The 70914-nt window shown below is 39.9% G+C and overlaps 3 protein-coding genes across 17 annotated transcripts; 1 reads left to right on the plus strand and 2 right to left on the minus strand.

The window, feature by feature from the left end:
• Window positions 1–6684: 6684 nt before the first annotated feature.
• On the minus strand, window positions 6685–15050 carry Cbx3 (chromobox 3). 9 transcript variants are annotated; one of them, XM_040291778.2, is made up of 6 exons: window positions 14904–15050; window positions 13636–13689; window positions 10780–10922; window positions 9909–10071; window positions 8370–8464; window positions 6685–7942 (listed from the first exon to the last, which is right to left on the minus strand). In XM_040291778.2, the coding sequence occupies exons 2-6, from the start codon at window positions 13657–13659 to the stop codon at window positions 7816–7818; spliced, it is 552 nt and encodes a 183-aa protein (XP_040147712.1). In that variant the 5' UTR covers window positions 13660–13689; window positions 14904–15050; the 3' UTR covers window positions 6685–7815. The 9 variants fall into 9 exon arrangements, with proteins under 9 accessions (XP_040147712.1, XP_005319187.1, XP_013211449.1 ...); XM_005319130.5 differs by lacking the exon at window positions 14904–15050 and adding an exon at window positions 14637–14777; XM_013355995.4 differs by lacking the exon at window positions 14904–15050 and adding an exon at window positions 14645–14766.
• Window positions 15051–15658: 608 nt separating this feature from the next.
• Hnrnpa2b1 (heterogeneous nuclear ribonucleoprotein A2/B1) lies at window positions 15659–30027 on the plus strand. Of its 6 annotated transcripts, none has more exons than XR_001229579.4 (13): window positions 15707–15892; window positions 18513–18548; window positions 18646–18756; window positions 18915–19061; window positions 19423–19633; window positions 19762–19863; window positions 19942–20022; window positions 20682–20744; window positions 21825–21944; window positions 22283–22405; window positions 23032–23114; window positions 24483–24618; window positions 25145–25276. XR_001229579.4 is itself a non-coding variant. In XM_078039945.1 (12 exons), the coding sequence occupies exons 1-11, from the start codon at window positions 15887–15889 to the stop codon at window positions 23091–23093; spliced, it is 1062 nt and encodes a 353-aa protein (XP_077896071.1). In that variant the 5' UTR covers window positions 15659–15886; the 3' UTR covers window positions 23094–23114; window positions 28671–30027. The 6 variants fall into 6 exon arrangements, 4 of the variants coding, with proteins under 4 accessions (XP_077896071.1, XP_005319183.1, XP_005319184.1 ...); XR_001229580.4 differs by having other exon boundaries at window positions 24483–24555; XM_078039945.1 differs by lacking the exons at window positions 24483–24618; window positions 25145–25276 and adding an exon at window positions 28671–30027 and having other exon boundaries at window positions 15659–15892.
• Window positions 23425–53665, minus strand: Nfe2l3 (NFE2 like bZIP transcription factor 3). Of its 2 annotated transcripts, none has more exons than XM_078039943.1 (4): window positions 53108–53665; window positions 36379–36555; window positions 29593–29676; window positions 23425–29349 (listed from the first exon to the last, which is right to left on the minus strand). In XM_078039943.1, the coding sequence occupies exons 1-4, from the start codon at window positions 53387–53389 to the stop codon at window positions 28135–28137; spliced, it is 1758 nt and encodes a 585-aa protein (XP_077896069.1). In that variant the 5' UTR covers window positions 53390–53665; the 3' UTR covers window positions 23425–28134. The 2 variants fall into 2 exon arrangements, with proteins under 2 accessions (XP_077896069.1, XP_005319182.2); XM_005319125.5 differs by having other exon boundaries at window positions 52832–53664.
• Window positions 53666–70914: the final 17249 nt, after the last annotated feature.

Below are 70914 nucleotides of genomic sequence, written 5' to 3' on the forward strand. Positions count from 1 at the left end.
TACAAATAAAAATGTTGTGTCCGCCGAGAACTAAAAAAAAATAAATAAATAAATATTAAAAAAATTCTCTCTCTCATCTCTTTCTCTTTAAAAAAAAAGAAAAGTCCTTATGCTTTTAAATAAATGAGAAGTAACAGAAGGAGAAGTTATTAACAGCATAGAACACAATGATAAGTACAAGGGAGGCTATTGCAGATTATGCAGGGTAAGCAGGCTTCGTAACTTGGAGAAAAAAGAAAGTGTGTGCCTTCAGGCACTAATCTCAACCAACACTCTCCATTTTTCAATTTTAAGTGAAATATAACTTTGCCCTATCTAGTCTCATATAGAATTCATATATTGAGGGCTGGGGATGTGGCTCAAGTGGTAGCACGCTCGCCTGGCATGCATACAGCCCGGGTTCAATCCTCAGCACCACATACAAACAAAGATGTTGTGTCCCCCGAAAACTAAAAAAATAATAAATATTAAAAAAAAAAAAGAATCCAGTGACTGAAAGATACAATTAAAAAAAAAAGAATTCATATATTGAACTTGATCTTAGGGGTTACTCTCCTTTTGGTAGACCTTTTTTCATTTGAGCTTTTGAATGGTATATTTCAAGCTCAAATTTAAATCTAGGGTTTTCCCTTCAATCTTCCTTTCTGAAAATAGATGCAAGGCCTTCCTTCTTCCAGGTGCTAGGAAGACAGCAGTAAAAAAGACAAGTACTTGCTCCCATGAAGTTTAAATTCTAGAAGAGGAAAAAGCAAATATCAGAGGTCTTTGCCCTCATTTGCATAACAACTACCAGTAGGAAGATCAGAATCTTATTTATATGTCATAACAGAAGAGGGCAGTGTAATTTGCTCCAAGAATTCTCTATTAGTTGTAATGTTTTGGTTCTAGAAAGTTGAGAGGGACTTCTGTGGAGAACAACTGCGTCTTTCATTGTATTGCCACTTCACATAACATACTGCAAAAAAGCTACAGCATTCCCTCAGCAAAGTATCCAAACTTTTCTCCTTTTTATTAGCTCATCAGAATTGTTTCTATTATTTAGAAAGTTTTCCTGGGGCAGAGGAATCAGATATCTTTGATAGCCAAACAAAGAGCCTAGAGAAGTGAAAAGGTAAAACAGGAACCTCATCATAACACTACATCCTGGAATCTATCCAGAGGTGTTCAGTTACTGCAATACCAATTAAAAAAAAAAAAAAAAAAAAAAAAAAAAGGTCTCCTTAAGGCCTTGGTGGCATGGATCCTGAATGCAACATGTATCTTTTATTTACTATTTTATATTCCAATTTTCTAATGCTTATTCTCACCTGAACTTTCCCCGCTGGATATCTGCCTCTCATTTCCCACTTGATTTTCTTACTGCTCCTCATCAAAATGACTAAAGAGCACTAAGACACTAAACATGGCTTCAGAGCACTGAAAATATTGGTTTAATATTTTCAAGAATTTCCTATTTAGGGTATTAAGTTAGGGTTTATCAGCATTCAATAAATGCACCAAAGAATAGGTAGAAGCTGGTAGATAAGTTTGAACTTGATCCTTATAGGAGGAATTGAAATATTCTATAAAAGGGCTGGGGATGTGGCTTAAGCCTATCGCGCTCGCCTGGCATGTGTGTGGCCCGGGTTCAATCTTCAGCACTACATACAAACAAAGATGTTGTGTCCACCAAAAACTGAAAAATAAGGATTTCAAGTTTGAGGTCAGCCTCAGCAATGTGGTACATTCCTGTCTCAAAATAAAAAATAAAAGGGGTAAAGATGTGGCTCAGTGCAGAGCATCCCTGGGGGTTCAATCTCCAGTACCAAAATAAATAAGTAAATAAAGCTAAAATGCAGAACTTTTGAAGAAGGTTCAAAGGCTGAGCTTATGATCTTATTTTTTAAAAATGAAAACTCTCTACGCATTCATGGAGCCATAAGAATATTTCAAATATCAATGTTCTTGTCCTTATCTCCCAAGTCAAATTTCCTCTAAAGGAAAAGGGCAGGTTCCAATTTTCATTTGAAAAGTAAAATTTGGTAGGTAGATCTAGGAAGTTCCAGGACACTAAATATATTTGAGAAGTTTTCTAAAAAACGAACAAAAGGCTGAAATTCTGTGCATTAGTAATATTAAGACAAATATACCAATCTTTTTCTGGAAAGCACTCTGATTCAATCATAGTACTAGTTGATAGCTCTTGGAAGGATATCGGACCCAGGCCAGAAAATCAGAGATCTTTTAAAGGATTTTGGAACTGAACATTGGAGACAGTGGAACTTGGTGTTTCTTACAAGCAGACTTGGGAATCTGGGATTTGCCAACCTACCCAATAGTCCTGTGTTTTAGTTCATGAAAATCATTCTCAGAGAGCTTACATAAAAAGAGCAGCAGAAATGAAATGGCATGTATTGGGGTTGTGCCGTCGAGCATTCTAGTCGTTGTAAACTTAAAAGAGTTGAGTTTGGTATTGAGGTTTGCAGTGGAGATTAGCAGTATCTAGTCCATGTTATATATGTATATACATGTATATTCAGCTCTATGTGATTTTTAAATGATTCATATTTATTTAACACTGAACACCTCATGAATATCATCATCCTCATGGGAGAGTAAGTAATTTGTCTAAGTTCATACAATAAAGAGTTGAGTTGGGATTCAAAATGGGGCTCTGGAAGCTGAGGTTGTAGCTCAGTGGTAGACACTTTCTTACCATGTGTGAGGCACTGGGTCAGTTTCTCAGCACCACATAAAAATAAACAAATAAAGGTATTGTGCCCATCTACAACTAAAAAAATAATACCCCCTCAACTTGTTCCTTATTATTTAAAAAAAAGGGGGGGGGCTCTGAACCACCTCGTTATTGTATGTAGGCTAGTAATTACCATTATTTAAGCAAATTTGAGGTTAATATCTTCTACTTTTGGCCAAATTATATATATTGCAGACATATTATTACATTAATAGAAGGAATCAAAGAAAGTCTTCAATCTATGTTCAAAGGTATTTTAAACAATTATTTTTTTTAAAGAGAGAGAGAGAGAGAGAGAGAGAGAGAGAGAGAGAGAGAGAGAGAATTTTATTTATTTTTTAGTTTTTTTGGCGGACACATCTTTGTTTGTATGTGGTGCTGAGGATCGAACCCTTGAGCTACCGCTTGAGCCACATCTCCAGCCCCAAAGCTATTTTAGTTAAAAAAAAACTTATAAAATGAAATATTGGTTACTTTGCACCCCTTCATATCATTTTATATCCCAAACCAGTTTAAACACATATTGGGCAGGCAGTTACTAATGGACAAAATATTACTTCAATACAATCTTTTCCTCTTTTCTTTCTACAGTCAATGCCTTAGTTTATACAAATGTACTTGATCTTTAATGTTTTTACCTTCTTTACCTATAAAACAGGGCCAAATGTGCCTTCCCCAGAAAATTAAATGAAACTTTAGAAAACAGCATAATGCCTGGCAGATAGTGTACAATGTTAGGTATTTTTCTAGTAATTAAATACTTCTCACTGGGAGAAATGCCATGTATTCATTTTCATTATTTTTGCTTTTATGATCCCCCCCCCCAAAAAAGCTCTAATGGGAAAGTCTCCAAATTAATATTTCATATTTTGTACTCCTGGTGGCTGACTGTCTGCATAAATCTGTTTTCAACCTAATATTATTTTTGAAACACACACATGTGCACAATACGAAACATCCAGAAATTCAACAACTCACACTATCCCCTTCCATTATTATTCCACTAGTAGTTATATTGGTGACTGTCACATACCTGAGAAGTAGAGGATGGGTCAAACAACAAAGTATCAAGATTAGCACCTACAACTTCCTTTATTGTAGCAAATTGACTACTGGAGCTTTTGTTAAAATTGCTTCTGTTATTCACTTAATATAAAAGTACAAGTTCACTTATTCAACAAAGGACAAAGGAGTTTATACATTATAAGGTTACACATAAATAATATACTATTTATATTCTACTTCATATTGGATGATATTTTGCTTGATATCCAACTTTCCTGTTGATATAATAAAAATGCCTACTATAAGAATTACATAACATGTAGGACAGCCTTTCAGTTTTATCTATTAAGACACAGAAATTTAAAAATAAAACTAAACATTTGTCTTCATTAGCTTGTGGGAGCACATAGCCATGTGTGGGGACAGCTGGAAGCCTTGAGAGTATTGTGGTCAAGGTGAATTAAACCTGGATGTTCTTTGTGACAGATAGGAAGACCTAATAATGATCAGGTTTAAACTCATGATTTCCTCACATTTTCCTTTACCAACATGTATCTGCCTTAGTTAATGTTTAAGACATACTTTCACCAGCTGTATTGATGTCCTTCCTGAGAATCAATAATAACAGCAAGAATCTCTCATATCCAATATAATCTCAGACCCCTGACTATAAATACAAGTCAATGAAGAGAAGAAAATTTTAAGTATTTGTATAACTCATCTTTAGGATGGGACAGATGTTAGAGTCTGTAAACAAGTCAGGATGGTACCTGGCATTTTGCCAGGGGAATATTAGAGTCTGTAAACAAATCTGGATGGCACCTGGCAAAATGCCAGAGGGAGTGGTTTGTGAAGTAAGGCCAGCAAGCCATTAAGTGTGGAGATTTCTTATTGGTTGACTGCTGTATCTAGTTTATGTTAATTAGATAAGCTGTGTGGAATGTATAAATACCCCTCCTGTCCTACAATAAACGGCTCCCTCTCCTGCTGTATCAACATACACAAGTTGTTTGTCACCCCCCCCCCCCTTTAGTCTGCCACAGTCCGGGCAAAATGCCAGGCGCCATCCTGACTTGTTTACAGACTCTGACAGACATTTTCTTTGTTTGGGCATCCCATGCCCTATTTTGTATTTTATTTAGAGACAGGGTCTTACTGAGTTTCTTGGCCTTGCTTTTGCTGAGGCTGGCTTTGAAAACTCTTCTCCTGCCTCAGCCTCCTGATCTCCTGGGATTATAGTCATTTTCAAACAAGAAATCCAGAAGACAGAACAATTACCCATAAGTGATATTAAAACACAAAACTAGGAGAAAATATTTCAACACAAGACTTCATTAAAAAAAGTCTTATGGGGCTGGAGCTATAGCTCAGTGGTAGAGCACTTGCCTAGCATGTGTGAGGCACTGGGTTCCATCCTCAGCACCACATAAAAATAAAAAAGATAAAGGTATTGTGTCCGTCTACAACTAAAAGACAAACAAAACCACCCAAACAGAAATTTAAGTAAATGATTAACAAAAATATGACATGCAAATTAAAACAAGATGCCATCAGATTGGCTAAAAATTAGTAAGATGTTAAATATTTGTAATACCAGTGAGAATATGGAATGGTAGCTATTGGTAGACAAGTAAATCAGTGCCTTGACTTCATTAATGACTTGTGAATCCATCTATATCTATTTGTTACTATACTGAAGAATGTTCACATTCATCTTTTTTTTTTTTTAATATTTATTTTTTAGTTCTCGGCGGACACAACATCTTTGTTGGTATGTGGTGCTGAGGATCGAACCCGGGCCGCACGCATGCCAGGCGAGCGCGCTACCGCTTGAGCCACATCCCCAGCCCCACATTCATCTTAATAGTAAAAAACTACAAACTAAGTACCTAACAACTAGTTAAGTTGGGGAATCAAGTTAGAGAATCTTCATATAAAGCCTACTTCTATACTTTTAGGAAAAAAAAACAGGTAAAATATATCTTGATTACTAAGTACAAAGCACTGTTCTAAATGTCTCACATACATATATTCATCCTTATACCAGCTCAAGAATGTTTCATACAAGAGAAACCTAAAGTATGGAGTGGTGAAATAAAAGATGGAAGACAGCAGATTCTAATCTAAATTCTTGACTGTAGGAGCCAGCAGCTATGATAGAATAGCGTAGAGAGGCTTGAATGTAAGCTGCTTAAAAAAAAAAATTAGATGCATAAATGCATAAAATAGTACAAACAGCAAATAAATGTACAACTGAGCTATTTGGGGGTTGGGGAGATCAATGAAGCAGCTTTATTTCTGTAACATTTGACTTGTTACAATAAAGTGCTAAAGTTTTTTTCCCCTTGCTTTCAGCTAAAAATCTTAGGACTCAGGAATTCAAGAACTTGAATGGTTTGGCTCAATCTTTTCACAAAACAGCTAGCTACAGTAAACCAGATGAAAAGAGAGGGAGACAATTGAAAGGTGCTATATTGCTTGCTTACATTGAAGATCCAAGGACCCACTGATAACTTGTCTTTAGACCACTGGGACTGACTGTAGACTTCCTATCCCCAGAAATGTTGAGATGATAGTGAACAGCATGGACATAATTTCCCTTTCATGGATACTAGAATTTTGTAGATATTCTGTTGGAAAACATATCTACAAAATTCTATTTTTTAAATAAAATACTTAAAGTTTGTAAAGGCAATTATGAAAGAATAATATTCTAAGTATTATTTACTGAAGCAAATTCCTCTTAGGGATCACTCGAAACTAATTTTTATCTCCCTACTAGAAACATTTTTGTAGAAAGCTTACAAATTATAAACTCGAAAGGATCTAAAATATATACTCTAAAGCCTCAGAGGTATCACTCAATTTATAAAGGTAAGTTAGTAACTGCATGGGAGTTTCTACTCCAATTATAAAGGAAATCAGGTAAAGAAAGTCTCATCACATAAAGGAATATAAAACTATTTATTGACCATTGTTCACCAGTATTTACAATAAAGTAAACAATATACAGTTGGGTAACATTCTGATTACTACAAAGTTATTTTCCTGGCTTGTGTTGAACCAGTAATCCAAATACTGAAAAGACTGAGCCTACATGTTAAGGATGAACTGGGGTGAAGAAAACACATGCAGGTCAATAGTTTAGACTGTAAAAATTCCCTCACCAAATTTATGTGAGCAGGCTATAAATTGCCAACATCTTTAGCCATCTGATCAGGTTTCCATGAGCCAAATCTTAAAAGACATTCCATGAATTATTACCTTTTAGTATGCAGATTTCAACTTTTAAAAAAAGGAATGGCTAACTAGAACTCTCAATATACCCACTTCTTTCTTCAATAATTTTAAGACAAACTAGGATTTGTCTAGTTTATTTGCCTGGGTGCAGAAGTGGCATAGTGATAGTATTTTTCCTTTCAGGAATTTTGCAAATAAAACTGTTGCATTTATGTGACGACAGATGTAAATTTAATGTGCTTTTAATTATCTAATTTAAAGTGTCCAATTAACTACAGAATCACTTATTTAATCTGAAAGGTTAAGTTCAGGGAAAATTTCAATTTAACTTGAAGTGACATTTCTTAGGTTGCAGAGGATGATGGCATCTCAGGAACTTGGGTTTACTACCCATTGTTTTTGTGTTGGTGAATGTTTAAAAAACCAAAACCATTATGTAAGTATTTTATGTACACATGCACACACACACACACACACACAAATAAACAAAACCCCCAGAATGGTCCTTAGGCATATGAGTTAAAAACAAGTTCTGAGTAATGACTACAGAAATTTCCCCAACTTTCAGAAAAGCAGAGGAAATATACCATCATAGCAAATGCTCTTTTCTGATAAAGGAAGCAACTACAGAAAGCTTTTATTTGTTCAAAGTAACCAGTGCTACTGATGCAAAACAAAAAAATAAAACCCAACAACTCCCCAATACTACTTTCAAAACCAACATATCAAACTTGATTTTCATTAGAATGTAGTTATTTTTTCACACTAGTAAATCAAAAACCAAGACCCAGATTTTATATATATATATAAATATATATAAAAAACAATGCAAATAGTTATTGAGCTTCATCTTCTGGACAAGAATGCCAAGTTAGTCTCTCTTCATAAAAAGCAATTACAATTTGAGGACACTTCATATTTGCTTCTTTTGCCAGCACCAAGTCTGCCTCATCTGAATCTTTCCTGTTATAAGGAAAAAAAATTCAAGTTGAATTGCTTATGTCAACTGAAAACTACTCAGGAAATAATTCAATTAAACAGTATTTAAGTGTTTCAGGAGGATTATATAGTAGCTGTGGTTATGTTTCAATAAACTTCATTTTCCAAAAGAGATCACAGATTTGCTGACCTTCTCTTAAAAAACACAGTTGCCATAAGTAACTAGAATAATTCTCCAGCAGATAATTCTTCTGTGTTTTATAAATGAAACTATAAATCTTTCGAAGATATGGCTTGAAAAAAAAAAAATTTTTTTTTTTTGAAAAATCTGCCAATGAGGCTGAGGATGTAGCTCAGTGGTAGAGCATTTGGCCAGCACACAAGAAGCCCTAGGTTCAATTCCCAGGCCACCAAAAATACAAAATCAACCAAGTATCAATCAAACACTTACCATTTCATAAGAAACATCAATTCTCCACTGCTGTCTGTGGCACCAATTATTCGTTCAGGATCAAGACCTCTGGCAAAGCCTCTTGGTTTGTCAGCCTATTTAAATAAGTCAGGTGATTACTTTTTTCATAGCAAATAACTTCTAGTTTTTCTTCATGAAATATATCCTTTACAACAAAATCTTCTAATAGTGAAATAGAAACAACTGAAGTAAGAGCCATGGTACTAAGACATGTTGTGCATGTCTTATTTCTTAGGTAGAAGGCTTAAACAAATAAACAAAAAAACTGAACCAAAAGCAGACAACTGGCTGGGTATGTGGTGGCACATGCTTATAATACCAGCAACCCCAGAGACTGATGTAGAAAGGTCACATATTCAAGCCAGCACCAGCAATTTAGAGACCCTAATAAGAAACCTTGCAAGAGTCTTGTCTCAAAAAAAGGGCCAAGGATGTACCTTAGTGCTAAAGCACTCCTGGGGTTCAATCCCCAGTACCAAAAAACCAAAACAAAACCAAACCCAGACAACTTTGTTCATTCACAGATATCAAGGGCAGAATTGTGCAGATTACAGTAAAACTAATCCTTTTAGTTCTAGAAATGACAATAATTATTTTTAAATACTTTATAAACTTAATATTGTAATCAGTGTGAATTAGGCAAATAGGAAAAACCTTAGAAGTGGTTCTCTAATGGGTGGTCTGAGGATCATTGGGAATCCCTAAAGCTTCTGGAGAAGAGGTTCTGCTAAGTTTTCTTTTCATGTACCAGAGTGTGGACTATTTTCACATACCTCCACCTAAACAACATATCCCAGCAATAAAATGCAACAGTAGAGCTGTCTGCATTCCTTAAGCCAGATGCTGAAGAGATAGGATTTAATGTTCAAATCATCAAATTTCAAATCTATAATCCTTTACCAATTTATATTGTATTGCATACTTAGTGCCTAAGCCTAGAAACTAACTCATCACCAAAACACTTCTCCAAATTGCCATGCTAGGCCAGTTGGTAAGACAAGTATAATCTGTTCTTAAGTTAAGGGTAGAAGTTATCAGATTTGCCCATTTCGAGGCACTAATGAAGCAAAGACTGGATCAAAGTATTTATGTAGTGAATGAACCAAATATCTCAATTTATGCCAGAAGTTATAAAGCTATTATTGTTATCAAAGACCATATACTCTGAAACCAAAGTATTGTTTGTACCACAGATCATATGAAAAGTACTTTCTTGTGCTCAATACCACTAATGGACTATAATGAGGATATGCTATCTGAATTGCCTTCACTGTAATGCAAAGGCATCCAGTCTTAACATTGTTTATAAAAGACTTTTTTTTGTGTGTGTGTGCTGTTGGGGATTGAACCCAGGGCCTTGTGCATGTGAGGCAAGCACTCTACCAACTGAGCTGTATCCCCAGCCTTATAAAAGGCTTCTTAATGATATTTTGAAATTACTTGATTAGGAGAAAAACAAAACAAAATAACCTTGTCTTTTATGAAGAGCCAGCATAGTGGGTAATGTTTTATACTTACAGCATCTCTTTTCTTCTTTGATTTGCTATCATCAGATTCGCTGTCAGATAAAGATTTTCTTTTGGTACCATCTTTTTCTTTACCAGCTTTTTGAGAATTAAGAAATGCTTCAATTAACTCTGGACAATCTAAATTTTCTTCAGGTTCCCAAGTATTGTCAGCACTGTGTTCAGTAAAGCAAAACAAAAATGTAGATTCAATTAAACATGGTTCATCATCTGCATCTATTTATAGATTACTGGAAAATAGCTCTCTGTACTACAGTTACTAATCATTCCCTCCCTTATTCTCTGCATGCTTTTGAGAGATTGTGTCTAGATTCTTTTGTGACTGTCTCTACTGTCCTAAGTAGGCAATCTGCCATCTTACTCCAAAATTAATTGAACCTGACTTCAATAGAATTGAAGCAAACATTATTCCAAGTTTCACAATTAAGAACTTGACCGGGTCTTTTTAAAAACACAAACTCCCAATTCCCACCAAGGTATATAGTAAGGTTGTTTTAAAACGTTAAAACAATGACTCTGAGGAATTCGAAACTGTGAGACAATGTTTTCAATTTCTGGTAGGTGCTCAGACTATTTGGAAATGATATATAGCAGGAATAGGCAAACCAAAAGCTAAATCTAGTCTTTATTGTAACTAGGAAACTATTTTTTAAAAATATCTTCCCAACTACATTAAAATGTATTACATAATAAATACATTCTTTCAGTTGAGTGCTAAAATCTTGGCTTTTTAAAAACATACCTTGAATAACAGCCTAGAATTAAAGATTTCTATAGTAAAGCTGGTGAGGTAAGGCCAAAAACAAATTTTTAGGACTGTAATTAAAGGTTATTAAAAAAAAAAATGCAGAGAAGTTTCTTACTCTGTAAATCCTTTCCACTTCAGAAAGTATTCCACCTTTCCATTTACTACACGTCGGTCTAGGACTTTTTCTACCACAAATTCTTCAGGCTCTGCCTCTTCAACTTTTTTACTCTTTCCATTCTGTTTCTTTCCCATTTTTTGCTAAAAGAGAAATAAAGAAACATTAAAAAATTTGAATACATTTTAAAGGCTATACTGCTTATATTGCTACATTCAACACATACATCTTACACACAGAACAGAACCTCTGGTAGCCTTAAGTCACAATGCCTTTCCCAATTCAAACCAATGTTAAAATCTCAAAATATAAAAAAAAAAAGAACTGATTTTCTTGACCCTTTGGGACAAACACATCAATGTCACTTTTACAGACCAAAATGCTTTTCACTTTAATTCTCTAATGTGAACTCCTTCCTGGTTTCTGAAAAGGAAGAATTTTACATTGGGAGCCAACCAAATTCACTTTAAACAGAGATGTGCATGTTTCTTCTTTTTTTTGCATTATGTTATTTAAGAGAAATAGGAGTTAAAATTTAATCAGTTAATTGCCTCACACAATGTATTTAATAATTTTTTCTTAAAAGAAATGCTACAAAAAAACCCCAAAATCAGAACTACTCAATTACCTGGTCATTAAAGCCATCCCACAAGTAAAGCATGCAAGCAGAAAAAAGTAAATAGCAATGCTCAAGACTGTAAAACAACATGCTATAAGCATAAGGGTATAAACAAAAATTCTCTGGAATCAAACATCTGATTTTACAGGTTTCTATTTCCAAGTCAGACCTTAAATGACTTAAAAAAAATTTTTTTAAAGCTATAAATGGACACAATATCTTGATTTTATTTGTTTTTTTAATGTGGTGCCATGGATCGAACCCAGTGCCTCACGCATGCAAGGCAAGCTTTCAACCACTGAGCTACAAGTCCAGCCCTCCTAATGATTTTTAATAATCAAAGAAACTGCAGCAAAAAGTTTCTTTGATATTGATCCTAACTGAAGAACAAAAGAAAAAAAACAGCTACTCCACGAAGGAAGAAGGCTAATAAAGAACATATATATATATACATAAAAAAAAAATAGAAAACAAAAAACAAAAAGGAAACACAAGGATCAAACAAAGAAAAAGCTCCAGCAGGCAAAATGCTTTATTTATTACTAGCACGACAATCTACTTTACAGTGTTCCATTTTTTTTTTCTTTTAAAATATATGTTGGCTTAAGCCAGCAGTCTCTTCCAAGCATGGGGTAGGTTTTGGAGCCAAAATACATTCCTGCTATTAAAACACACACACATACAGAATCCCCACAACACTAATGAAATTTTTTTAAAATGAAAAAAATTAGATCAATACTGGTGCATTAAAATTTGTTAATATTCATTGCTCTAGTTTTATTTATTTATTTATTTTGGAGGGGGGGGGGGACTGAGGATCGAACCCATGTGTGCTTAGCTTTTTGTATTTTATTTAAAGACACTGAATTGCTTAATGCCTTGCTAAGATGCTGAGGCAAGTTTTGAACCTCTTTCTCTTAGAATACACTGATTTCTGTGATCTTCCTGCCTCAGCCTCCCAAGCCATTGGGATTAGAGGCAAGCACTACCATGCCCCAGCATTCAATTTGTATTTTTAGTTTTTCATCTGGGATAATGGGACAAAATTGATTAAAAACTTAAGTGGTTCCTCTGGTCCTAAAAAAAAAAAAAAAAACAAAACAAACAAAAAAAAACAAAAAACACCCAGAAAATACCAATAAACACAAACACCGAAGGCTAATAAACTGTCTGTGCAAAAAAAAAAACCTTCACCTTAATGAATATCAGTGAATTGATTTTTTTGGACCAGGGATTGAACCCAGAAGTACTTAACCACCAAGCCACGCTCCAGCCCTTTAATAATAAAACAGGGTCTCACTGGGTTGCTAAGTGCCTTGCTAATCTGCTGAGGCTGGCTTTGAACTTGCAATTCTCCTGCCTCAGCTTCCCTAGTTGCTGGTATTATAGGTGTGCACCACTGTGCCCTGCTCAGTATATTGATTTTCTGTTCTCCATACACATCCTCAAAGCCTCACTGACAGTTCATGCCTTTCCCATTGGATAACGGAAGGGTATAGGTGAATAAAAAGCCTATTTGATCACCTACATTTGGTTTACAGACTATGGAATTAAGAGGCAAAGATTGTGCTTTTTATGAGAGTCTATCACAGGCTTCATATAACATCTTTCAATCTATTTTCCAGAGTATCTGACATCATGTACATCTGGTTGAGGCACAAATTAAAAATCACAAACTTGCCTTTTCAGCGTGAAACCCAAGAGGAGAATATACAGATTAAAACCAGATGTTTTGCTTTACTTAAAATGTTAACTCACCTTTGTATGCTTATGATTATTATTAATGCAATGTGTTATAATTAACACATCTAAATAGACATGTTCTTACACTTTTGCACAGCCTGTTATGAAACACAAGAAAGCATGTAACATTCTTTAATTAGTTTTATTTAAAAATAATAACACTCAGCAAAACTCCTGTTTTCGATCAGTTTTTTTTAAACTCATTAACTCCCAAAATTTCAATTCTGTGAATATAATTCAAACATTATTTCTAAACTACCAGAAGTATATTCGTTGCTCAATTTACATCTTATAGGTGTTCTACATGACACTTACATTCAAAGGAGACAATGTTAACAAATTCGTTTTTGTTCTCAGTTCTCCCCTATTGGACTACTGGGGAGAACTGGGAAAAACGTGTGTACATAAACTTCTCAACCAGAGATGCAAGTTATAATTTTTAGAGAAAAAATTAGAACTAGATCCTTACATATCTTAGGTTTTAATTAACTTACCAATGTAGTCTTATTGGAGGCCATTTTTTAAAATTGCAGACTTGAAGAGCTACACTAGAAAAATGCACAACAGTTAAAACTGGTATCTTATGTAGCTTTACCTAGAGAAAAATGGAGAAATACTTTCCCAACTAGGTCCCATTTACAGTAAATTCAATTTTCATTTTTTTCCCCTAAAAAAGAACAAACGTTTTGGTTCAAAACCAGGCATGATTACTAAATTCACAAGGGTCAACTACCATGAATCTTCTCAAATCTCTTTAATAGTCTCCTACATATATAACTCCAGGTGATTTCTATTCTGAAAACCTCCCTCTTTTCAACTGGGAGTTAGGAATAACCAAAGGAAAGGAAAAACACATGCCCCAACCTATTTCGTGACACTAGACACTCACCCCTATATATCCTCTTCCCTAAGCCCCGGGTCTTTCGCAGCTTAATCCCTCGCCTAAAGACCATGCACCCACCCCCACCCGGGAGCGCGGGCCTCGTGGTCAGCGGATCCGCGGGGAGAAACAAAGGCCGCGACGCGGGGGCTCAAGGGCACTGCGCCACAGGGCCCGCGCCACCCCCTCGGGCGGCGGCCACGTAACGGAGTGGACGCCGCGGCCTCGGGACAGGGAACGCGCGCGCCAGGCCTCGACGCTGCAGGAAAATGCACCGCCTTCCCAGGAGGCCCAACTCCGCTAGCAGCGCAGCGAGGAGGGAGGCCCCTCTTCCTAATCGGAGACGGGGGAGGGGAGGACATGCGCTTTGTCTAGAAATAAGGCGGCTGGCACCACAGGTTTCTACCCTCTCGAGAGCACAGTCGTCCTCCCCACCTAACGGCCTGTGCAGCGCCAGACTAGCTGCAGGGCCTCCGCTCGCCCCTCCGCTCCTTCCCGTAGCTCCGTACACGGAGTACAGCGGGGAGGGTCGGGAAGCGGGAAAAGGTCCCCGGCGCGCATGGGTTATCTTAGGCACTACCACCGAATTGGGGGAAGAGAAAGCAAGCCACCGACATCACCACCTCCGATGCTCCAGGTCGCGGATCTGCAGCGTCTCCAGCCCTGCGCGCCTCAAGCTCGAGTCACATCAGACGGGGGAGGGGCAGGGGCACCAAGCGCGCGAGGGGGGGGGTGTGACGCCGCCCACGCTGAGCGGCCGCGAGGGGCGGGGCCGAGCGCTCAGAGGGAGGGGCGCCGCGCCCGCCTGGAATCCCGGGTCAATGCAAGGAGGGGGTTAGGGAGATAGAAAAAGTCCGTGGCGCCGGCAACCGGGGCACTTACCGTTCGCGGCTGCGGCCTGGGGGGGGGTCCCCAAGAGGGTGGAGAGGGAGGGGCGAGGACTGAGACCAGAGTTTTTTCTTTGGCTTTTCTGTGTCGCAGTAGCGGCGGGTGCCGCCAAAACCGGACTCCGCCTACTTCCTCACCCCTCGGAGAGGGTGCCTCCAATGCAGAGGGGGGAATAGGGAGCAAAGGACGAGTGTCGCTCTCGCATCCCCCCTCTGGAAAAGACTCTCCTGAATCCGAGTGGTCAGCCCCAAAGGCATTGTCCAGGGTTTGGTTTGTGCACCATGAACAGTGTAAATTGTTGACTAGACGTCTCCTCGGGTGTTTCCGGAAGGGGCCGAGTCAGTTACCATATGTTAGGGGAGGGAAAACGAAGGTTTGCTACAGGGTTTTTGGGGCGGGAGAAGCGAGGGGGATAAGATTATCAAAGGTGTAGCAGCTAGGGGAACGTGTGGGATCAGGGGGCCGGACCTGAGCGGCCGATTAAGCTCCTCCCGACAGCGTTAATTTCAAACTGCGCGACCGTTTCTCACCTGCCCTGCGCTAAGGCGGGGGCTGGACTTAATTCCGAGAGGATTAACACGGAGGACTCGAGCCTTCCGCAATTCACTGAATCAATTTACGCAAGTGACGTAAAGCATTATTGCTATCCGCAGAGTTGGGGGGAGGAGCACGTACTCGGCGTAAGGAGGGCGTAGCGCATTCCCGCCATTGGCGGCGGTTAGGGCGTTTACGTAACGGCCTGACGTAGGGGAGGACGCGTTAGTCGGGGGGAAGGTTCTAGAAAAGCGGCGGCAGCGGCTCTAGCGGCAGTAGCAGCAGCGCCGGGTCCCGAGTGGAGGTGCTCTTGGCGGTGTTGTTTCTCGAGCAGCGGCAGTTCTCACTACAGCGCCAGGACGAGTCCGGTTCGTGTTCGTCCGCGGAGATCTCTCTCATCTCGCTCGGCTGCGGGAAATCGGGCTGAAGCGACTGAGTCCGCGATGGAGGTAACGGGTTTGAAATCAATGAGTTATTGGAAAGGGCATGGCGAGGCCGTTGGCGCCGCAGTAGAAGTCGGCCCGCCGCCTCCATGGGAGAGTGGCAGGAAACCGGGCCGCTTCAGTAGCGCTTGGCCTTTCGGTGTTTGCGAGAGGGGTCGATAGCGGAGGCCTGATCCGTACAAACACCTTCCCCACCCTCAGCCTCCCGCCGCCATTTCCCTGTACTGGGGTGGGGGATGGGGAACTTCCACATGGCGGCCGCGGCCCTTTTTTAGTGGAAGCGGGGAGCGCAAGTGGGAAATAGCACTCCTTTTTTAAGGCCCCCTGATTTGGGGACCCGGGCTACTACGCGTTTGAGCGTTTCGGCGGGCATCGGGCCCTCGTGAGCGAGTCTGCGGAGCTTCCCCTCCCCCCCTCTCCCGGGAACCGGATTTGGCGGCCGCCATTTTCCTGTCTTTCCTTCTTCGCAGCGATTTTCTTATAACTCTCTGAATTCTACTAGTTTAATTCTTTTATCAAAGCATAGAAGTAGTTAACTATTTATTTTTCTTCTCGGGCTGTTTTCATATCGTTTCGAGGTGGATTTGGAGTGCTTTGTGAGCTTGGATCTATAGCGTCCTGCGCACCTCGTTTAAGGCGCTCTGCCTTCCCCTCGATGAAATGGCGCCATTGCGTTCAGAAGCCACACAGAAGGGGGGGGGTTCCGCAGGGCTTGTTGGCGCGGGCTCAGAGAAGGTATCTCCACCTAGGGCGTTGGGCGCTGTTTCCGCGAGCTTTTGACAAAGGAACCACTTTTCCCGGCCTTGATGTTTTAAGACGAATGGTTTTATCTGGGTATGCGTTGATTAAGAGCAGTCGAATTGTAGCAAATTCGACGTGAAAAAAAAATTGGAGCCCTCGGTACCGAGAGTGAGTGTGGCAACGAGGAGGGTCATTGGGGGGAGGAGTATTCATTTAGAGTCCTTTTACTGCCCTGAAGTGTTCTGCTTGAGTGATGGAATTTATTTGTATTTCAAATATTTTTACTGGGAAGCTTGAACCTTACTGGATAAAACTACCGGTCCTTACTTTACAACATATGCCAGAAGTTATGAAGAAAGTGAAGCAAAAACGTGTTTTATTCTAGTTGTACTTAGATTACAACATTGCTCGGTCCTTCATAATGCGTGTATTGCAATGTAAATTACTGTTTTAGGCATGGACCACTGTGTTTGAACTTTGTCACTTGCTTTTCTCATTTGTTTGCAATCATGGTTGATCATTACATTGATAAGCATAAGTTTCAAGCGAAGGGGGTCTTCCTGATTATTTTCTTTGACCCTAAGTACATTTATAAAGTAACTTTGTTTATAATCGATAGTCGACTTTCGGGTAAGTTTGGAAAAAACTGAGGTAAGTAATGAGTTTTTGCTTTTTGTAGTGATACGTAAGAATTGTAGATATACTTTATGGATTTAATGATCTAATTAGAACACCTAACAGTAAATGCAGTTAGGTGGAAACTGTCTTGCTGAATAGCCATTGTTTAGAAACTGAAAATTTTAAGAGAACTAGTTTGATAACTTGTTATTTTTAAAATTTCAGAATCCTCAAAACTAAGCAGAGGAAAAAAAAAGTCTAAATGAACCTTTAATCATTTTATGTGCAGATGGGATACTGCATGGAGCCAGAACCTCCATAAAATGGTGTGGAGAGCAGTAGAGCTGCTTTAGTAGGAAGATTATTTTTGTACTCATATTTGACCTTTTAATGTATCTTGCATAAGCCCAGTTGTAGTAGTCATCCTTAGTAATTGCCCCAAATTAAGGATTGTTTAATCCAGTATATTTTTTGCTGGTTTGAGGGTACTAAAAGATTTCAGCTCATTATTTTGTACTGTTTAAGATTTGTGGTTAGTCGGATGGGTGCCAAGTTTGGTGAGCCTGAACTGCTTTAATTGAGCAAGTAAGTGATTGTGTTATAATATGAAACTTTATAATTTTTGAAATGAGATCTATTAATGTATTTTTTTTGTTTATTTGCTGACATTGTACTGTCACTCAAGTAACCAAATTGATGGAGTGCCCGCCAAAAAAACCAGCATTTTAAACTTTTAAAAATGTTATTGGTCAAAACAATTTGCCTGATTATGAGAGGTTAAAGTTAAGGTTTATATGCACATTTTGAATGTTAATTTTTTTGTAATCTTAAAGTTACATGGAGAAACTTGCTTCAGTGGTTTCATTAGGTTTAGATACTTGTAGTCACCACTAGAGGGAGCAGTTACGGGAATGTTGCTTCTTGGGTACTGAATCCTGAAATAAGTTGGTAAGCTTTGGCTTTATATGAAGAATTCTAGGTTGAGTAAAGTGAACCGTAGTTTTAGGATATAGAATTGAATGAAAATTTTAAGAATTTGTTAATAACCCTCCAGTGACCGTGGAATAGATTGTTTCTCCTCAGAAAGTTGTAAAAATTTACGTGATATTTAATTGGGTTAAAATAATTTAATGTGAAGTAAATTTAAATCAAGCTTTAGTGACATTGAAACTTGTATTGTTCAGCTGAAACTTTTTTGGTGTAACACACTAATATGCAGTTTAACATATGGTTTAAATTTGATGTAAGTTTTTTTTTTCCCCCCCAGAAAACTTTAGAAACTGTTCCTTTGGAGAGGAAAAAGGTACTCTGCCAGCAGGTCACCTCATATTTAAGAATTTAATTTCCTGCATACAAAGAGAAAATGTAAATAAAAATTGAAATGGTGTTTTCCTTCGCAGAGAGAAAAGGAACAGTTCCGTAAACTCTTTATTGGTGGCTTAAGTTTTGAAACCACAGAAGAAAGTTTAAGAAACTACTACGAGCAATGGGGAAAACTTACAGATTGTGTGGTAGGTTAACTGGAAAGTTGGCTGCAGACACTAGCCCTTTATCTCTTGGAATTGTGATTAAAATGTGACTCATACAGAAAGTATTCAACTCAGTATTCACAGTAAAAGTTCTAATTTGTTGCTAGTTTAAATGCTAAAATTTCCTTTTGGTCTTAAAGGTTATGAGGGATCCTGCAAGCAAAAGATCAAGAGGATTTGGTTTTGTAACTTTCTCATCCATGGCTGAGGTTGATGCTGCCATGGCTGCAAGACCTCATTCAATTGATGGGAGAGTGGTTGAGCCAAAACGAGCTGTAGCAAGAGAGGTAAGCTAAATATAACTTCTGCAATATCATGGAAAAAAATTCCTAATGATCAGAATGTAATTTTTTAAAAAATTATTAATTGAATGACTTACTAAAACTTAGTTAAATGTATAGACATCCCTCCCTGCTTATTTTTCAAAAGTTGAGTAGTTGTAAGATACAAAGATGGTGTACTTGAAAAAAAATTTTGTTTATTGATGGACCTTTATTTTTATTTATATGTGGTGCTGAGGATCAAACCCAGTGCCTCACATGCTAGGCAAGTGCTCTACCACTGAGCTGAACTAACAGCCCCCAAATGGTGTACTTTTGATCATGTCTGGTTTCTTCTGTCAAGATAACTTCTCCCCCACTGTTGTAGGAATCTGGAAAACCAGGAGCTCATGTGACTGTGAAGAAGCTGTTTGTTGGCGGAATTAAAGAAGATACCGAGGAACACCACCTTAGAGATTACTTTGAAGAATATGGGAAAATTGACACCATTGAGATAATTACCGATAGGCAGTCTGGAAAGAAAAGAGGCTTTGGTTTTGTTACTTTTGATGACCATGATCCTGTGGACAAAATTGTGTGTAAGTGTCTGTCAGCACTAGGTGTGTGGGTTAGATTTTTGGGGTATGTGAACACATATTAGGTAACTTTAAAAGTTATTCACTATTAAAGTGTGATTATGTAATGGAGTCTGAATCATTTATTCCAGTGCAAAAATACCACACCATCAATGGTCATAATGCAGAAGTAAGAAAGGCTTTGTCTAGACAAGAAATGCAAGAAGTCCAAAGTTCCAGGAGTGGAAGAGGAGGTAACATTTTTATCCACCCCCCCCCTTTCCCTTTTTATTTATTTGAGTGCTTGCTATTAATCAGAGGTTCTATTATAGGCAACTTTGGTTTTGGGGACTCCCGTGGTGGCGGTGGAAATTTTGGACCAGGACCAGGAAGTAACTTTAGAGGAGGATCTGGTAAGTTCCAAGTTACCAAAGTTTGAAGGATAAATATGCTTGATTTCAGAAAAAAGTATAATTAGGTTTGGTAAGAATTACAACCTAAGTTAAAAATTTGTCCCAAAGATTTTTTTAGATCAGTGTGTCCTGGCAGGATCCTAATTTGCTTAGGAAAGAGGTAATAGGTATTTTTTTTTTTTGGTTTTGGTAACTGCATTCAGAATGTCACAGGTTTTCTGGCCACCTTCAGTTTTTAAACAGTTGAAGTGATGTTGTAAGAGCCCTAAAGAAAAGTGCCCCTAAATAGTAAGTTTACCCACAGGAATTTAGTGAGTTTAACGATGTTTAAGTATTGATAATGTCATGCAAGCTATATGCTTCAAGTGTAATTATTATCAGAATTTCTGTACTAAGGTTTCAAAAAAGCACTGGCTCCTTCCATTGTATAGATGAATAGAATCTTAATTTATAGTGCTTAAGTCCAAGTCTTACTAAAGGTTAGTTACTGTGCATGATAAATTGTTAATTATGCACTTCTATGTATGAATTTTTACAGATCAACCAGTTACACTACTGTGTTTCATTATTGTTCCAGGTTATTTCAAGAAAGTGGGGAAAGAATATTTAAGATGAATAGGATTAACCAGCTTAAATCTTTTTTTTTCAATTCCTGACAGATGGATATGGAAGCGGACGTGGATTTGGGGATGGCTATAATGGATATGGAGGAGGACCTGGAGGTCAGTTTCTTATACATGTTGATTAACGTGGTAACAATCACATTGTATGTTTGTTTTATACTTCAAAGGACTTAGGCTTTTGTAAAATAAGCTGTGTCTTAGTCATTTTAACTTAGTACATTCTTGGAGTTATTGATATAGAGTGCAAAATCATATATGGAAGATGTCATGTAATTTCATTTCTTGAAAAAAGAATTGGAGCTAGATGTGGTATTTTGTATTTTTGCTTTTCTGCAAACATGTAGGATACTAGATTTATCTGAGATCAGCATATAAGGGGGACCCACATCTAAGAGCAGTTGGATTGTCTTAGTGCTCAATTAGATGATGGATGTCCGAAGATAATTTTAGTATTCCTTTGGTTAAAATACAGAAAAGGTTGACTGTTCAGACAGACTTAACTAATACAAGAGACCTTTAAAACCATAAGTTACTAGTAGACATGATTTTGCTCCTTATTGGGCATGACTAAATAACTCTGTATTTTCACTGTAAAAACCTTGCTTCAGAACTCAAATTTTAATTGGACAAAGCAGAGTTCTTGTTCTTTCTGCAAGCAATTTGAGGCTTAGTGTACCAGTCTTTGAGAAGTTTTAAACTATAAGAAAGCTTATCAGTTTTTTCCTAGTCATGAGAAGATAATTAACAGTTGTATAAGAAAGATTTTGCAGTTCACAGAAACATGAATTGGGAAGTTTATATCTTTGGGGCAAATTGAATGGGTGTGGCTCTTTATAGTAACTGTGCCAGTGGCTGCTCCCATAATCTTGACCCAAAATACATGTAGTATTTCAAGAAGCCATCAAAAAGGGACCCTTAGTACAATACCTTTAGTTCTGGAGTGGTGTCATCACAGTCATTAAGTATAAATGGTTTTATGCTGTTATGTAGGCATCCTAGACCCCAAAATGTTTCCCAGGACAAGATAGGAATTTCTGTCTTTAAGATTATTCTAGAAGAGATTACTATATGCAAACATTCTGTTTCATAAAAAGTATGTGCTTTGAGAAATTGTAAATGGGTTCAATATGATAAAGTGGCATAGAAAACATGAGTAATTAAAGGTTTATTTTATACTAGGTGGCAATTTTGGAGGTAGCCCTGGTTATGGAGGAGGAAGAGGAGGCTATGGTGGTGGAGGACCTGGATATGGAAACCAGGGTGGGGGCTATGGAGGTGGTTATGACAACTATGGAGGAGGTAATTTCATCTTAACTTTCTTGAGTTTTTATTGTTGGGGGGTGTGGGGAGGCAGGTACTGGAGATGAAACGTGGGGCTTTGGGCATGATGGGCAAAACACTGCTGCCAAGCTACATCCCTAGCACCTCCCACCCCTGAAATATTTATCTGTTAATTTGGGTTTGAATTAATTATTATTTGATGATTTTTGCTTGTTTGACCATCACTAAGTGCCTTTAAAATTTTAGATTAGAAGGTTGTATTTTTGTGGGAGTGTCCTCAATACTTGGCTCTACAATTGGTTTGATGTTTGGGTATATTCTGAGGTCTGTTATACTGATAACTTTTTCTCTTATAGGAAATTATGGAAGTGGAAGTTATAATGATTTTGGAAATTATAACCAGCAACCTTCTAACTATGGTCCAATGAAGAGTGGAAACTTTGGTGGTAGCAGGAACATGGGGGGACCATATGGTGGAGGTAATATACAAAGACAAATTGAGATTCTTAAGAATTTAGTGATTATAGGGTTAGTCCTTCATAATTTATAAGGGGAAATAAGTATGAGGTAATGCTCCCATATGTGGTGTCACCGAAATAAAATCTGCAGAGATTCTGAATGATTTTAATGTCAGATTAGAGATTGGTGTGGCAAGGTGGAATGCTCTTACTGTATAAGATATTTGGAGATTAGCAAAGTAGATATTAGGTGGGGCCCTATATTTCTCTAAGGAGATAGCTAAGTCAAATTGTTGTACCTAGAAAATTATATGAATCTGTATAAATGAGTGCCTTTATTCAAGCTGATACTTGGCTTGAAAAAGCTTTTAGTAGGAAAGGATTCTTCAGCATCTTGGTTGATACATTCTTCTAAAATCTCTAATAGCAAATGGTGATGGGGAGCCTCTTAAAACTATAGCATCAATAGTGTTTCTAAGTTTTAAGAACAAAGTTAAAATATTCATGAATCCAGATGTTTCATTTCCCAAGTAGTCAAGTTAACTGAACATAAAAGGTTATGTTGTTTATAAAGTAAAAACTTAATTTGGGGATGACTACGGGAAATGACAGTATGCTTTCTTTTTGGCTCTTTTAATAATTTCTAGGAAATTATGGTCCTGGAGGAAGTGGAGGAAGTGGGGGTTATGGTGGGAGGAGCCGATACTGAGCTTCATCCTATTTGCCTTGGGTAAGTAGTTTTTGAGTTTTACAATTATTATTGTCTTGGGAGATTTAGCTGCAGGAGTAAAAAGCTTTTTAGGATCATGTTAATCTTTCCTTAAAATCTGGTTAGATGGATAATTTCATAACCTATTTTTTTTTTACTCTTTACTTCTGTTGAAACAGGCTTCACTGTATAAATAGGAGAGGATGAGAGCCCAGAGGTAACAGAACAGCTTCAGGTTATCGAAATAACAATGTTAAGGAAACTCTTATCTCAGTCATGCATAAATATGCAGTGATATGGCAGAAGACACCAGAGCAGATGCAGAGAGCCATTTTGGGAATGGATTGGATTATTTAATAACATTACCTTACTGTGGAGGAAGGATTGTAAAAAAAAAAAATGCCTTTGAGACAGTTTCTTAGCTTTTTAATTGTTGTTTCTTTCTAGTGGTCTTTGTAAGAGTGTAGAAGCATTCCTTCTTTGATAATGTTAAATTTGTAAGTTTCAGGTGACATGTGAAACCTTTTTTAAGATTTTTCTCAAAGTTTTGAAAAGCTATTAGCCAGGATCATGGTGTAATAAGACATAACGTTTTTCCTTTAAAAAATTTAAGTGCGTGTGTAGAGTTAAGAAGCTGTTGTACATTTATGATTTAATAAAATAATTCTAAAGGAAATTGTGTAATTATAGACTTTTTATTTTAAATAAGTTAAGGAGTGGGTAGTATAATTAAGGTCCATTGCAAAGCTGTTGTTATATTGTATAAGATAAATTGTGGTCAGATGTAAGTGTGTTGTCTGCAATTCATCAGGATTAAATTATCTAGATAACTTAAGGGATATCTCTGCAAAGAGAAACACCTTTTTAGATCTTTTAGATGCTGCTTCTTCAATGCAAGGAAAGGAAATAACCCCAGCGAGGTACTCTTCAGGGACACAGGTCTAGTACAAGAGAACTCTTGACGGCTACTAAGTTCAGCCAGTCTTAAAAAACTGTGCTGTTTTCTACAAAGTTTTAACTACAGTAGTTTATAAGGATGCCAACGAAAGCTGAGGGTGTAGAGCAAAATAGTTCTAAGCTTCAGTTAAACTTCTTTAGGTAAGATCTTATTTACTTTTCCTTTCTTAATTTTCCTCCCTAAAAGATAAACTAATAACTCTTCAATGGTCTTACAGTATAGTGGTTCTTATGTAGTTTAACATAGCTACAAATTGAGTTTAACAATATATAAACTCAAAAAAGAATAATTTTTATAAACCCTGTTTTCCAATCTGTCATTTACTTAAATTATTTTGGTTGTTTTTCCCTTTTTTCCTTCTTTCCCACCCCCTCCCTCTCCATGAAGATTCAGGTGCTTAACATATCATTTTTTTCCCTGCTGGAATTTAGCATTGATATGAACCATGGACAAGTATATTCTGCTGCCACAAAGACTGTAAAGTGCTTCATTTCAACAGCTGAGGCAAGCCAAGTGATCATTAATAAAGCTTTTCTTGGTTCCTTCAGTGGTGTTGGTAGTAAAATGGTAGGTAAAGTTAGGCTGCAAGTTCAATAAATCATGAGATTTCCCATCATTGCACCCTTGTGTATTCACATTTCTTGGAGCAGGCATTTTGAGTGAACCTAGGATTTTTTTTTTAAATAAAATAGACATTTATGGTTCTAACTTTACATACTTTTGATGATGAGGCTGACAGAATGTAGGACAAAATAGTTGGATTTTTTCCAGATAATACCTCATACTTAAAAGTAAAATGTCTGTCCACATTATGAATCTTGTATGTACCCATTACTGATAGTTGGGATAAAATGTAATTTTTACCCCATGTCCTATCCTAAACAGCTGTAGGTTGACTGCTGAAATTCGTTTCCTAAAACTATTACTCATTTGATTTCCTGGCTTTACTGCCTTTTCAGGAATGTGATATTCAGGGCTTATTCTGTATGCATCAGTGAGTCTTTCTTTGATCCTAAGGCTACCACTGAAGTTATTTAGGTTCTTTGGACAAACATGATAAACTTCTTCAGATACTTTTTTTTTCCTTTGGCAGGAAGGTGTCTTGCTGCAGGTAACTAATGAAGAAGTGGTCAACCACAGAGTCTTCAAGAAATAAGAAATACTGTACCATCTGAAAGTAGTTCTTGTTGGTGCCTTCATTTAAGAAGCACTCTTTAACATAAAAGGGAAATGTTTTCTGATAAAAACAAATATTTAGTACAGGTTCTTGATAAAATAATTACAAAATGAGTGTTGTTTGTAAAATAACAATAAGCTAGAGAGATAAATGTATCATGTTTTAAATTAGGTTTTGTGAGTAGACAGATATAAAGTTCTATTTTAAATACAAAATTTATAAAAATAAATACTTTTGTATCCAAATACTTGGTGTAATGTTTACACATAAAATGTGTGAATCTTGTTCTTCAACATTCGGTTGTCTACAAGATTTCCATCCCCTACTTTTTTAAAAGCAGTTTTCAGATTTATGCATATTGCCATTTTTCTTTGAATATTATAGACAAATGAGAAAAGCATTGTGGACATTATTGGCTGTCCCTAATAAAATGCTATTCATCATGCACTATACATTCAGCGTTTGAATACTGCTACAGTTTTCCTCTGTCAAACATTGTTGGTGTTTTAAAACCATGCTTTTTAACCAGCTCAAGTGGTATATTGGCTTGTGAAAGGCACTGAGATGAAAACCTGGCATGCTGTAGTGTTTTGTCAACTAAGGGTTATATTGAAATCTATGCTTGTAAATGAATAGTGATGGTCTCTGAAAAATGTAGCTTTGTGGGTCAATTTCATAATGGGAACTTAATATGGACATCTTTACCTGAATGTATTGAAGAAACCAGAAAACGGCATACAAAGTTGACTTGGTCTGATTAATTTCTTTTGCTTTTCATAATAGGTGTCTAACAGGTAAGTCAGATTAATGACTAACTCATATTACCAGCTCTCATGTCTCATTTGAAATACTTTGCATTTATCCTGTCATCAACTACGAGCTTATCTAAATACTAGGCTTCAATTTTTAAGGAAAAATTTCAAAGGTTTAAAAAGTGACTACAAACAAGTTAAACTTGAAACTGAAGTAAATTGGCGCAACACACAACCTCAGTACCAATTCTAACCAAAGTCAAGGGAAGTATAATGGGGAAAATGAACTGGCACATGAAAATAACGGTTTACCCAGATAACAGCAATTTTTCTACACGCTTGTATATTTCAGAAATTAACGAGATTCCACCTCTTGGGTCCCCTTCAAGTCTTTTCTGCTGTCCTTTAATAAACGTCTATTTTCCACTCAAGAAATTAACCGGGTAGCTTCTCTTAACCCTAGATGTGTCTTAAAATGGGGGGTGGTGGCATGTTTGTCTTAGGTATAAACTTTATCATTATCATTGCAATCACTTTTGTACTTTGACAACTTGTGCATTATCTGTGGGTCAGTGGTGGGGGAGCATCTTAAATATGGTTATGGCTTAAACTCAAGGAAACAATCAGAAAATTTGGCTATAACTGGACATTTCACATTCATAAGAGCCTCTTAAGGACTGAAAGGTCATGCAACATTTGCTTTTCCTGAGATTGAGGAGCAAGGAAAACCCACAAGACACAACCAAGTACCTTGATTCTCACAATTTGATGGGGTGCCACTGACAATTTAATTATCAATAACATCACTGGGAACTACCTTTTTAGGCTTGACAGTGCCTTTTGCCACATTGGGAAATCTTTTACAAGTCTTAGGATTTAGGGGGTAATTAAGATTTCAATCCTGCATGTACAAGATTTAGAACTTAAAGTACCTTGATGCTTGATTGTCTTAATGCCAACACTTATGCTATTGAGCATTTCTTCCTGCCATAAGGGTGGGTGAGGCCAGCAAAAGAAAAAACATTTTTTTGTGAAAATCTCAAGGTCTCATAAGCTTGCTTTGAAGGTCAGTACAGAATGAGCAGATGTAGGTAGAGCATAGTCATTTGTGTCAATCCTGGTGAGTCACTGCTGGAAGTATCATGGAGATTTTTGGGAAAAATCACTGGTCACTTAATACAATAAAGTGTAACAGATATGGGCCTGGAATGAAGATACATTAGAGAATGCTTGACATGGATATCACAGGGGCTATCTGCACATAGAAACTAAAGAGGTAATGGGAAGAGTCTCAGAACAGAAAGTTGCTGCTAGCCTATGAGAGCTCTGCATCAATAGTAATGTATCCATTCACATGCTCCAAATCTAGGATGCTTAGGTGTAACCTGACCTATCAAAACTCATCCTTGACAAGTACCACCCACTGTTGAACTAATGCCTAGCAGTTGAGTATCAAACTTAAAAGGATCTTTCAGGCAGTTTTAAAAATATAGCTGAAACTTAGCCCAAACCAGGCTGTGCAAAGATTGACATTTTCCCAAATACAGCAAAATATTCATCTCAAGCACAATGTAAGATTTTTATAACATGATTTTTTGGTGAAATCTGTTAACTAGTAAAATCAGTTCTTGCTCATTGTTGGAAGTTTTTTAGCTCACTCAACTAGGAAATTTCCCATATTTGTTATCCTACTATGCCTTTATAGTTTGCTCACCAGCATTTGAAAATGCTGGTTCAGTGGTAGTGTACTTGCCTAGCATGCGTGAGACACTAGGTTCAATACCACAAATAAAATAAAGGTCCATCAACAAATTCTTAAGAGGTAGGTTGTTTTTATATGAATTCAAATATAAAGTTTATTTTCACAAAAAAGTATTAAGTTAGATATACAAATTAAAAGCTTAACTACAATGTTAAGGCTGGTTTGTACTTATGATCCATGATCCCCAGTGTCCGTCTTATTGTTGATATTCTTTCTCAAGTCTGTGGCTCCCCTGAAGTGTGATCTTAAACATGTATTGATACAAACATCAATATAAATATATATATATTGCCTTAATTCAAGTTGCAGTAAAAGATTAAACCGCTGTTTCGATGGTCTGTGACCCAACTAATCTTTCTGAATATTAAAAGGAATCCATCTTAAATTTCTTCTCACTTTTTCCTTTTTCCCTTTTGGCCTTCCTTTTTGTGGCCTGAGGTCACCAGTTCTTTGGGCACAATCAAAACAGTTCCATCGTGACTGCACTGAAGTGCATACAGGTTTGGATCCATAGGCCTGCCCTCACCATCTCTTAACCTACTAAAAACATCATGGCAGAGGTCATGCAGTTTTTGTTTCATTATGTTAATTGCTTTGTTAAATTGAGCTTGTTCTCTTTTAAGGGTCTCTTTCTTGGCTTGCAAATTGCACACTTCATCTTCTAGATTCAAAATTATGTCTAATTTGCGTTTACGACAGTTCTGGGCAGCAACTTTGTTTTTCCCTCTTCGTCTGATATCACGAATGAGCGAGACTTGTAAGTCTGTCAGATAATACCTGCTTAACATGCTGTTAAAAGAATCAACAGGCATACGGACAATTTCATCTACTGAAAAAGGGATATGCAGAGCTTTAGCCCGTTGTTCATCACGGCTTAGATTTCTGTGTGTATCATTGAGGTACCTACTCACTTTCTGTGATTTCCCAGGCCATGAAAAAGATTCAGAAGTGGGTTCCAGTTCATCTGGCTTCATGTGGTAAGTGTGGTCATGAACTATGTGAAATGTGAGATCCCCATGAAAACCAGATTCATTCCTCTGATGCGTGCGACATAGTTTACTGGATTCTGGATAGTAGCCTCCTACAGCCCCTTCTAAGTCATAATGAGGAGAAACAGGGTCACTACTATAACCTATAGCACCTTCTTCATCACACACCGAGAGAGAAAAATTGCAATGGTGACTTGAATTCAATGAGTCTGGTTCTTCAAAAAGCTGAGAGATTTCCATGGGATCAAAATTTTCTTCTGTGACTAATGACAATAAGTCTATCTCATCAAGTATATTTGCATCAAGGTCATACAGAAGGTCTTGGCTTGTTAGATTCCACATCTGATTGTCAACAGGTGTAACAAATCCTGTTATATTAGTTCCTGGAAGGGTTTGCTCTGGATTGGAATGAAAATTCAGCTGCAAAAACTGTTCCTGTGCCTGTGAAGTCCTTGTTACGGGATCTCTTCTAAATGTGGTGTTGGGATACAGCAACATGGCTTCATGGAGATTGACATCATGACTTATAGCCTGGGTAAAATTTACATTGTAATGTGCTAAAGAATTTATGCCATTACTGGTACTCCCTAGAAGAGGTGGAAAATCTTCTGAGATGTTCTGAAAAATAATGGAAAGATGGCACTTTAAAAAAAGAGTTCTATTACCTAATAACTTGACAATACTAACAAAAGAATTCATAAGTATGTCTAAAGCATAAGTATAAACTACCATGTAGCTTTTAATATGAATATGCTAATTGATTTCTGTAAGGTATAAAGTTCTGTGTGCTTAATTCACAAGTTTGACAAACTATATCATCCAAGTAAAAGGATGGAACTTAAAAGTCAAGATTACAATTACCTCTAGAGAATATTCAGGTTGTGAAGAAAGCAGCTGAAATAAGTCTTCTAGAGAGAAAGATGTATCTGTCCCATTTAGATGTATCTAGAAAAACAAAACAGGCACACCAGTCTTCAGACAAAAGATAAGTAGTTGTATAGGGTTTTAGGATCAATTTGGATCTTTTATCCCTATTTTATTCCTTGGTTGGGAGCTTTACATTCTATTTCCCTTAGTACTTAACCCCACCATTCTTGTCCTAACCATTTTTAGCCACTATTTTAAGTTCCAAGCCTTATTTTATTTTGCTCCTCCATAAAGCTACATATTTATATTTGCCCTAATGTCTTTCCCAACTTTGCTTCACTTCACTTCTGCCTTCAACATAAAGCTTCTTGTTGAAGTAACTCCTTTGACAGAAAACCTGAATATAATAAAAGTTTTTGTAACCTGGAACTATTTTGCCTTCATGCTTCAAACTCTCTAACGTCTGGGGTTAGATTTTTTTTTTCTGTCTCAATTTTTTAATATTTTGCATCTCCGTAGTATATTCTGGGTATTTATCTCTGTGTCCACATTTTTCATGCTGAGGATTTCTTTTTCTTTTGATACCAGGGATTGGACCCAGAACCACATCTCTAGCACTTTTTACTTTTTATTTTGAGACAAGTTGTTTATGGCCTCCTAAATTTGCTAAAGCTGGCTTTGAATTTTTGATCCTCCTGCCTTAGCCTCTCCAGCTGCTGTGATGATAGGCATGTGCCACAGCGCCTGGCATACCTCAAGACTCAGCATTTTTCTCAAGACTCAGCATTTATTTCTGCATGTCATTCATGATTTTTAAAACATAAGCTCATCTTTTTTTGTTGTTGTTCCAGCACTCGACAACTGAGCCACATCCCCAGCCCTATTTTGTATTTGATTAGAGGCAGGGTCTTACTGAGTGCTTAGTGCCTCGCTTTTTGCGGAGATTGGCTTCGATCCCATGATCCTCCTGTCTGGGCCTTCTAAGCTACTGAGATTACAGGCAGGCACCACCATGCCCTTCTGTAAACTCATCTTTGCTGGGAAATTTCTGTAAGAACCTCACACAATGAAGAGCCACTAACTAAAGCAATTGTGTTTTTCTCTCCAAAACTTGTTCATAATTTCTAAACTTTTTTTGTTTCTTGGTTTAGGATTCCTTGTGTTGGTAGTATAGATCAAGAACTTTTAGTTCACATTCCAAGCCACTCAATCTTAGTGAAATTTGGTTCCAACTCTAGTATTCTATCTATAGAATTCCTTTGTTACTGAGTTTTCTTGAAATTGTCCATTTTATTATTCAGGATCGCTGTTTTTAGTGCGTGCATAAGGGTTTTATGGTTTTTTTTTTTTTTTTTAGGTGCTGGGAATTGATCCAGGGGCCCTCTACCATTGAGCTATATAGCTCTATCCCTTTAGTCTTCCTAAGTAACGCAGGCTAGTTTTAAAGTTGCAATTCTCTTGCCAGATTCCCAGATCACTAGATTACAGGTGTGTGCCTTCACACCTGGCTAGATTATGTTAGTGAATTCATGGTCCTGAATGAGGTATTCATGTTCTGTGTTTCACTCCTACCCTCATATATATATTTTTTCTTCTTGTTTATGTTTTTTGGAAGATTCAGACCAATTGGAGGCCTGGAAATCAAGCTCCCTGGTAGGGCACTAGCTTACCATGCAAGAGGCCGCGAGTTGAATTGAAGTTTCATGAGCTGGGCCTGGTGGCACACACCTGTAATCCCAGCAGCTTGGGAATCTGAGAGGATCAAGAGTTCAAAGTCAGCCTCAGCAACAGTGAGGCACTAAGCAACTCTGCAAGATCCTGTCTCTAAATAAAATACAAAATAAGGCTGGGGATGTGGTTCTATAGTGCCCCTGAGGCCCATCCTCACTACCAAAAAAAAAAAGTTTCAGGGCTGGGGTTGTGGCTCAGTGGTAGAGCACTTACCTGGCATGTGTGAGGCACTTTGTTCAAATCCTCAGCACCACACAAAATTAAAAAATGTATTGTGTCCATCTACAACTAAAAAAAAAATTTAAATAAAAAAAATCAGTCAAGATACATAGTTTCCTTTTCTGCCAAATTTCTCAAGTTCTATGAAGTTCTGTTTTTTTAGGACCCATGATAAATTAGATTTTTCTATGTCTGTAGATGCTATAGGACTATTTAAGCTAAATTAGTGGAAAAGATTTTTTTCTTGCTCCTTTTTGGGAAATTACGACTGTGGACTTATTTGCCAACCAAACTATTGTTATTAAAATGAGACCTCTTTTTAAAAAACTATTTTTATTGTTGATGAAATTTTTATTTTATGCCTCAACATATGCCAGACAAGAGCTCTACCACTGAGCCACAATCCCAACTCCTAGACCTCCTTTTTTAATACTCCAAAGCATTCTATTAATGACCCCAACTTTGGATTTTTCTTTGATAATCACAAGTGAGAATGGGTAACATCAGCACAAATCTACTTGGATTACTGCAAAAACAATTTTAAAAAAATATATTTTTAATTGTTGATGGACCTTTATTTTATTTATATGTGGGCCTGAGAATCGAATCCAGTGCCTCACACATGCCAGGCAAGTGTGCAACCACTGAGCCACAACCCCACCCAGCCTCTGCAAAAATAATTCAAGGATTATTTAAAAGTGAAATATGGACTGGTCTTTTAGAGTAGCCAATGTTGTGTTTTATGAGTTTTTGTTTTGTTTTATTATTCCTGTTAGCACTCAGGAGATTGAGAGCTGAAGGGCTAACCCCCACCAGGTGGGGTGACATGTCCATCAGGAGACAGATGTATGAGTGATTCCCTTAAAGACTAGGGTTTCTGATTATCAATTCCTGTTCTTACTGAGCTGTTTCTCCTCAGATTCCTTTAGGTCCTAAAGGTGGTAAGAGCTTCATGTTGTTGCTAATTCCTCAGTCTTTTCTTTGATATAGAGGTTATAACCTCTATATCAAAAATTCATTTTTTTCCCAGAGTTTCATCATCACATACCTTCTAATTGAGCATTTTAACTATGGAAAGCGTTCTGTTGTAGACAATAAGCAATACTTTTTTCGGTCTACTATATCTCAGAGGACAATTTTGAGGCATTTGATTTCAAAGAACTCCACCACTTAAAAATCTAATCCTCATATAAAATAAAAACATACAGTTCCATTTTAGGTTAAGACCTCACTGCATTTTGAACAAAGACCACTAGGAATATTCAAAGAACATGGTGGATACACATAAGTTCAGTTCAGTTTCTCCTTAGTGAGAAGAAAATGTCTGAACCATTTAATCTGCGTATACAATGAATTCATTAACTGCCTGCAGTAGAGCTAGAGAGAAAGCATGTGGTAAATTTTATCACGGTCCTAGGTATTCTTCTAGGGTTGTCATCCAAATGAATGGAAATGGGGCTGGAGATGTGGCTCAAGCGGTAGCGCGCTCGCCTGGAATGCGTGCGGCCCGGGTTCGATCCTTAGCACCACATACCAACAAAGATGTTGTGTCCGCCGAGAACTAAAAAATAAATATTAAAAAAAAAAAAAAACTACAAATGAATGGAAATGCCAGTGATTCACTCACCTGACAAAATATCTTTAAAAATGCAAATTACTAGTTAGAGCTACCTTAAACGCCTGTAATCCTGATGACTCAGGAGGCTGAGGCAGGAGGATCACAAATTCAAAGCCAACCTTAGCAACTTTTCGAAGCCCTAAGCAACTTAGACTTTCAATAGAAAGGGTTGGGGGGCTGGGGATATAGCTTAGTTGATCGAGTGCTTCCTGAGATAAACTATAAAGCTCTAATAAAAAAAGAAACTTAAAAAATGTTGTACAACTTATAGTATACAAAGACCTCTGATGTAAATGATGAGGAGCTGAGCCTGATAGGACCTGGGGCACAAATGCCTTGCTCTTTGGGTGATTTATTTATGTAGCTTTAGTTTTAGGTGGATGCATTACTTTGTTTTTTTGTGGTACTGAGGATGGATTCCAGTGCTTCATGCATGCTAGGCCAGCACTCTACCACTGAGCCACCACCCCAGCCCCTGATTAATGTATTTCAAACTGATGTTTTCCTACGTCATATTACATTTTACCTTCTGAGCTGGACATGGAGGTGCATACCTGTAATCTCAGTAACTCGGGAGGCTGAGGCAGGAGGATCACAAATTCAAAGTCAGCCCCAGCAATTTAGCAAAGCCCTAAGCAACTTTGGGAGACACTGTTTCTAATAAAAAATTGAATGAGTGTCCACTGTTTATCTAGCAGGGAATTAATTGCTAACATTTAATTCAAAGACTTGAACAGTTCCTGCTTTTCTGTGATACCCAGTGAGGGAGTAAAGGCAAAGACATACCACATATCCAGGAGAAAAAGTACACAACAGCACGAGGAAATATACCAGGAAGCATTAAATAAGTGGTGGGAGAATACTCTCCCAGGCTAAGGAAGTGGTTCAGGGGAAGTTTGCCTAACATGTACAAGGCCCTGGGTTCGACCCCCAGTGTTGGGACACATACACACACACATTCATTTAGGAATATAGGCTAAAAAATGATGTCTCCTGCAAAATAAATATGGATTTTTCAGTATATGTCCATAGGCACTGACATCACCATATGTTGCTTTTGTGTGTGGGCAATGGTAGTAAAGTCACACAAAAGATACCCAAGGAAAGATAAAAGTCTAATAAGTAAATGAGGGGTCAGGGAGAATACCAGTATATGGAGAAAGGCACAGGCAGATGCCAAATGCTTAGAAATTTGAAATGAAATGCCAGACTGAGACGGAGGGCATACATGAGTTGAAGCTGAAGAAGTTAGGGAATGAAAATGAGGTGAATCTCTCTACTCTCCTTCTTACCTAAAGAACAGAAAAACCTCAGAGAGAACTACTTACAAACTTGGTGTGTGCTCCCTGCAGTCTACTTCTCAGGTCTTGCCTGAGAAATACAAAGGGTGTAAAGAGCATGTGGCCAGGAACCCATGCTAGACAGCCAGATAGTGGTTGATAGGGCCTGATGGAGAGACTGCGGCTGAATATTTAAGAATCCATTGGGGGCTGGGGATGTGGCTCAAGCGGTAGCGCGCTCGCCTAGCATGCGTGCGGCCCGGGTTCGATCCTCAGCAGCACCACATACCAACAAAGATGTTGTGTCCACCGAGAACTAAGAAAAAATAAATAAATGTTAAAATTCTCTCTCTCTCTCTCTCTCTGTCCCCCTCTCTCTCACTCTCTCTTTAAAAAAAAAAAAAAAAAAAAAAAAAAAAAAAAAAAGAATCCATTGGACCAGCTGGAGGTGGAGATGCATTTGCCCTTTTCAAGAGAATGGCAGATGAAAGACGCCTAGCTAAAAGAGCAAGGATTCCCCAAAGAATCTACAAAATGAAAGTAACTAATCTGAAATGAAACTGTATCCCAAGGTCAAGGGAAACAATGCTCAGTTGGTGCTAAATAACCTCTCCTGAATTCTTACCACTCTATATCCTATGCCCCAGGGAAAACAGTCTAACAGGCAGAAGACAAACTGAGGAATTAGAGGGCATGGCCATACATACCTTTTCCACACTAGGAAACAGCCTTGTGGGTTCAACAGATGAGATGGGAAGAGGGAAGAAGCTAAATTTTGGTTGTAAATTTTTGAGAACTACACTGGATTATTTTTTGTCAACTGGTGCATTAGAATGACCAGAAGAACTTTTAAAATCTGATTATCTAGAAGTCAGGTGACCTGCCCTAGATTTTACCCACAGTGGAAGGAAGAACTGGTTCCCCTAGAACAGGTTAGAACAGGCTGGAAGGGGCAGGAAGAGTAGTGGGTAGGCAAAGAGAACAAAGCTATTTCTGATTGCACTACATAAAAATCAAGTAATGTTTGTAATGTTACATGGTCAAAACCTCGGTGAGGTTGGACTGTCTGGGATGGGCCAGGCATGGTATTTTCCATCCTCCAAGTGGGTTCACAGATCAAGGTCAACCCCTACCTCCCAAGGAGGGGACATGCTGAAGCAGGTCATGGTGAAAAGGTCCATCAGGACAAGATCTGCAAGGGTGTTCCTTCTGGGTAGAAGTGCCATGTGACTAAAGGCCTGTGGAATCCCCAGGCCTGTCTCTGGAGCACCTGTGTGCCAGGCTTGTGGGCAGGACCTCAGCAGGACAGAATAGAAACCAGATTTGGTCCAAGTAAAAGAAGAGGGTAAGACCAGGCTGCAGGAAGAACCCATCCCTTCAGCCAAGCTTCTAGAGTTCATCTTTCTATACCTCTTCTCTCAGAGTACGTTTAGTCAATGAGTAGCCAATAAGGTGGACCACCAGGCCTGGCCCCTTAGAAGAGAGACCAGAAGTATGAAATGTGCTCCTGGATGTCAATGGGTCTGCTTGGCCCACTAGCAGACTGCAGATCTGGACTCAAGCCTTAGCAGGAATTGAGGGTGATTTGGCTACAGGGTTAGTCCTCTTTCTTGTTCTCCAGGACCCAGCCAGCTTGGATCCAGAATGTCAGTCATGTACTTATCCCTTATCTTGGCAAACACAATGAGCAAAACCTGCTAGCAGGTTGCTGGAGGGTATGTGTGCATGTACTGCAAAATCTTGAGTTTAACCAGAGAAAACATTCTGTGAGCTGATTCTTTTTTAAGTCTAATTATACTTTTTCATATGTCAGATTTGAAACAGCGGAGCATACTTACATGCAAAATTCATTCTCAATGTAAATTGTCAATGCCACAAAGCTACATACACAAAAGCCAAAACGGCAAGACTAGAAGATTCTGATATGCTCACCTCATTTCTAGATTCAGCAGTCTTTTCTGCCTCCCACTCAGGTTTATCTGCTACTTTGTTTTCATCTTCATTATTCTGTTGTAATTTCTCCTTCTGGCCTGACACCCTTTCATCATTTTCTTCCTCCTCAGATCTGTGATCCATACCTTCATAATTCTCTCTTGGTACTTGATTCTCCTAAAAAGTACCCAACAATGTGCTTAGAAACCCAAATAAAATAAGCAAATGGCATTTCACTTAATTGTTTAGTGATCTTATAAACCCTTATGTCAAATGGTACGACAGGCATTTCATTATTTCAGTATCAAAGAAACATTTAATTCTGAAATGAGGACAAGCACTAATTTTGAGATGGGCTGTTCCAACACAGACAATTTAAATTATATGCATGTACACAGACCTTGAATTTAAAATATTTGCATATTAAATCTGGAAATCAGTGTTGCAGTTAGGTAGTTTTTCTTTAGTTCTCTACTGAAAACACATCAAGCAGCTAAATGGAAAGAAACACTGATTAAATACCTGAGTATGTAGAAAAATCTGGGAGGCCAGGTACAGTGACGCATACCTAAAAGCCCAGCAACTCAGGAGGCTGAGGCTGGAAGGTTTCAAATTCTACGCCAGCCTAGGCAACTTGGTTAAGATCCAGTCTCAAAATTAATAAAAGGAACTGAGGATGTAGATTAGTCGCAGAGTGCTTACCTAGCAGATGCCAAGCTGTGGGTACGATCCCTAGGACCAAGAAGGAGGGAGAGAGGAAGAGGGAAGGAAACAAACAAACAAAAAATCTGGGAAATGTTATTTTACAAACTATTAACTGTGATTCTTTCTAGAAGGCAGGATGGGTTGAGACAAATTGGGAAAGGACTGACTTTGCTATACATACTTCTGAAACTGAATACAACAAACACGTATTCCTTTTATAATCAGAACTATATCAATATGACTATGTACTCAGATGAGTCCTTCCACTTTTTAATTTGCTAAGGAGACTTAAAGATTCTTCTAGACAAACAGTTACAATTTAACACATACTGTTTATATCAGTTATATTAAAAGTTTCGATAATCTTTTTCCTGTAACAATAAGGCTTCTCAAACTCTTTCAAAGGATCTCTTTAATTTTTGACTTCTAGGAACATGGAACTAACTAGACCAACTCAAGGATAGCACCCTCTACCACCACCAATCCAAAGAAATGTTCATTCTTTAAGTTGGGGGGTGGGGGAGAGGTAGGAAGGTGAAGATCAAAGAAATGAAAATCCACAGATGCCAGAAGCAAGGAAAAAAGCAGAAAAGGGATGCAGATATCCTGGTGGCCAACTTGGTTTCTCTGGCTTCTCTATCTGTACAAACTCCAGGACACATTCTGCTTCCCTCCCAACACTGCAGGTGACTCTGGTTCCCAGCATAGTCAGTCTTATGTGTATACACCTCATAATCCCGCTAGTAAGTTGAGTTGTACCTGCTACTCTCCTTTCTCCTGTCAACAGAAGTGAACCATCAGTCGGGCAATTTCTTTCTTTCTTTTTTTTTTTTTAAATATTTATTTATTTTTAGTTATTGGCGGACACAACATCTTTGTTGGTATGTGGTGCTGAGGATCGAACCTGGGCCGCACGCATGCCAGGTGAGCACGCTACCGCTTGAGCCACATCCCCAGCCCCAGTCAGGCAATTTCTATCAGCCTACTAATGTATGCTGCCATGTGTAAAAAGCCCCTCCATCGGTCCCACACTACCCTTGGTCCCATTCCACTTTTCTGCTCCCCTTTAGAGAAAAATCCTCCAAAGAGTTATCTGGACTCAGTGTATTCTCTCTCAAATCTATTTCAATGAGAATTTTTTGCCCACCACTCCACTACAACAGCCTACGAGGTCTCCCAAATCCAACAGTTCTCCATCTTCATTTAACCTACCAGCAAAATCTGACTTTAGTTCCTGCCTCCTCCTGGAAACAGTTTGTTCATCTTGCATCCAAGTACCTCTTCCCCTATTCTCCTACATCCCCTAAGGCTTCTGTTTGCATCCAAGTACCTCTTCCCCTATTCTCCTACATCCCCTAAGGCTTCTGCTTTGCTGACTCATCCCCTGATTTCTAAATAGCAATGTCCCCAAACTGTCTTCAGGCCCAACAAGGACCCCTTCACTTTGCAGCCTTGGATTGGCTGCCTTATAAGGTGCTCTCTCTGACTTCAACTCTACCCCCTTTTCTTGTGGCCTCATTCAGTTCTCTAAATTCAGTGTGTATGTGTTGCTGGGGATTGAACCCAGGGCCTTGTGCATGCAATGCAAGCACTCTACCAACTGAGCTATATTCCCAACCCCTAAGTTCACTTTTCTTTCTTAACCATGCCATTAAAAAGTACCTCTTGCCAGGCACAGTGGTGCACGCCTATAATCCCACAAGTTCAAAGCCAGCCTACCCTCAGCAACTTAGTGAGGCTCTAAGCAACTCAGCAAGACCCTCTTGTGTGTATGTATGTATAAAAATGTATGTATGTGGTGCTCCTAGGTTTAATCCCCAGTACCAAAAAACAAAAACCTCTCAGTCCAAAATCTACCTCCCTTGCTTTGTGTCTCCTACCCCCACAGAATTCAGCAACCAACTGATAAATTACTGTATGTATTTGTTAGCAGTCTTGTCTGTCCTGCTAGGATGCTAGTTTCTTGAGGGAGGGTCTCTTGTTTGCTTGGGGGCTGCTATATGCCATCTGTCTACCCTAGTGTCCATCACATAGTAGACCCAAAACAGACATTTGTTGAATGTTCAATTCTTAGATACAACATCCTAAGACTTTGGTAGGGATCCTATGTCTGATGGATTGGTCTTTGATGCAATTACAATGCTAATACTCTCTAAATCTGGAAAAGGAATAACTGGCCACTACTTATTTTTTTTTTTTTAACCTTTCATCTTTTGCTCAAGCAAAGTTTGTTAAATTTGAAGATGACCAAATTGAAAAATTCTGATTCCCAACACAGCTAACTTTGCTGCTGGTGGACAGAGGAGCTTCTAATTTCTAAATCACACAATCAATTTTAGAACACAATGCAAGATTCCCTTATTCTGTATCATGTTGAATTAATACAACACACATGAACACCTACGTCAACATGCCAACTTGAGAATGTTACCCATAAAATTGTATAAATAATAGCAAAAGGAAACAAATCAAGCCCATAAGGAAATGGATCAAGTAAACATTAGTCTGGAAAACCAGGGAGAGGAGGACCAAGGACAGAGAAATTCTACAGGACCAGAACACACAATGCAGGAAGCTAAAACTAGGTTAAAAATCTAATAGAATAATGGATCATAACTCACTGAATAAAGTTATTTAGTAATCTGCTCAACTATAAACAGCTAAATAAATGAGGGAAAAAATGTTTTCTTACAGTAGAATACAAACAATAAATATGGAAAGAGAATGACAGAGCTAGAAAACCATCAATAGATGCTACAACTATGGAGTGAAAATTTGTTAAGAAACAAGATAATTTGAACTTAAATAATAGTCTCAAATTATCACTCAGATTATTTTTAATAACAAAGAGAAAAACACTACAAGAAAAACCTGGCAGATGCCATCTTACCCAAATGGGTAAACTGACATCATGGTCCTCCTAATATGAAGAATACTACCATTTCTATATTCCTATCAAAAATTCATTACTCTCTGAATTACAGTAGATGGGGTAGAGAGAGAAGAAGGGAGGGGAAGGGAGGGGGGATAGTAGGGGATAGGAAAGGTAGCAGAATACAACAATTACTAATTGGGCATTATGTAAAATTGTGGATGTATAACCGACGTGATTCTGCAATCTGCATTTGGGGTAAAATTGGGAGTTCATAACCCACTTCAATCTAATGTATGAAATATGATATGTAATGTTGTGAACAACCAATAAAAAATTAAAAAATTAAAAAAAAGAACATATTAAAACCTCTGTTGAAATGGAAAAATAAAAAATAAAAAATAAAAAGACCTGAAAAAAAAAATTCATTACTCTCAATCTAATTATGAGGAAACATCAAATAAATTGAAACTTTTCCACTAAAGATGACTAATGGGACACAGTAACTCAATTGCAATGTATGATCCTGGATTAGATGGTAATCCAGAAGAGAAAGTAATTATAAAGCACCTTCATAGGCAACCGATTCTGAGTATAGACAGTAAGGTAGATAATAATCTTAGATGCATGTTAAGCTTCCTGGCTTTGATAACTGGATACAGAAAAGAAAATCATTGTTCTCAAGAAACACACTAAAGTATCTGGGAATTGAAGGATACAATAGCTTTAATTCACTCTTTAATGTAAACAACAGATAAATCGGGGCAAAGGATATATGTACTCTTCCTACTTTTTTTTTTTAAGTTTGAAATGATGTTCAGTCTCACAAGTTTAAATGTATATGTATTTCTTTTGCTCATTTTTACAATGAAACATTAGTCTTTTTCTCATTCATCAGTAGTCGTGTCATTTTTACTTGTCTCACCTCCAGTCTTCATAAGAGTGGAAGTGGGAAAAGAGGTGAGGAGGCTACTCTGGTGATCTCAGTGGATGACAGTCTGAAAAGGGATGGTGACAGACACAGATGGAAGTAGGGAAAATCATGATATATTTTGGGAAAAGATTAGTTGGGTTTTGTCGCTGAAACAGAAACAGGAGGTAAAGGGAAGAACTAACTGACTCTTAGATCTGACTCTTGAATAACTTGGGATAGCTGAGGGGAAAACAACTGAAATGGGAAACAGTTCTTCCATTTCGGACACGGTTCAGTTTAAGATGTGAAAAGACAAGTAGAAATGTCAATCATGCTAAGAATCTGGAAATCAGAGCAAATGTCTGACCTGAAGGTGGCATATCAAGACAGGTTGGGGTGGGGAGCAGACTCACAGGAACTGATGAGTTTCCCAGCAAGAGAGTACAGAGCAAGGAGGCGCTTGGCGCCAAGAGTCTTCAGGAACTGTAATGTTGGAATCTTAATATGAAGGGTCAGGCGGAGCCCAGGGCATGCTGTAATCCCTGCAACTCAGGTGTCTGCGGTAGAATGATCAAGTTCAAGACCAGCTGGAGCAACTTACAAGACTGTCTCAAAATAAAAAGTACTGAGGATGTGGATCAGTAATGAAGCGCCCCTAGGTTCAAGGGTTAAAAAAAAAAAAAAAAGAGAAGCCACCAAAACAGAGCAGACTGAGGAAGATAGGAAGTGGAGAGGGGCAATGAGGAGGCTACAAGTTTGGCATCTATATTCTTTGTTTATCTTGCTATTAGTTTAATATTTTTCATGACTATTCCTAAGAGTAACTTGTGGTTTTCTTTAATGTGTTATTTTTAGGTCTTGGTATCCTCATCATGCCAATTTTGAAAAAGGAACTGAGAAGCTTTATATAACATAAAAATTCCCTATGCTTATAAAGCTTAAAAGAGTTTTTCCCCGTAAGTTCTGTACTAGGAATTTTTGCTTCCCAAAGAAATTATTCTGACAATTTTTCCAACTTTTTTTCATGGGATATGACAATTTGCCACCCCCCTCCCCCAAAGGCTGTTCCATTTTAACATTATCTTTTTGTTTTTAAGAGAGAGACAGAATTTTAATATTTATTTTTTAGTTATTGGCAGACACAACATCTTTGTATGTGGTGCTGAGGATCGAACCTGGGCCGCACACATACCAGGCGAGCCCGCTACCGCCTGAGCCACATTCCCAGCCCCTTAACATTATCTTCAATAGTATTTGAGCATACTCATTTCCTCACACCCCTTTACCCTGGGTTTGTTTCTTTCTTAATATTCAACAATTAAAAGACTAAAAATGCAGCTCATCAGCAGCTACAACCCCACAGATAACAATGTATGTCTGAATATGAAGACAGCAGGGGCAGCTCTAAAGTGGGGGACAGATTTAAATAGTAAAAGAAAGCCTGAGTGCTCTTACAATGAGTTGTTCAAGGAACCAAGTTCAAGTCGTGGTTGGGGTAGGTATTGATGTTTTGCTGCCTCTGGGTATTTCCTCTTCTCTCTCCAGTTCTAGAAGACTGAGAGGCAGGCAGACCTGGGGCAGATTCATTTCAACCTTGATAATCTGGTTTCCTCAAAGGCTCCCTTATCTCTGACATTCCAGGGGTCTATGAATAAGTGGCCATCACAACTGTTAAGTTCACCAGTTCACTTTGGAGAGGATAAGAGGGTGCTGTTAATAATTAACTGGGTAAACCAGAACTGTCTGATATGGTCACCTTGCCTATGAGGCCACAAGGAGAAAGAGGAGCCCACATAACTATTGAGAATCCTGATTGCAAACTGTTGGCTGAATCCCACAGACCTAGGGAAGATCAATGCTAAAACTTGCACAGCCCTAAGGAATAAATATCTTAGATGGTCTTTCCTGTATTCATTTACCTCTCATTTACTGAGAACATATTAGGAAGCTAATAGGAATATGTCACAAGAAGTATAGACAAAAGAAAAAATTATCCCCATAGTTAGTTAGCATGATGCATGTGGGGATGTACCCCAGATCCCCTACAAGGAAGGACTTGTGATTTCCATGAGCAGCTGGCCTCCAGTTGCTGAGAGCTCCCTCACCCAAGATCATGCCTTTCCACATCCCAGTATTGATCACACCATAGCTGGACCCTTGCTTTCCCTCCTGCACACTAAACTCAGCCTGGAAGTCTGCATTCCAGAGAATCCAACTATGCCGGTTATCTCAAGGCAGGGAAGAATAAGATTCACTCTTATATTATTTATATTTATAAAGTGAAAAAGGTCTGTGGCATTTGTAATATCATTTGTGGCCTGTAAAGCCTTAAATGGACTATTGGTACAAGGGCCCAGGTCTGACAGACAGTAAAAAGGCCTGTCGCACCCCAATGGCTGTGTAACCTCTCTGACCCTGTTTCCCCAACTCTGAAATGAGAGGTCAGTATTATCCAATAATTCCCATTTTAAGGAATTAGTTGAAGAAAGTGCCTTCATACATATCAAGACACTTTATAAACATTAGTTACTACCCCTTTTTGATTCTGAGAAGTTAAAAATCAGTGAATGACTGCCAATAACTCAACTGGAGTTTTCAAGAGAAAGCAATACCGGCCCCTGGTAGGAAGCAGTTATTATCTCTGTTCTCTTCTTTCCAGTTTTCTCAACTCAATGGCACAGAACTGAGATACATGGATATTTTACAAGTAGTGTTGTATATGATGGAGGTTTATGGTCCAGGCTCTTAAAAGAATAGGCAAGCTAAACCCATCATTAAGTTCCTTTTTATTTGTGTGTAGGTGATTTTTACCCTTGTGGTACTGGGACCCAATTAAGAAGGAAAAAAAAAAAAAAAAGAAAAAAGGTTAGTTTCCACGCTTACCATAGGAAGCCATCATAAATTTGTGAGTTGGGGCCCTTAATCACAACTAAAACCCTGGTAACTCACGGAGAACTGGAACCTCCAGGAAAGGTCCTCTCTACCACATTCTTGGCTGGGAACTGATCCATCTCATCCTCTGCAAGGAGCCAGAACCCTCTCAGCTTGGGCCCTTAGTTAGAACCTGAACAATGGGGTGGAGACTTTGCTCCTGAAAACAACACCCTTTGTGAAGAGTCCCAGCTGGACTGACAGGCCCTCTCATTTACTCATCCTGGGGAGGAGAGATTGAGACCTGCTTCGACCTCTGGGGTAGGATGAACCTTCAGAGACAAAGAACAGTGTGGTGCCTATGAGTAGGGTGACATCAGAGGGAAACACTAGGGCCAAAGAATTCGGAGGCTGGTCTCTAGGCTGGAGGCAAGCTGGATCATCAGGGCTACAGAGACAAGAAGCCAGATGAAGCGAGACATTGCCCTGTTTGGCCTGGGTGGTTCTTAATAACAGCTTATAATAATTATAGCTCAGGTTTATGGAGTGCTCACTGTGGACTAGGCACCATGGGCATTATCTCATCTAATTTGCTCAGCATCCCCTCAAGGTAGGTACTGTTACCATCCTTCGTACAGGGGGAAAGTGAGGACAGAGGTTGAACAATTTTCCCAAAGTCACACTGCTAGTGAGTGACAAAACCAGGATCAGGCTGCAAGCATTTTTTATTCCATGGCCACCTCTTAGCCCTAGTACTGGGGTATTGTCTGTCCCTCCAGATCCATGTACATCCCCTGGAAGCTGAGCCCTGCTATCTGAGGTTCTGAAGCTGGCTGGAAATCAGCTGAGTCCACCAGGAGGAGGCTGGAACAGAACTGCAGGGTGGAAATGGAAGGGTCAGGGCACTTCTTCCTCCAGGGTTCTCCAACATTCCTCAACACCAACACCCCCATCTGTCCTCATCCACATGGTTATAAGAAGTCATTCACTTCAGTCTCTTCATGAGCCACCTGGGGGAGTTCTGCTCCCTGTCACCACTATGACCCACACTTGCTCCCTCATACTGAGGCACAGATTCCAACCGTGGTGGTGGAACAGCTGATCCCATCCGGATCAAAAGTGTTCCTGTTTGTTACTTTACTATGCAGACACAGCTGGCAAAAATGCAAGGTGGGATCTTATTTGGATTATGCTTCAAACCAACCATAAGAGACTATTCATGAAATATTAGGAAATTTGGAACACTGACTGAATATTTGCTATTAAAGAACTGTTATTAATTTCTTATAGGTGTGCTAATGGCACAGTTTAGAAGAGACTTCACATTCACATTTCAGGAGTATACACTGAAATGTTTGCAGGTTTTCTAGCCAATGAAAGTAGTGGGAAGAGTAGTAATAAAGAATTAAAGTTGGACTTTTCTCTTTGGAAAGTCCCTGCAGAAAGTTCACACAAGAAATATCTGGGAAAATAAAGAATTATGTTGGGGACTATTTTAAAACAAGGGAGCAGGGAGGGGCTGGGGCATAGCGCCGTGGTAGAGTGCTTATCCAAAATGTGGAGGCCCCGGTCCAATCCCTGCACTCACTCTCCAGCACAGGGGGAAAAAAAATCACAATATTACAAGAGGAAAGGGTGAGGGAGTCGTGGATGAATCAACACCACCATGAACTGGACCTGACGAAGCTGGATGATGGAGATGGAGGTCATTATCCTAGTGTCCATCTCTCCACTGGTGATGTCCGCTTGGAATTTTCTGTAGTAAGACACGTGATAAGCCAAACTCACTTCTGAAGATCCCTGGTGGAAGTAGGGAGACAGCTATAAACTGGACAGATACCCGCTTGATGTAACCCCCTCCAAGAGAGGTCAGGCAAAACCACCATTAGGCTTCCATCCACCAGCACAGCAGTGCCTGCAACACTGGGCCTGAGCTCCAACTCAAAGGCTTTGATTTGAAATAAGGCTGCTTCTCAAGAAAGTAACCCCTCCTACAGGCCAGGGCCAGGGATGGGGGATTTCCTTAGGATCTCTTTTACTTAATTTTAGTTTACCCCAGCAGGTCAGATAGGCACCTGGTCCTCAAAATGCACAATGCTTTTTATGTTATAGAAAATACCAAGCACATGTAAATAGAATGCAGAGTACTATAGTGAACTTTCCATGTACCCATCACCCAGTTTCAATAATTACCCAGCATTCATGTCAATCACTTCACCCCTCCCCACTCAATTAATCTTTCAGTTTTGGGGTTGGACTGACACATGCAGAAATGCAGAAACCTTAGCAAAGGTTTAGCAAATGCAGGCACCCATGTAACCCGTGACATACCACAATATAGAATACTTCAGAAAGTTCCCTCCTATTCTGGTACTTTTCCCTCAGCCTCTCTAGTTCTAGATTTTGAGTTTAAAGCTGCATTTACATGCAAGTTATGCATTCAGAATTAGTACCCCCCCCCCTTTTTTGCATGCCAGTTCCACATTCCCCAACCTACTCCATCTCCATCCAGAGAAAAGTTCTTCAACTTTAAAAACTCTTGGGGTTGCCCTGGTCCTTTCCCCAAGCATGTCCCTCTGGCCCAGTCCTTTAGTTATCTTAAGCTTTTAAATTCATAGAAGGGGTGTTGGCATGGCCATCCCTCTACCCAGGTGTTGCTGGACACTGGGAATTCCTGAGGGAGGAACCCTAAGGCAGGAGCCCTCCATCGGGGTACCACAAGAACCCAGAGGCTCTGATTCAGTAAGTGTGAGTGGGCCTGGCACTCTGCACTTTACCAAGCACCCAGGTGACTGATGCCGGCACCCACCACTCCAGGAGAAGCAAGCTCTGAAGAAAGGTGAAGTCTCTCCTGTAGCTGAGCCTCAGGAAAGCTTCAGTCTGCCTCTGGATTCTCGAGTCTCCTTCACAAGACAGCTCTTCAGATATTTGAGGATGGTGCTTGTGTTCCTTCCCCAGCCAGATCTTACATGCGTGTGTGTGTGTGTGTGTATACACACATATATATACACATATGTACGTGTACACACACACACACACACACACACACACACAATTTTAGTCGTAGATGAAGACCTTTATTTTTTTTACGTGGTGCTGAGGATTGAACCCTGTGCCTCATGTGCCAGGTGAGTGCTCTATCACTGAGCCCCAGCCACCCCCTCATCCAGATCTTAATGCAAACGTCCCCAATTCATCCAACCATTTCCAGTGTGACTTCCCCCTTGAGGAGGGAAGGGTTTCTTTCAGGCCAAAGCAGGTCACTGTATGACTGAGCAATCACTTGCAATTTCCTGGAAAGGCAAGGGTTTCCTGGCAATTTCACCTGGGGCTCAGCAGCAGCAGCAGCAAATCATTAGTTGAGCATCTATTACACCACACTAGGAATTGGTACCAACCCTTCAATATGGTGTCATTTTTTTTTTTTTTTTGGAGTAAACTCAGGGGGACTCAACTACTAAGCCACATCCCATGCCTATTTTGTATTTATTTAGAGACAGGGTCTCTCTGAGTTGCTTAGCACCTTGCTTTTGCTGAGGCTGGCTTTGAACTCGAGATCCTCCCGCCTCAGCCTCTCCAGCCACTGGGATTACAGGAGTGTGCCATCACACCTGGCTCAATGTAGTGTCATTTAATCCTCACAAGAAGGCTCAAAGAAAGATGTTAATATCCTCCTTTTGCCAATTTGGGAATGAATGACTGACCAGAAGGACGTAGAATACAGATGCTTAGTTTTATGTCAATGTGATTAGGCTACAGTACTGTTGCTCAATTAAATAGATGCCTATGTGTTGCTCTGAAGACATCTGTACATGTGCTTAATGTCAGCAATCAACTAGCTGACTTCAAATACCTTCATAATTTGGGTGGGCCTTGTCTTATCAAATGAAGGGCTTTAAGAACAAAATTTTCTCTGAAGAAGAAATTCCACCTCAAGCCTGCAGCATCCCAGCTCTTGCTCTTTCCAGGGCTTTTGACTATTATACAGAGTTCGGACAGCCTCCACAACTGTGTCAGCCAATTCTCTGAAATCAATCTTTGTGTATTTATTTATTCATACTCTATTGGTTCTATTTGTCTGGAGGAGCCTGACTCATAGATGGAAACTCAGTTCCAGCCTCTTTCAAAAAGTCTTTTCTTGCCTCCATGACATGGCCATATTCTGCCAAGCACCACCTACAACTTGACCAAAAGCAACCCAAGCATGTACCTCTGCTGCCCTGGTACCTGAGTATGAATGTAAATCCTTAACAACTTGATATTGAGAACGAGAACTATCCCTCTTACAAGGCTGCCATGAAAGGGAGCAGCTATTGTTTTGCAGTTTGCAGTGGGCGGGAGGTGTGGTTTACTCCGTGCTTAGGAACAGTGCCCTGCTCTATTCCAGCAAGGTCACTGCCGTGCTCTACAACTTCAGGCAATCCCAAGTTTCACCACCTGATTCATTATAATGCCAACCTGACGGTCTGCCCTCCTCTGCTCCAGCCACTGAAGTAGTTGGCATTAAATGGTCAGGATTTCAGGTCTGACCTACTTTCTAGTTGGAACTCTGGCCCGGAAGGACCCAAGGCACATTCAGGGTTGTAACAACCTTGGAAGGGCTGTAAAGCTCCTGTGCAACCCTGGACAGTAAGTGGGCAACAGACACTAACTGTACTGTCCTCTGCTCTGAACCCTGGCCCTGGGTGCTACTGCAGGGAAAGTAAAGAGCCAGTTTCCACACTCAAGACACCACAGTTCAAAGTAGAGGGTGCCAAATCTTACCAAAAAAGGTTCCAGAGTGCAATGGAGCTCAAGGAAGAACAGGAACAGTCTGAGAATTTAACAGTGAAAGCATAGCAAGAATGAAAGGCAGGAACTCTAGGCAAGGGGAACAGTTAGGAGGTAGCATGGGGATGGGGAGTAGAGGGAGAAAAGGTCTGAGCAGGAAAGTAGGCTACAGGCAGAGCACCAGGGTAACAAGTTCAGCAAGGGCAGGTGGGGAATGGGTTAATGGGCCACTTGGGAGCCGTGAATGACAATATATAGAATTAGTAGGTGATAGGAAACTAGTGGTGGCTCCCCAAATGAAGTGGGGAGATGCACCAAGGTGTGCTTTAGAAATCTGCACCTGGCAATAGAATGATCGGGACTAAGCTGGGGAGAGGTTATTATAGAGCTCTCAGTTCAAAAATAGTTAATATTGAAAGTCTACTACATACCAACCCTGCCCACTTGACCTGCACTATCTCTTTTGATCTTCCAACAACTCCCTCAGGTACTCTTATCAAAAACTCAGATAAGAGTGATGGGGCACACCTGTAATCCCAGCAAAGCTAAGGAGAATTGCAAATTCAAGGTCAGCCTCAACAATTTAGCAAGACCCTAAGCAATTAGGAAGACCTTGGCTCAAAATAAAAAATAGAAAGGGCTGAGGAAGTATATCAGTGGTAAAGCACTTCTGGGCTCAATTCAGAGCACATGCAAGCGCGCGTGCACACACACACACGCACACACACACACACACACAAAGTGTTATCAATGGTAGAGCTGAGATCACCCTGACTAGCCAGACTCCAGTGTCAGTACCCATGACCCCCCGGACCATGGCTCTGCACGCTGATTTTCCACTGCCTGAACACAGAAGCAGGGGAGATGGTGAGGAGGGGAATGATTCAAAAGTTGTTATAAAATATTTCTCTGTAACCTAACAATAGAGGTCAAAGTTTGAGTAGAAAAAGATGGTTTGAACTAAGGTTCCCAGGTTTGTACATCAAGTCAGCAAAAGCCAACTTCCTCAAGAGCTTGTCCCAAGTCCTTCACACAGATGGTTCTACACACAGATCAGTCGCTCCCAGAAACAGGTGACTTAAGCTTTTAATGGCTAGAGCCTAAGCAAGCTGAACACCCCCAAGAGTTGACAGAAGGGCAATGGTGACTGTCATGGGTTGAACTATGTCCCTCCTATGCTGAAGTCAGAACTCCTAGAACTTTAGAATGGAAACTGGGTCACTGCCAGTGTGACTAGATAAATTAAGATGTCAGGGTGGATCCTTACCCAATATGAATGATGTTCCTATAAAAAAGGACACCTGGACACAGATACACCCACAGGGAGAACTCAGTGAAGATGAAGGCAGGCATTGAGGTGATGCTGCTGAAACCAAGAAATGTCAAAGATCACCAGCAAGCCACCCCACAGCAGGAGGAATCTGTGAGCAGATTCTCCTTCACAGGCCTCAGAAGGAACCAATGCTGCCAACACTTTGAGGATTTCTTGCCTCCTAAACTGTAAGACAGTAAATTTCTATTTAAGTGTGGCATTTTGCTACAGCAGCCATATGACATTAATACAGTAACTTGTGCCTTCCTTTCCCATGCAAGACCATAAACACTTTACAATGTCTGTTAGTAAGCAAAATGAGAAGCTTACTGTAAAATTTTGTTGAGCTACAATGTAATTATAAGATTATTTCTGTATCATGACTGTAAGTTAAAAACAGGCAAATATCTGTTTTTCATCTCAGACGTTAGTGATTATTGATTTTGACATGAAAACAAATTTTACTATAACAATCAAGGAACTTTTATCTTTTCGGTTTACTCTTAGCATTAAATACTAACTGTATTAGATTTCTGTGACTTGAAGAAAGCAGCCCAAAAGTCAGTAAATAGAAAGGTCCCTAATGGGTCCTGTCTGTCCTGTGATAGGTCACTATCACAGACAAACCACAAGCACTCTCAGGTTCAAAGTAGCAACAGTTCTCTCAAATACTGATGCTAACTGCAGGCAGCCATGCATCTTTAAATATGCTCAAACATCCTACTCTACAAAGCTGTTTATGTCTTGGTTTAACCTGTGCGAAACTTTGAAGGACATGTTCACTGGTTGTAGTGAATGGCTGTGGTTATGAAGGGAAGCTTGTTGGGCCTGGGGAATTCCAGGAGTTTGTTTTCAGATAATGATTAGCCCCATTAAGAGGTGAGACCAAAGCAGTACATCTTTAGACACCTACTTGGAAAATCCCCTACTCCAAAATATTTTTTTGCGTGTACAAAAATTACGAAAAAATATACACTAAAACCAGAATGTCCTGCAACTCAACTGTAAGCCATTAGACTTATCTATTAAAAATCAAAAAAGAAAAAACACCTATAATGTTCCTATGGGGTAAAGTATGATTCCTCTTCCAAGTTAACAGTAGCTTACATGTATTAAGTACTTGAGACAGATGCAGGACTAAGCCCTTTCTATGGAATGAAATTTTAATTCCTACTTCGACCCTATGGGGCAGGCACATTTATTGGCACCTCACACATGCTTTTCCCATTTAACTAGCACAACATCCTCCTCTTGACCTAGGAGACATGGAGGCTTGGAGTGATTAAAAAAAACCTGTGGGAGGGAGGGAAGCTAGTAAGTGATAAATACCAGGTAGCTAAGCACAAAGACTGGTATTGTTTCCCTAGACCATTTTTTCCCCAAAGTCATGGTCTTCATTATGAATTTAAAATCTCTTTAAAAACCCAGCACCAGAGAGCAGTTCTCCTGGGGGCAGGAGACAAGCTGAGGGGGGGGGGCTGAGTCACCCCATCCCAGGTGTATGCTTGTCCAGACAGCCTGAGTACAGGGCCCATTGCTTAATTTATGAGCCAGTTTAGGAGACAGGAGACTCAGGTTCTGGTCCCCACCTCTGCCATTAATTAATGTGTGGCTTTAATCAAGTCCCCTAACTCATTGGACTTCTGTTTTCCATAAATATAAATAGACATAGGATGCCTGCCTGTGGTCCTCACAGGGCTTAAGCAAGAGGCATTGCTGACAAAGGGGACATAGCATAGAAACTCTAAAGTCTCAACAGTCCCTACCAGACTGAACAGAACTAAGTCATCCCGCAGCTAAGACAGCTAATTGATGCACATATGCAAGTCCAGGTCCTCCCTCCCGTTCCAGCACACGTTGCAAACAGGCTGGTCTTCAGCTGTGAGGGGGGCAGGGTGATAACCTAGTGCAGCATCCAGCAGTGGGTTATAATCCCATATATTACAAAACCAGGTAAGGTAGCAGGGCAACAGGTAGTCCTCCTCAGGTGAGATAGGCCACACAGGCCCCAGATCTGAAGAAAGAGCTAGTGTTGCAGGAAGAACCTTCAACTTTTCTAAAAGACAGGAGCCCACCAAGACTCACCAACCCCATCCCCCTTATTTCCGGTAGCCTGGAGGAGGAAGGGATCAAATCAGCATAACAATGAATCACCCAGAACTTCGCACAATGACCCCTCTTCTCAGAGGTGGAGAAGCCCGTCAGGCAACTGCCTACACAAACAGAGCGATTCTGAAGTGCTGCAAACAAACCAGTTTAGCCCCAATTTCCATTTTGCGTAAGACTCCACTCCACACACACACACACACACACACACACAAAATATCCCAAGGAACACTTGTTGATCCATACCAGTTTACACTAAGATTTGGGCCAAGAAGGAATTTAAAAAGCCGCTGGTAGGAACTATGAATAAGGAAGTCTAGTGTTGGGCAGCACCAGATATTTCAATCTACAGAACTTGGTGAATTTTGTTTAAAAGAAAAAAGCTAAGCTGCAAAAGAGGCTGTACCAATAAACTAAAGGGACAATGTTGGTCACAAGCGACTGTCAGGGTACCTGTTATCTGTATGCTAATAATGGGTATGTTAATAATTGGGCGAGGTGGATGGTTAGGTCGCTGAGGGACCGGCTGCTGGCTGGCCTTGGAGTGCACATTGACTTGGCTCCTTACTCCCGGGAAGACGCACACACGGACAACCATCGGGTTAAACTCATGGTGAGCCGCAGCGTGGTTCTTAGGAGAAACGCGCATCCTCATAGAGATCAAGACCACTTCCATTATCCTCTAGTCCCAGGTACCAGGGAAAGACATTCCCATGCACGCGAGGTACTGAACCAAAAGAGTGAGCAAAAAATATAATCCCATTCCTTCTTCCTCTCCCCACCCCCAACTAACTCTGACAGCCCCGCAGCCTAGCTCCACCACAAGCCTCGAGGGCTCATGGCCAATTCCTCAGCCCCGAGCGTTGTAGACGCCGCACTAGCTTGCGTTCCTCTCTAAGGTTACCTGGCTCGCGCGTCCGCCAGCGTCCGGCACCTGCGCCGTCGGTTCCACGGGTGCCTTCTCCTCCTCCTCCTCGGCGGCCAAAGGGCTACTCCGACCCGCTCGGGGGCCCCCGCCGCCTCCCGGCGCTGCCTGGCTGCCGCCGTCCACACCCGCACCCGACGAGGCGGCGGCACCAAGTAGCCCATGGGTCCCGGCCGTGTCCCCGGCAGCCACGCTGTGCACCAACCACGCGTCAACCCGAGTGTGGGGGATGAAGGGGACCCCGAGTGCGCGCACCTCCCGGAGCAGCTGGCCCTCAAGTGACGCAGCAGGGTCCAGCTCCCGGCCCTTGGGATGAAGCAGGCTGGTGCGCCCCCACCCACCGGAGGCTGGAAAGGGGCTGAGCGCAGAGGCAGAGCGGGTCGGACCGCCTAGAAGCAGTAGCTCATCCTGGAGTAGGGTGGGCGGCGGCGGCAGCAGGTACAGGTCCAGATCTACGCGGAGCCCTGCCAAGCTCAGTAGCATGGTGAGGTGTAGGAGGCCGCCGCCGGTCGACCACCACTGCTTCAAGAGCTTCATCTCCGCCGCGCGCCCGGGGACACCCCTACCGGGGTCCGCTGCTCTCAGTGCCACAGCCGCCGCGGCGGCACGTGCGAGCCCAGCGCGCCGCGGGCACCTGCCCGGAAGAGATAAAGAAGTGAAACAATGGGCCCGGGCGGGCAGCAGCCGTCGCGGGCTCCCCCAGCCCCGCACAAAGGCTCTCCCTCCGCAGCCAGCTCGGCCAGCACTCCGGAGAGGGAAAGGAGGAGCCACCTGCACCCCTAGCCCGCCCGCAGCTCCGCGCCGAGGTCAGACCCCGCCCCGCGCCGCGGGCGCCGCCGCTGGGGACACGCCCACGGCCTCCGGGGCCCGCGCCCGTGGGAGGGGCCGCGCGGGGCGGGGCTCTGGGCTCAAGGCCTCTTTTTGCCCCGGGTGGGGAGGCACAAAGCTTTGTGGGAACAGATGTTGTTCTGGGCAGCCGATGGTCCTTGGCGACCTGTGGCCATGTAGTGGGCCACCATCACTGAAGGCTTTGGGTAGGAGTGGTGGGGCCAGAGTAAGTGGGTGGAAGGGACAGATTGCGTAGACAGGGGGCAAAGTAACTGGGCAGCTTTGAAGCTTCTGCGGCTTGCAAAGGGCTTTCCTTCGTGAGGACACTTGGCTGGCACAGTGTGCTAAGGGTAGGCTCACTGAATTCACATTCCATCCCCACCACTAGCAGTGGTGTGATCTTGGATGAGTTATTTAACTCTGTTCTTCAGTTCGCTTATCTGTAAATGAGGATAATAGCGCCTGTCAAAAGGATGAGGCCAGATGAAATAGACATAAGGTCGGGAATTTGACACATGAATTCCAAACTACCATTGGGATCAAGCAGTATAACTCACACAGCCTCATGGAACCTTCACTATTGAAGGCCCTCCCTTTTGATATCCTTTGCTCCTTTAGCAGAGTGCTCCAAACACCTGGTTTACAGGTGCCTCTATGTGCATCCTCCACTGCTTCCTTGGCTGGACACTAAACAAATAGTTCACTCTCCCCGTGCCTCAGTTTCTTCAATGTAAAATAGGACTAATAAGTGTAAGATCAGGCAAGGTGGGCAGCGACCAAGGGTGGCATATTTTAAAAGGCCTCCGAATGAGGCTTTATTTGAGATATCACTCCCTGGTGGAACTGGATCAGACCCACAGAGTGGACTGGGGAAGGGTCTGAGGAGAAACCACGTGGGAGCTTGACCGGACTGGAGTTTTAAGGGGCTTACAGCAGGAAGGGAAGGGCTTGGGACAGGAAAAGGTGTTTTTAAGAGTCCCTTGTCCCATTAGAGTTGATCAGGGGGGCTGGCTGAACTCCAGGATTGGCCAGGGGGTCCTGCTGATTGACCGGCGTTAGTCAGGAGATCCCGCTGATTGGCAGGCGTTTCTGTGGGCGCCTGATTGGTGTTTCTTTCCCGCTGGCTGCTTTGTTAAGTCATGCCACCGACCTGACAATAAGAGTACTTCCCTGGGCTGGGATTGTGGCTCAGTGGTAGAGCGCTCACCTTGCATGCATGGGGCACTGGGTTCAATCCTCAGCACCACATAAGTAAATAAAATAAAGGGCTTGGCCTTAAAAAAAAAAAAAAAAAAAAGAGTACTCCCCATTTGACCTTTCCTGAATTCTAGAGGAGCTAATGCATGTAAGGTAGGAAGTCTCTCTCTTACCATTTTTATTACCCATCCTTCAAGGTGTAAGTCCAAATCTACATCCTCTGAATTTTCACCAGTTGGAATTAATCTCTCCCCATCTGTTCTCCCATAGTGCTTTCTCCATCTGCCAACATTGCAACACTTGAACCATTCTACTTTGTATTCTCAGTAGCTGAGGATTGATCTGTTTTGTCCGTTGTAAATTCTTGAAGGAAATGTATGGGAAAATCTTTAGTTCACTTACATGCCTGCACAGTACACAGTACTGGACCTTGCAAATATAAGCTCTACTAACCATTACTCCCTTACTTCGAGAGAAGAAGAGGATGCCCAGTATTGGGGTTAGCAGTTAGCTAAGAAGTTGAGCAAAACTTGTTTTAAAGGTCCTTTTATGCCTGGCCCTGTGGCTCACACCTGTAATCCCAGCAGCTCAGGAGATTGAGGCAGGAAGATTGCAAGTTCAAAGGCAACCTCAGCAATTTAGTGTGTCCCTAAATTGTGAGACCCTGTCTCAAAAAAGAGCTGGGGATGTGGCTCAGTGGTTGAGTGCCCCTGATACAAAAAAAAAAAAAAAAAAAAAGCCCTTTTTTCCAGAGTATTCTTTTTTCTCTCCTGGGGCTAGTGTGATCAGAAGGATTTCTATTTGTCCAGTGGAGGCCTGGGAAGCAGAAACTGACTTCTTAAAGTTGTTTCTCATTTAGTTTTGGAGGATGGGCAGGGGGTGATGAAGAGGATGAAGGAGGCCCACCAGTTTAGCAAGATTTGGACAGAAGCCCTGTTCACAGCTCTTGGTCTCTGAAGAGAGGATTCCCATGATTGGCTCAGTAAATGTCTGCTACATTCAAGTTTTCCCTGGGAATTTGAGGATACAGAATAAGGAGAACTAAGTCTCAAAAGAGAAGCCCCCAGGCAGGAAATGCTTATGAAACTTTGAAATGCAAAACAAGCATTTGTGAGCAACTAGGTCCTTATTCCTACCTTGTGCCCTTGACCTGTGCCCTTGACCCTTGTTCTTGCTGGCAGGAAGTAAAATGGGGGCAATATCCCAGGCCTGGGCAAACTGGTGGGAAGTTGTGTAACTTTCCCTACTACTATCTCTCTGCAAGTAGTAACACCCCATACCAAGGGGTTACACTGTCTCTTACTCTCAAGATGGCTGGCATTATCCCTTGAATATGTATTTCTTATTTTGCTCCAAAAGGTGTCTCTACCTCGAGGTAACCCACATTGGCCACTGAATGTGTCTCTGCTTTCCTAAATGAATCTGACTGGAGTGTGCTGAAATTCTTTTCTGTCCCTTTGCCAAAGACCCTTCTTGTATGAGCGAGGTCCCCCTCTCCAGGAACTCCTCCAGTGATACTGACTGCCTGATACTGTGCTGGAGATGGTGAAAGATCTGAGCTGGAGTATTTTTGTTCTGTAGGTTTATGGTTTATTAGGAAAAGTAGATATAAATTCTTTGAGAAAGAATATACACAAGTGCAAAATATCTCCAAGCCCTAGGTCCCTAAATTCAATCACTATTTCACACACACACACACACACACACACACACACACACACACACACACTCACACAGCCAAAATATTGAGATGTAAATGACTTCAGTGTTTATAAAGGAAGAGGGTGTGACAGAGACCACCTTTTCTTTTTTTTTCCCGGGGGTGCTGAAACAATCAGGAACACACCCTGCCACCACCACCCTTTGGAAAAACAGGACCCCTCTGGGATTAAAGGAAGAACACCTCTCAGGCAAAATAAATCAGCCGAGCTAGCTCTCAGTTTTCTGAGGTTAGCAGCCATGTTGGAAAGATGGGAGTTAAAAGGTGGACTAGTCTTCAAGGCTATGGGAGTGAGATAACAGGCCAGGAAGTGGGAGGCTGGGAAAGTCAGCTCAGTCTTCTGAGACTATGTGGTCATCAGAACTGCCAACTAAAGCCAGACAAAGCAGTCTGCACTATTCTGGAAATAATTATTATCAGACACTTTCCCAGGTGATAAGGGCAACTCCAAGTGGTGAGGGGCAAAAACATGGTAGACAGTGAAGTAACCCAGTGACCTTTATTAGCATGGTAAAACCCACTCTCCTAGCTGAAGACGTAGGATGGTAATGAGACATTCAACTTGTGCAGAGAAGCATGATAAGGAAAAGTAGAAGTATGGGTGGGGGCATAGCTCTGTGGTAGAGGGCTTTCCTAGCATGTGTGAGGCCCTGGATTCAATTCCTGGTACCATAAGAAGAAAAGAAAAGTGCAGGGACAACTGAAGTCCCACTGTTACTTCAGGAGACCAAGTTCCTATCCATCCAGAAGATGCTATAAAAGCTTTACCTCTTTGTTGTTTGCTTGAGCCAGACTGACACCATCACTGTCAGTGCATGACTCCCCCCTGGCTGGAGCAGAAGTTCCTAATCAAAGTCTTGCCTGCACTTAAGTTCCTTCTAGGTTTAGTGTTGATTTCTACAACTCTGGATCCAAGAGCCAAGTACCTTCCAGCTTGTGCACCACCCTGTAATCCCAGCGGCTCCGACTCAGCAATTTATCCAGATCCTGAGCAACTTGGAGAGATCCTGTCTCTAAACCACTGAAAATAAATAAATAAATAAATAAACCACTGAGCCACAATCCCAGCCCCCCCCCCTTTTAAAAATCACTTCTGCCATTTATCTATCGATCTATCTATTTATTTATTTTTGTGGTGTTGGGAATTGAACCCATGGCCTCGGGCATGCAACTGAGCTATCTCCCCATCCCCTGCTGCAGCCCTATTTGTATTTTATCTTGAAACAGGGTCTTCATAAGTCATTTAGGGCCTAAAATGGTGAGGCTGGCTTTGAACTTGCAACCATCCTACCTCCACCTTCTGAGCTGCTGGGATTACAGCCCTTTTAATTTTTTTTTTAAAAAAAATTTGTTTCATTTTTTATTTTGAGACAGGGACTCACCAAGTTTCTTTGGACCTTGCTAAATTGCTGAGGCTGGCCTTGAATTTGCAGTTCTCTTTTTTCAGCCTGTGGAGTTTCTGGGATTACAGGTTTATACCACCACACCTGGCCAACCCTTGACATTTTTAACATGTGAATTGATAATCTCTATCAGACTGCTCACTTCACAAGTGGTTTACCTCTGTAGCTTCTAGACTGGTGGAAAAGAGGGCACATACAGTAAGATATTAAACTGGAGATCGACTCATAATTAATCCTACATACCCTTGACCTTAATACAACAAAAGGTCCCATTTCTAGAAGTGCAGGATAGACTGGAGTGAGATTAAAAGGAAAGACTTACATTTAGATTTATTTCTATAATCTCTCTACCCAGAAATAGCCAAGTGAAAAGTCTAAACCATTGTCTTGTAAAAGCTTTGAACAATCATTTACATCTATAAAATACTTAAATCATTGCACCTCAAAGGATGGTCTGAAACTGGCACCAGTTTGTAAACTATTTCTGACCCAGAAGAAGTAAGTATAGCCATCCTTTGGTATCCTCATGGGATTGGTTCCAGGATCCCTTCAGATACCAAAATCCACTGATTCTCATGTTTCTTATATAAAATGTGTAGAGTCTTTATATAACCTGTACATGCTCTCCCATATGTTTTAAACAATTTCTAGATTATTTATAATACCTAATACAATATAAAATATTATATAAGTAGCCATTAAACCTTATTGATGAGGGACTAACAACGATAAAAAGAGTGTGCATAAATTCATACAGATTCAAATGTTTTTTCCAAATACTTTTGATTGACTATTGGTTGACTCTGTAGATACACATATAGAAACCCGACAGTAAATAGAAATGAGAGTTTTTAGAAGCAATTTGACAAATTTGTGATATCCAACGTGTAATCCATGAGCTTGGGTTTTTTTTTTAATTTGTTTTTTATTCTGATTGTTATATATGACAACGGAATGCATTATAATTTATATTACATATATAGAGCACAATTTTTGTATCTCTGGTTGTATACAAAGTACATTCACATCATTCATGTCTCTATACATGTTCTTTGGATAATGATATCCATCACATTCTACCATCATTTCTAACCCCCTGCCCCTTCTCTTCCCCTCCCACCCCTCTGCCCTATCTAGAGTTCATCTATTCCTCCCATCCTCCCCCTCCTTACCCCACTATGAAACAGCTTGATGATGGTTGTTTTAATGAATCATAATAATAGCCATTATTTATCAGGTGGTTAGTATGTGCCCAATACTGTTAAAATGCTTCATGAACTAGATTTTTTTTTAAAGTCATATTTGTTGAGATATAATTTATATATGGTACAATTTGCCCTATTTAGTTTTATAGTTGTATGAATTTTGATAACACAAATATAAAAAATTACAACATATAAATATGGATATATATTACTACAGTGAAGATACAAAATATGTTACCTTATTCTCCTTTACTTCTTTCTTTTCTAAGAACAAATAGAGAAATTAATTTTAATATTTTCATTTAACCCAATGGATTACCAACATAATTTGCAAAGAAAATAATTGTTAGATATTTTATGTTCATTTTCTTTGTCCTAGTAATTCTTTGGAATCTAATGTCAATTTAACACATAGCACACCTCAATTCAGACTAGACACATTTCAAATACTCAGTAGCCTCATTTCTTCCTTGTGGAATATTTTGCCAAGAATGTTCTGTAGTGCAGGCTTTCTTGCTATAAATTCTTTTAGCTTTTGTTTGTCATGGAAGATTTTTATTTCATTGTCAAATTTGAAGCTTAATTTTGCTGGATATAAGATTCTTGGTTGGCATCCGTTATCTTTTAGAGCTTGGTATATGTCGTTCCAGGATCTCCTAGCTTTGAGAGTCTGAGTTGAAAAATCTGCTGAGATCTGAATTGGTCTTCCCTTATAAGGTAATCTGATTTTTCTCTCTCGTGGCTTTTAAACTTCTATTCTTATTCTGAATGCTAGGCATTTTCATTATAATGTATTTTGATGTAGATCTGTTGTAATTTTGCCCATTTGGTGTCTTGTATTTGATTTTTCCAGTTCATTCTTCATGTTTGGGAAAATTTCTGCTATTATTTCATTGAAGAGATTGTGCATTCCTTTGGTTTGAATCTCTGAACCTTCCTCTATCCCAATAAATCTTAAATTTGGTCTTTTGATGGTATCCCATAATTCTTGGATAGTCTGTTCATGATTTCTTACCATCTTCACTGTGAGGTCAACTTTATTTTCAAGATTGTATATTTTGTCTTCATTGTCTGAGGTGATCTAGTCTGTCTTCCAAGTGATATAGTCTGTTGGTGATGCTATCTATTGAGTTTTCAAATTGGCTTATTGTTTTTTTCATTTCAAGTATTTCTGGGTTTTGTTTTTTTTCAGTATCTCTATCTTTTTCTTGAAGTAATCTCTTGTAACTCTTATCTCTTTATTGGAGTGATTGATTTTTACCTGTATCTGCTCACTTAGGTTGTTCTTTAATTCCCAAATCATTTTAGTTATGTATATTCTGAACTCCTTCTCTGACATTTCACCTACTGCACTATATGGATTCTATGGTTGTAGTATCTTGATGTGTTTGGGGTACTTTCGTCCCTTGTTTTTTCGTGAGGTCTATGTGTCCTCTTCTCTTGCAGTGTAGATCTGAGGTATTACAGCTTCTGCCCTATTGTATTATAGTGTCCCTATAAGTTACCAACACCTCACTTTTAAGGTAGAGATCAATATCACAGCACTCAATGTATCCAATGTGCAGCCATATATCAGTTAGCTTCTATTTTTACATTTACAGTTTTGTCACTATAATCTGAAATGATGAGTTTGGTTATTTTCTACCTTATAGTCAATAGGTTTGCATAATGATTTATAGTTTATAATGGTAGAAGGGGTCTGGGGGGTTGGCTGAGGTGTTTATGAGGTAAGATGTGAGAATATGGAGGTATTAGATTATATGACAAGTGAGAGGGTTATCCTAAGAAGTTGGCTGTTAGTAGGAGAAACAAGAGATAGCCAACCCCATGCAAAACTCCCTGGTACCTCAGCAACTGAATAATTGTTAGTATCCCTAGTAGAGAAACCTCTGGTGCAGCCAGGCCCACAGGGCCTTGGTGACATCTTACCAGGTCCTTATTGTTGTCCTTTGATACAAGGGGCAATATCTAAGTTACGTGGCGGTGACAGCCTCAAGCCTATAAGTACCCTGATGTTGGACTGTGCAGCCATGCTTTCGTGAATAAGGAACCCCAGCGCAGAGTTGCGCAGTGTATCCTGGGGTGTGGGACAGGCCTCTCCTCTGGATCTTGGGCCTCGGTGTTGGGCTTGGTTTTTTTTTTTTTTTTTAAAGAGAGAGTGAGAGAGGAGAGAGGGAGAGAGAGAGAGAGAATTTTTTTAATATTTATTTTTTAGTTCTCGGCGGACACAACATCTTTGTTGGTATGTGGTCCTGAGGATTGAACCCGGGACGCACGCATGCCAGGCGAGTGCGCTACCGCTTGAGCCACATCCCCAGCCCGGGCTTGGTTTTTTTATGTCTTTTTTTTTTAATTTTAGAAATTACTTGCTGACCTACAACATTTTTTTTTTTTTTTTTGATACCAGGACTTGAACCTAGGGGCACTTAAGCACTGAGCCACATCCCCAGCCCCTTTTTGTATTTTGTTAGAGACAGAGTCTTGCTGAGTTGCATAGGGCCTTGTTAAGTTGCTGGGGCTGGCTTTGAACTTGTGATTTGCCTGCCTCAGCCTCCTGAGCCACTGGATTGAGACCCTGTCTCTAAATAAAATGCAAAATATGGCTGGGGATGTGGCTCAGTGGTAGAGTGTCTCTGAGTTCAACCCCTGGTACCAAAAATAAAAAAATAAAATAAAATAAAATAAAAATAAAAAATAAAAACAAAAACAAAAAAAAGAAGCAACTTAAAAAATATCCAAGCCAGGCATGATGGTGCATCCCTATAATCCCAGCAGCTTGGGAGGCTGAGATAGGAGGATGGAGAGTTCAAAGCCAGCTTCAACAACTTAGCCAGGCCCTGAGCAACTCAACAAGAACTTGTCTCAAAATAGAAAATTTAAAAAAAAAGACCCGAAGCTGTGGCTCAGTATTTGAGTTCAATCCCTTGTATCAAAAAGTAGATTAATGAAATAAGAATAAATCTGTAAAAAGAAAGAGTGAGTGGCTTCTATTTTGCTTACCTCTCTCTGCATCCCATTTCACCCATTCCCTCTGGGAGCTGTCAGTCAGGGAGAAGGAGGCTGCCATGTCGTGAGTAGCCCTACACCGAGACTTGCATAGCAAGGCCCTGTATCTCTGGCCAACCACTAATATGGAGCCAAGGATTGCCACTAGCCACTTGAGACTGGAGGTGACAGTAGCCCTGGCCCACTCCTAGATGCATCCTTACCAAAAGACCCTGAGCCGGGGACATGTCTACACTGCACATGGATTCCTGACCCAGAAATGGATCCAAGATAATATGTGTTCTTTCTTTTTCTTTTTCTTTTTTTTAAAGAGAGAGAGAGAGAATTTTTTAATGTTTATTTTTCAGTTTTCAGCGGACACAGCATCTTTGTATGTGGTGCTGAGGATCAAACCCGGGCCGCATGCATGCCAGACGAGCGCGCTACGCTTGAGCCACATCCCCAGCCCTAATATGTGTTCTTTCAAGTCACTACATTTTGGGTGATTTGTTATGTAGCCATAGATATCAAATATCAGTGGTTAATGTCAATTAAATAGAAGAAAAACCTAAAAATGTGCCTGTACTTATGCTGCACAATTAATGATAAATTCAGTGAGTGATTTATAACTGTGAAGTAACATTGCATCAATACATTTTGGTCTCTAAATGTAATTATCTGGCTTAATCCTCTAAATGTAAGATTATAGCTTAGCCCGAAAGATAGTTACCACTAAAATGTAGCCACCCTTTGCTAGTACAAGGTGAGTACAAGTTGAGTACAGGCAGTAATTTTTTTTTGTAGCCATATAAATAGGAAATATCTTTTTTCCTCTTTATACTCTTATCCAGCACTTCTGACAACAAACATGTGGAGTTTCCATACCCAGCAATCAATCTTCCAGTTCTCTGAGGACACCAACTGGGTGCTCTGTAATTCAACTCAATCCTGACACTACCTGGAATTAGTGTCAAATCCCACAGGTGTGACAAGAGTGCCCCCACCTTCAGATGCCAATCTGAAGTCTGTACCTCTCAAATTTCTGACTAATGGGCTAAATTTGGGGGTTCCCACCACCCTCTCCTAAGGTTCTAAAATTTGTTCTTCACATGGCTCAGGGAAAATGCAGGGGAAACTTAGCTCATGTTTACCAGTTTATTATGAAGAATTCAATGAGTGCATTGTATAGGGCAAGGAATGGGGGGTGGGCTTCTCCCTCCTCTGGAGCACCACCCTTCCAGTACCCCTCATGTGTTCACCAGGGCAGATCTCCAAACCTTGACCTTTTTGTTTTCTATGAAAGTCTCTTTATATAGGTGAGATTGATTGATTAAGCATTGTGATTGAACACAACCTCTAGCCCCTTTCCCTACTCAGAATTCCCTATCCAGAATTTGGGGGTGGTAGGGTATACGACTGGACAGGACTGAAAGTTCCAACCCTCGAATCATGTGATTGAAGCAACCAGCTATGCCATCATTAGGGGCTTTCCAAAAGCCACCTAATGAATAAATCCAGGTGTGGGTGACGGGTTCATCATTATGGATAACCAAATGTACTTTTTTTACCTTTATTGTTTCAGAACCAGTTCATGAGAGGAGCCAGAGGTAAGAACCCCAAAACATGGTCCTATTACTTGTTGTTTAGGAAGCTATAAGGGTTTAGGAACCCTAGCCAGGAGCCAGGGATGAAGACCAAATGTATATTTCTTAGTATATTACAATATCACAGCATCTATCCTAAATCAGAAAGCTTCTGTTAATATTAGTCATAGGCAATTTAAATTTGTGATAGAAATCCCAGGATCAAACAAAATAGCCTATTAAAGTTTGAGACAATAAATTAAGATATAAATAGTATTACCCAGGAGGAAGAATCAGATATTGCTAAGACTCAAAACAAGCACACTCACCAGAATTTAAATGAGTGAAATTGTTGAGACACTTTGCTTTTGAGAGAGAGTATTCAAATAGGTGAATGAATTTGCTATCTAGTACTGATTCTGGGATGATGAACAAACTGGTGCATTTTTTTGTTTTTTTGACACCAGGGATTGAACTCAGGGGTGCCAAACTAATGAGCCACATCCTCAGTCCTTTTTATGTTTTATTTTGAGACAAGGTCTTGCTAAGTTGCTTAGGGCCTCACTAAGCAACTGAGGCTGGCTTTGAACTTGTGATCCTCCTGCCTCAGGCTCCCAACCTGTTAGGATTACAGGCAGGCCCTTCCTCACCACGCCTAGCTCATGTGTTATTTTCAACTATAGAACAGACTGATAAATATTAAGAGAATTAAAAAACAAAGTTCTGTATTTATATACAAAGACATAAGATTTTTACCAGGGATCAAACCCAAGGGTTCTTAATCACTGAGCCATATCCTCAGCCCTTTTTAAATTTTTTATTTTGAGAAAAGTTCTTGCTAAATTAGTTAGGGCCTTGCTTAATTGCTGAGGCTGGCTTTGAACTTGCAATCATCCTACCTCAGCCTCCCAAGCTGCTGGGATTGCAGGCATGTGCCACCATGCCCAGCTCAACTGATACTTTAATAAAGAGGAAGAGTTCATGTCTTTTTTCTATTAGTTGATACTCTTCTGAAAGTTTGGCTTTAAAGTTGCCTTGGACATAAGCATGATGTTGATCATTATCTTTGAGCTCAAACATGGCATTCACAATAGAAGCTACAGGTGCTGACCCCTGCTCTGTGCTGGGCCCTTTTCATGCATAATTGCTCCTTACAGCAACTCTATGAAGCAGGGATCACCTCCATTTTATATTGTCTAGATGAGACCCTTGAGGCTCAGGGACATGTCAGTCTCTGCTCAAGGACATGCCCTTGGTAAATGACAGAGCCAGCATAACCTCTCCACTGCCCACTGCTGCCCATTCTCCGTGGCACTGTTTTACTTACTTAGCTATTGCTTACCCTCTTCGACATGCATGAGGGAAGGCCCCTCCTCAGTCAATGCCTTCTTCCCACAGCTTTTGAAAGTGTGAAATCTGCCAAAGTCTTCTTTTCTTTGAAAAATTTCTGGAGAAATTAAGTAATGGTTTTGTCCCTCTTTTGTTTTACATAAAAAAAATACTCATCTTGTATGGAGAGCTCCATATCTTGTTGCTTGGCTCTTTGATGATTCCTGCAAAGTGTTGATTCTTATTGATCCATGTCAACTTTATTTACCAAAGTGACTCATATTAAGCACCCATTGGTGGCAGTTACTAGGATACAAAGATGTTCAAGGCCACAGCTTGCAGTCTTATTGGGGAAGCAGAATGTGAAATGCACACCTTTGATCAGGGAGACTGAGACTCCTGATGTGGAAATTATGTTTGTTTTAGACCAAGCCTATACCACAGAAACCACAGGCCAGGTAGGACTGCGGCCTCCCACCCAGTCTCTGTGGTATGAATTGAAATTCTTATTAAGCTTCCACAGTTGGCAGCTGCCGTGTGTGTGTGTGTGTGTGTGTGTGTGTGTGTGTGTGTGTGTGTGTGTAAGAAGATTGCAGAGGAGAGAAAGGGAGGATTAGGAAGAGGGTATAAGGAACATTAGGGTCAAACTGATCATCAAGAAATGAGAAATCTACCATAGGTTTATAGTCCTTGCATTTAGATGCAGGGAGGGACTGCCATTGCCAAACTTTGTCCTGTCCATCACATCCTAAGTGCTGCACCCCTAAACAATGCTAGGACTACTTCTTTTTAACTACCCAACCAGCCTAATGTACTAGTCAGTGTAAGCCAATCCCCATAACAAACAATCCTGAAACCTCAGTGATTCCACCCAGTAAAATTTACTTGTTTTATTTCACAGTCAAAAGAAGGATATAGGGTAAAGAGAGTCAGTGATCTTTGGGGTCATTTGAGAACATAGGCCATTTTTTTTTTAAATGTAGTTCTGTCCTCCCTTTTATTCAGCTGGGAGATGGAGTGAGTGAAGATCAAGCATGGGAGGATTTTTATTCCAGGCCTGGAAGGGGCACCCATGACTTCCACTCATATTCCATGGGGCAGATCTCAGCTGAGGAGCCACACCTAACCAGAAGCTCCCTTGCAGGTACTTTGTGGCTTTCACTCGTGAAAGCATCTCATATAGCTCTGGACCAGAAAGCCAAAGTTAATGACTCTACTCATGGCAAAATCTCCATCTGGAAGAGGAATTTGGAAGACTGCTTTCTCTGGCTCTGGGATGCATCTTCCTTTCTTTTGTTAATAGCTGTATCCGCCTGGTGACAATTTGAGAGTTGGAATACTCATAAATCTGGCTGCCCTCACTTCACACTATTTGCTGGGAGAAAAGCATGTTGGTTCATGGGCATGAAGTAGAAAACCCAAGCCCCATAACTGGAAATTAACATAAATAGAGTTGGCAGAGGCCTGATTTATTACTAGAAGAAACTTTAGGTTTTTTTTTTTTTTTAAAGGAAGAGTCCATCATTTAAATTTTGTTTTTAGTTGTAGATGGACACAATATCTTTATTTATTTATTTTTATGTTGTGCTAAGGATTGAACCCAGTGCCTCATATGTGCAACACAAGTGTTCTACCACTGAGCTACAGCCCTAGCCTGAAACTTTAGTTTTGAGGTCAATGAACTTCATCATTATTTAGTAAAATTGATAGGTCTTTATTATCTGAACTGACTATTAATTTAGTACCTGAATTCTCTTATTTGTTTAATCATCTCTTTCGAGCACATTTATGTTTTTTGTTTCAGCTATAATGTTCTCTTTACTATTTCACATCATTAAACAATTCCTTTTTTTCCCCCTTGGTACTGAGGATTGAACTCAGGGGCACTCGACCACTGAGCCACATTCCCAGCCCCTTTTTTTTGGATTTTATTTAGAGACAGGGTCTCACTGAGTTGCTTAGCAGCTTGCTTTTTGCTGAGGCTGGCTTTGAACTCATGATCCTCCTTCCTCCGCCTCCCTAGCTGCTGGGATTACTGGCATGCACCACCGAGCCCGGCAAACAATTCCTTTTCAACTGCTTCTTTGTCCTGGTTGGTTTTCTCTAATGCCTTGTTCTATGGTCCTGTGCTGTGGGATCTCCATCTCATCTTAACTGGACAGCAGCCTTCTGGTTGCCAGACTATAACATCTGAACAGAAGGCAGATTCCTCAGCCAGTGAAGTCTACTTTTGAACCCCTGTTGTGCAATGTGCTTTGCTGTGCATCTAATTTTGCGGTTGTGCAGTGTTTTCTTATGAATCTAAGTAAATTGACATTTTAATTTTGATTGATGAGACAATGTGTTGACAGCACTAACTCCATTTTGAGCCTGTAACACAGCTGTGACTGAGCCAAGTGGCCAGCTGATGGTCATCCTTGACAACTGAGTGCTGGTATGCAAATAGATAAATTGTGTCCAGGACTTTTTTCTCCACCTCTGGAAGCTGAGGCAACATACCTTCTGGGACTATAAATTTGAGCAGATCACCATGGAGACACATCTTGCTGTGAGTCTATCCTTTGCAAGCATTCACTCTGAAATGGTATTATATGCCTGAAGCTCTGCCTAAGTGAACAGTTTTTTGCTTTATTGTTGACAATGTGATAGCATTTTGGACTAGATGAAGTGTCACCTTGGAGTACTGACTGTGGACACATGGTGTTTCATTCATTACTAGCTCTCAATACTTGAGTGGTTTTCTTTTACTTATTTTCATAGATTCATTTTGCTTGTTCTGTTTTTGTGTGCATTGCAATAAACTGATCCATCTGGGAGCTATCTTTGTTTCATTTAACTTGTTACTTGGTTAGAGAATAAAGAGCCTGCTCCTCTAGGAAGAGTTAGACGTCTTGAAGATAAAATATCACCAGATATTGAGGAACCAGACTGCTGAGGGCCATTACCAAGTAGGAATGACGCATCGAAATTTCCTTGCCAAGCGTACCCCATACTGCTTAGAGGACATTTGATGGAACATTGCATGCATGCTTTAATGAGGTGACCTTGCTCAAGGACCTAGGCAGATTCGGGTTTAGAGCTGATCAGGTTTGAGGAAGTAACCGGCTCCTTGAGTTTAAGGCGTTGCCAGTTTAAGATAATGGGTTTTAGGGAAGTTGGAAGTTGAAGATTATTGCTGGGATTAGGGTGTTCCTGCTGCTTGTTCCCGTTGAGTTCTCGTGAGATTAAAATGGGATTTGGAGATAGCCTCGTGGAGTAGGTGGTTTGTGCGGGAGACAGCAGAACGTGTTTGCCCCTGGACCTGTGTGGAGGCGGTGTGAGAGCTGGAATAAAGAATTGCTGTTTGAACCTACAAAGCTGTGAGTGCCTCGTGATTCTGGTGCCAAGCCGAGACATTGGCCTTGGCATTTTGGTGGCCCGTACTTGGGATGTCTGAAGCTTGGGGGTAAGTGAATTTGCTTGATCCTGAAGGAGAGCAAAAAAATGGGTGACCATTTCAAAAAACAACGTGTTCTTGTTTTGATTTATTTTGTTTTTATTTCAAGTTGCCTGTTCCTAGAACTTTCTCAGGCAAACTGGGGAAAATGGTTGACTCGAGGTTTGAAGTTGTTTGCCTCCAAGGAAGAGAAATTGTTAGAGAAAGGAGGCACCCCAGTGAGACCAAGAACAACTAGGGCATATGTTGATACAATACAAAAATGTAGCCCATGGCTTTTTAAAGACAGGTTATTAAGTATATCAATAGGACCATCATGGTATCCTGTAGAAGGATTTTTCTTGAACAAGAAAGAGATGGCTAGTTCTGTTTACTTTAATTGTCTAAGATCTTGGTTTCTACAGACAGCTGATTAATTTACAAAGCTAAAGTGTTAAAATATCAACCACTAAATATGAAATCAAGTACTCTTTACTTATTAAGTTCCATAAGGTAATATATTTAAACATTATGTGTGTTTTCATAAATTGCTTTGGTCTGTGTCTTTGCTGAAACAAGGTTACTAAGTGTTAAGATTCTACCATGTGTAATTTATATACAAAGAGTATAAGAAGTTTCAGTTGGGTTTCAATTACAGTATAATAGTACCTTAAAAAACATGAAAGTATTTCATCTTATTAAAGTGGAGTAATTTTATAAGGGTTGTTTCAAAATGTGATTTTATAAAAAGCGTTAATGGTTAAAAAAGAGATATAAAAGGTTCAAGATGTGGAAATATATTTTAATATTAAAGGTTAAAGAAATGTTTCTAGATGAGATAATCTCTGTGTGGTAAAAAGTTGTAAAATGCCATTTAAAAAGATTTTGAGGAAACTAGACTTACTTTAAAAGCTTGAGAAAGGAAGAAAGAAGAAAAAGGTATTTGTACATGGCAGATTGAGACAAAGCTTCTCAATGGAGTTAAAAAAAAAAAGCCTTTGGTTGAAGAGCAGCCATGTAAACTAATATTAAAGCGATTTATACAGAATCTAAGCCTCGCTTTAAAGAGTGAAGCTGTAGGTGGAGAAAAAGTACATTTAAAAGTACAGTATAAATGATAATTGAACGGCTTTAAAAGGTTAAATTGAAGGTGGTCGAGATACCTTCATGGCGGATAAAAGATTGCTTTACTCATCAAACTACTTATTAAACTAAAAAGAGGGAGATGAGATAATCTTTGTGTGGTAAAGTAAAAAGTTGTAAAATGTCTAAATAAGTTGCAAAAGGGTTTAAAAGGTCAAATTGAAGGTGGTTAAGATGCCTTCATGACGGAGAAAAAAAAATATAACCCATGAAAATGGGAAGATAATAAGATAAAAGATTTAGATAAAGAAGATTAAAAATTTGAAGTGGAAAACTTCAAAAACAGAAGTACAGGAAGGTAAAAAAAGAGAGAAGATGTAGAAAGATAAAAAAGATATAGGAAGATAAAAAAGATGTAGAAAGACAAGAATTTTAAACCCACAAAATAGGAAACAAAAGAAAACTAGGAGACAAGAAAGCAACTAAGGGTAAATATAAAAACCTTAGAAGAAAAGTAGAAGATAGAAATAAGATAGAAAATGGTTAAAAATGTCAAGTAAAGGTATTTCAGATAGAAAATACAAAAGGCTAAGACAACTATGGTTTAAAACCACATCTAAAAATTAAAAGGACTAAAGTAATTTTAAAAACTAAGGAAAAATGCTTTTGAAAGACTTAAATTTAAAAGGATCTTAAAGGGGTATATATCCCCCAAAGATAAACTTAAAATAACCCTTTTTTTACTCTAAACTTTCTAAATTTGCATTCATCAGGACTTAGTGCTGCGGAAAGACATATGTATCTGAAAAATGTACATAAGCCTAAGGTACTTTAGAAAGATATTCTAACAGGACAATGGAAAGGTCCCGACCCAGTTATTGTCTGGAGTCGGGGTTCCGTTTGTGTGTTCCCACAGGGAGAACAGCAGCCGATTTGGATTCCAGAGAGGTTAACCAAAACAATTTCTACAGAAAAAAAAGATGATTTGACTGAAATCCATAACAGCTGATATCCAGAGCTCCAGCTTGGCTATTCTTACATCTGCGACAGTGATTTACCACGGTGCTTTTTTCAATATCTATTTTATTATTGCATTTTTCCCACATCATAAAGTTCTATTTTATTTTTGAGCTCATACAAACCTAGGTTAATGTTTTTCTGATCAGTTTTGTTTTTTTGACTGTTTTTTATTTTTTGACTGTGGAGTTTTTAAACATTGCAATGGAGATTTTACCTAGGTAAAGCTACAAGGCCGTTATTATTGTCTTATATGTTGTATGTTATGTGTGCCCTGTTTTGTGTTGCATGTCAGTA

The sequence above is a fragment of the Ictidomys tridecemlineatus genome, chromosome 2, assembly GCF_052094955.1.
Source record: "Ictidomys tridecemlineatus isolate mIctTri1 chromosome 2, mIctTri1.hap1, whole genome shotgun sequence".
Lineage (NCBI taxonomy): Eukaryota > Metazoa > Chordata > Mammalia > Rodentia > Sciuridae > Ictidomys > Ictidomys tridecemlineatus.

Excerpts from the sequence above, each read along its gene's own strand:
- Hnrnpa2b1 (XM_078039945.1), top strand. Across the intron at positions 18,757-18,914 it reads GAAAACTTACAGATTGTGTG|GTTATGAGGGATCCTGCAAG; the intron begins GTAGGTTAACTG and ends TTGGTCTTAAAG. Across the intron at positions 20,745-21,824 it reads ATATGGAGGAGGACCTGGAG|GTGGCAATTTTGGAGGTAGC; the intron begins GTCAGTTTCTTA and ends ATTTTATACTAG.
- Cbx3 (XM_078039946.1), bottom strand. The coding sequence starts at position 11,488 with ATGTTGTTTTACAGTCTTGAGCATTGCTATTTACTTTTTTCTGCTTGC. Across the intron at positions 8,465-9,908 it reads CAAAGAAGAAAAGAGATGCT|GCTGACAAACCAAGAGGCTT; the intron begins GTAAGTATAAAA and ends TTATTTAAATAG. Across the intron at positions 7,943-8,369 it reads TTGATGTTTCTTATGAAATG|GAAAGATTCAGATGAGGCAG; the intron begins GTAAGTGTTTGA and ends TCCTTATAACAG.
- Nfe2l3 (XM_005319125.5), bottom strand. The coding sequence starts at position 53,389 with ATGAAGCTCTTGAAGCAGTGGTGGTCGACCGGCGGCGGCCTCCTACAC. Across the intron at positions 36,556-52,831 it reads CTGGCGGACGCGCGAGCCAG|GAGAATCAAGTACCAAGAGA; the intron begins GTAACCTTAGAG and ends GGTACTTTTTAG. Across the intron at positions 29,350-29,592 it reads AACCTGAATATTCTCTAGAG|AACATCTCAGAAGATTTTCC; the intron begins GTAATTGTAATC and ends ATTATTTTTCAG.